Raw genomic sequence first — 62,300 nt, 5'->3', positions numbered from 1 at the left:
TTTGATGTGGGAGTGAAATGAAAGTGTGGAGTCAAGGGTGACGCCCAGGTTACGGACTTCGAGAGACGGGGAGATGGGACAGCCGTCAACGTGGAGGAGGAGATCTCCAACCTTCCCGAGCAGTGCCTTGGGGGCCACAACCATGAGCTCTGTCTTTTTGCTGTTGAGTTTGAGTAATTTGGTTGCCATCCAGGTTTTTATAGCGTGGAGGCAGTTGACTACAGACTGTGGGGGGAGCTGGGAGGATGGTGAGGTGCTGATGTAGAGCTGAGTATCATCAGCATAACAGTGGAAGTTGAGTCCGTGGTGACGTATAATCTGACCGAGGGGGAGCATGTAAATGGTGAATAGTAGGGGACCCAGCACAGAGCCCTGGGGGACACCGTGGTTGACTGGGGCCGGGGGGGAGGATGAGCCGCTGACGCTGACAAACTGAGATCTATTAGTGAGATATGAATGAAACCATGACAGAGCTGTACCGGTGATGCCTAGGTTGTCGGAGAGGCATTTGAGGAGGACTGAGTGGGATATTGTGTCGAACGCCGCGGAGAGGTCGAGAAGGATGAGGAGGCTGATGTGTCCGGAGTCTGCAGCAAGGAGGAGGTCATTAGTGATCTTGATGAGGGCGGTCTCTGTGCTGTGATGTGCTCGGTAGGCTGACTGAAGGGGTTCGTAGAGCTCATGGTTGGACAGATGTTGATGAAGCTGGGCGGCGACTGCCCTTTCCAAGGTTTTGCTTAGGAAAGGAAGGTTGGAGATCGGCCGGTAGTTGTCCAGCACCTCAGGGTCCAAACCAGGCTTTTTTAGGATGGGAGTGATGGAGGCGGTTTTGAAACAGGAGGGAACTATTCCAGATGACAGAGAGGAGTTGATGATGTCCGTTATGATGGGGCAGAGGGTAGGAAGGCAGGCCTTGACCAGTACCGTAGGCATGGGGTCGAGGGAGCAGGTGGAAGCTTTGGCTCTGGTAACCAGCTTCATGACCAGCGGAACATCCACTGGGGAGAAGGAGGAGAGAGAGCACTGGGGATGGAGGGATGCAGCTGGGAGCATGTAGTCCGGCGTCAGGGGTAAGTGAGGAGGGGAGGGGGCGGGCACCATGAGTTGTTGGTGGATGGAAGTCACTTTAGCCTGGAAAAAGTCCAGGAACTTAGAGCAGAGGTCAGGAGCATCGGTGTGGGAGGCAGTGAGAGGGCGGAGGAGACGATTTATGGTTGAGAAAAGCGATCTGGGGTTATTTTGCTGTGAGGTGATGAGGGTGGAGTAGTATGCGGTCCTAGTCTTGGAGAGAGCCTCTCTGTAGGACCTCACGTGGTCGACGAAGGCCAGACGGTGGACGGTGAGGCCAGATCGCCTGGAGAGTCGCTCCAGTCGTCGACTCACTCTTTTCATAGAGCGGAGGTCAGAGGTAAACCATGGGGCAGGGCGAGGAAAGGACACATTCCGGCTTCTGAGGGGCGCCAGAGAGTCCAGGCTGAGGGAGAGGGCGGCATTGTAACAGGCCGCTAAGGTGTCCGGGGAGGTATCGGAGGGAACCGGGGCCATTAATTGCTATTTGCGCGTTTGTTTTAATGAGGCGGACCCAGTGCCCCTTGTCAGTCACTGTCCGTGTTGGGAGGCGGGCCGCTGGCTTTACTACAGAGCACAGCACATTGTGTCTATTCTACTAGCATTAACGTTACTCATACAAACAGAGTAAACACAGTTTTCAATCAATCAATCAACAACAACATTAACGAGACCCTCGTTGTGTCTATTCTGCTAACGCTAACGTTACCTCTCATTGTGTCTATTCTACAAGGGTTAACGTTAGCTAGGCTGTCTATGCTAACGTTAACGAGCATTAGGCTAACAAGCTGTAACGTTACCAGTCGCGTCTATTTGCTAACGTTAGCATTAGGTAATAACCTGTTTAAAATGGATGGTGATTACTAGGCCTGTCACGATAACACATTTTGCTGGGCGATTAATTGTCCCAGAAATTATTGCGATAAGTGATATTATTGCGGTTTTGAGAGAAATAATTTTTTTGAGAAATGTATTTCCCAAAAGTTTTCAATCAATTTTTTTTTTTACTAATATAATGATAATAGCATAATAATGCAAGGAAACCGTTTCAAAGTGCAATAAACCTTTATTTAACATTGGAAGACATTTTAAATATCCTAAATTACTACCTAACCAATCAGATATGAGGTAGCGTCAGAAGCAGAGTCACCTCGTTCCCAGTTTTATCTCTGTGAGAGCAATGATAAAACGAGCAGAGCAATGTGTGTGGACAAGAGGCAGGTTGCTACGTTTACTGTAGGAAGGGGCTTTTAGACCCATGTTTTTATTTTTTGCTTCGAAAAGAGGGACGTGGGACATTAGGTAAAATGGCTGTGCAGTATACAACCAAAAGCGGGACACCTGGTCACCCTAACTGTGGCTCGCGTTTGTTTACTGTGGCTCGCGGATTATGTGATGGGCAAGCTACTTGGAAAATGTAGTAAGCTACACTACCAGTTACTCTCGATTAAAATATAGCTCAACAATAATCAAATAAACACAAATATATACTATCTCTATTGGAATGGAGACTTTTCAGCACAGGATAAACTAGGGATGGGCAAAAAAAAACAGATCGATTGATCACATGATGTACTTGAGTACTCGTGGAGGAAAACGCTGTACAAAATAAACGTCTTTTCCGGTGTTTTAGACTTTGCTCTTTTATTTTGAAACCCACCGACCGGAAGTATTGTTGTTATTATCCTAGCAGAACCTATGAGCGGACAACTTGTGTCGTCCGGTTCTGTGTTTTTGAGCTAATAATAAAACAAATGTTGAGATTGTTGGTGAACAACTAACTTTAGGTTAGTTTTAACGTTAGCTACTAACGTTAGATGCAGCTACTACAGGCAATCAACGATGAGGAGGAAGCGTCATAGCATCAACGCTAGATCTTTAATCTTTATTTAGCAGTCCAGTTTCTCCGGGCAGTAGCGTATAGCGTTTGTTCACGCTACATCACTACTTGGGTCTAAAAATAGCTACACTACAAAGAACGCTACTTGGTTCAAAAGGAGCGACGCTACCATCACGCTACTGAGAAATGTAGTTAAGCTATGTAGCGTTGCTACTGCCCAACATACGCATGGTGCTCACAGGAGCTCCCGTGCTGTACTCTGTAGTAACGTCAGCGGCCCGCCTCCCCACACGGAGAGGTACTGGTTCCCGCCTCATTAAAACAAACACGCAAATAGCAATTAATTGCGCCCGTCAAAATCATTGCATTCATTTTCATTATTGCGCGATAAATTGATTTATTGCTTATTGCAACAGGCCTAGTGATTACCTCACGTTGTGTCTATTCTACTAGCATTAACGTTACTCATACAAACAATCAATAGCGAGTTATATTGATCACGCTATGTACGATAGCCATGCTAAAACGCTAGCACAACATTAGCACCTAACCTAACAACAAGCCTTAACAAGTCAGCGATCTTTTTGCGAGACTAAACTCTCCGCTCGGTGGCAAATTGTGTTGATGTCGGTTTTGTTTAATCAATAAATGAGGCAGAATACACAGTGACTGTATCCTTTGTTTATTGCACTTGTGCCTGCTGCAAACATAATGATTATGAAATCCTAGAGACGCGTCTCTATTCAGTGGTCTGCAGTGTTTCACGTGACTTTTCTGGTACCCAAAAAGTACCTGAAATAATCACAACAATACTTCCGGTCCGGTCGGTGGGCTTCAAAATAAAAGTCTTAAACACCGGAAAAGACGGAGCGGTGGGCTTCAAAATAAAAGTTTTGGGAAATAAATTTCTCCAAAAAAAAAATTCTCTAACCGGTCGCAATAATATCGCTTATCGCGATATTTTCGGGGGCAATTAATCGCCCAGCAAAATGTGTTATCGTGGCAGGCCTAGTCTAGACACTGCAGGTGGGAGGGGGGGTTACCGGTGGAGCAGACCAGATCCAGAGTGTGACCTTTGGAGTGGGTGGGGCCCTGGACATGCTGCGTGATGCTGAGGCAGTCCAGAAGCGACAGGAAATCAGCGGCAAAGTTGCAGTTGGTGGAGTCAACATGAATGTTGAAATCTCCGAGCAGATAGGTGGTGAGGGACCTGGAGCAGAAGGAGGACAGGAGCTCGGTTAGCTCTGACAGGAAGGTGGTGGAGGCTTTGGGGGGGCGGTAAATCAGGGCGAATTGAGGTTGAGGTTCAGGAGATCCGGAGAGAGAGAATGTAATGCATTCGAATGATGTGAGATCAGGAGTGGGGATCTCCTTGACCTGGAAGTCTGTACGATGAATGACAGCCAGCCCGCCGCCACGGCCCGTGGAGCGCGGTTTCTGGAGGTAGATGTAACCAGGGGGTGTAGCTTGGTTTAGTGTGATGAAATCCTGTTTATTTTGCCATGTTTCAGTCAAACATAAAAAAATCCAGTTTTCTTTCAGTGATGATATCATGGATGAGTAGTGCCTTGTTATTGAGGGAGCGAGTATTGAGCAGCATGAACGTGGCTGTGGAGGAGACAGGCAGAGTGGGAGGGGTGCTACTGTCTGAGCAGGCCAGGGGCTTCAGACAGCTGGTGCGCACGTGAGGTGTGTTGTGATGACGTTGATGAACAACACGGAAGCGCAGAGCAGATACTACCACTGGAATAGTGGAATCTGTGCAGATGAGTTTGTAGCGGGATGCTCGATGTATATAGCGGGGGCGTTGAAGGAGTCCGAGTGATCTGATGGTATCCAGCCAGATTGGCGCAGCTGCGTTGAAAAAGCTCCGAAGTTGGTGAGAGGAGTATGTTAGCATATCGACCGGAGCAGCTAACCGGCTAACGACCAGCCACACACAACGAATCCAGCCTCGGACAACAGCACACTGCGGTGGAGTGATCAGAACTCACGAACAATCCAGGTACATGTAGAGAGTTAATCCAGTTGGGGAAAAACATGTGATGGAAAAAAGATGATCCAAACCGAAAACCCAGGAGTAGAGGGAAGCCGGCTGGCTAGTTTGACAACGGGGCTAACGATGCTAACAGCTGACGCTGACAGCGGGCAGGTAGCAAACACTAGCCCAGCTGATCAGCAGAGAGGGTGAGTAAACACAAAAACCGGATAAATGAAAATTATCACACTGTTATGGCAAAGTAAAAAAGATCTGAATCTAACGTTAGTAGCCCAGACAAAAAATGTTTAGTAAGGGAAGGAACGTTAACTCAGTGGAGCGACTGAGAAGCGGCGACATCAAACGCCAGCGTCCTCTCAGGTGCAGGTAGATGTTTGCTGTGAGACACGCAAGCACACACATGAGTATGAGCATAGTCGTAGTACCCTTGAATGAGTGCTCCTGCCACAGTCTTCAGGGTATTCTTGTTTACCAGAGAGGAGATCCGGTACACTAATCGAGTTCGTTGGTTGACTTTTTTTATTACATTGTAACTGAGAAGCCGTCGGTCTTGCAGAGTTTGTTATTTGAACCGAAGAGAATGGACTCTGTTTTGCCCATGTGTAATGATAGTTTGTTATCAGCGAGCCATATGCAGATTTTGCCTAGTTCCGACTCAACTCAATTTACATGTTCGAAAAGGAGTAGGAAGAAGTACACTTATTTTATCCTACCCCTTTCCCACTACTCAAATGAGTGCACTAATTTAAAACAAAATATATATATATGCAAAAACAATAAACTATTATGTAAAACATGAAAGAAATAAAATAGAAATGTAAACACCCGTGAATGTCAAGTCCCTTCCTCATCCCTGTACCTCGTGAACATCATTTCCTTATAAATCAGTTTGAATTGTCTCATATTTGGACATTGCTTTAGCACCACATTCAGACCTGACGTTACATTTTCCTGCTCGATACTAAATTAATTGATTGTTTTTGTTTAAAATCCAGACATCCAACCGGCGTTAGCAGGCTAGCTAGCTCAGTGTGTGGAGGGGTACAGCTGTGCTGAGCTAATGTTAATGTTAATCGTCCAAGGACCCTCATCTGAAAATCTATTTGTTATCACATAGGATTTAATCCAGAATTCCATAACTGTATACTGTAAGGGGAGAGAGAACTGGGAAGAGCAGAATGGTCATTCTTAGAATAGAATAGAAATACTTTATTCATCCCGAGGGAAATGTGGCACTACAGATCGCTCACAGTAAACGGTAAACATTTAGGTAGTCAAAAACAAAAGTCACGGATAAGAATAGAAATAAGACTAAGAATAAAATACGCTCTGGGATATACATTTTCTATGTTATGTATATACATTCTAATATAACACATACAGTCAAAATATACAGTAAGTGTACAGTAAAGTGTGGAATTGTACAGTGTCGATTTAAGAATAAAGTAAATTCAAATAAAAAGCTAAATACTATTATTTTGTGTGTCATGTTTCCAAATAAGATTGGCCACAACAAAATGCTTTCTACTTCAATTTGTTGGTTAGAATAGAAGATTACCTCCGTTGAAACTTCACTGAGACTAAAAGTAAAAGACAGTCTTTTTGGTTTGGAGTGATGCGTGCCATCAACCGGAAACCTCTCGACAGGGTCGTTAAGATCAGCGGCAAGATAATTGGGAAGGACCAGGAGCCACTCAGCAGCATCCACAAGCAGGGAACAAATTTAACTTTTTGACTTACCAGCCATTTGGCTGGTAGATTTTTAAAAGTACCAGCCGGGCAGATTTTTTACTAGCCAAAAATTATAAATAGCTTTTTAGTATATCGCCATGTGTTATTATTACATATAATACTCTCATATGCTATTTTCAATTAATATCATAAACAACATAAGGAATATTAGCATAATGTTGAGTGGACTGAAGGAATGAGTCAGCGTTAATAGTTTTAAATGCAAATAATTTATTGAAACATAGAAGTGGGGTCGGGACACACACACACTGTGTTTCAAGTCACCACCCCTGCATCATATTGTAGTCCGTCTTCAAACTTCCACTCCTCTCAAAAAAATGTATATTTGAATATCAACATTATCTGTCTATCCTCAGTAATCCTCAGTTTACTATAATATACTCCTGTCCTGAGTCCTGACTAGTGACTCCGTCGTCTTTCCAAACGCACGCACACACAGGGAAGGGGAGAGTGACCCCCCCCATTTCCCTTTCCTCAGTGCTGTTTACTGTGGCTCTGCCTCGTCTGATCAGGATTAAGCATAATAAAAAATATTGTTGGTTTCCTGTTGGTTGTCAGTTTGACCATGGGTAGGTAGGGAATTTATTTAATTTTTTTATTTTATTCTTTCCTAAGGGTGCATGTACTCTGCCAGGATGTTTAATATCCATATATTGTTGCTTTTATAGTATTGAAGACATGGACAACTCCTTTTAAAACAGAACATTTATTTAAAGTGAAGTCTTCAATGTTAACACTTTGACTGCCATGAAACGTCTTTTGACGTCATTGCGGGCCATGCTCAAGTTGCCGGAGGACGCTGTACAGCGTCCTTATATCAATATTTCAAAAATCTGCGATCTGATTCATATGTCCCCTCCGCTGGCCTGAGATCCACCAGCAGGACCCACTGAGCTCTCTGGCGGTTCAGGAGCGCCATCTGGTGGCCGATCGGCGCAATCGCCAAACAGGATGTGCCATAGAGGTTGTGCTAGACGTCCGTAGTACTTCCGGGCGCTCGCTATAGGTCATGGGACTCTGGCTTGTCACGCTACACAGTGATCGATTGGCAATAACTCGATAAACAACATGATTTGGACGTATATACCATTATACAAGCTGGAGATGGACCGGGTAAAAATATATCCCATAATGATAAGATTTCTACTCTACGATGATCGCCCAACGGCGCGCGGAGACTGGGGTGAGTTTCAGCGTGTAACGTTACCGTCTTCGATACTAACTGCTATTATCAACATTTGACCCACATTAGATGATTGGTATAACGCTGCCCACGGAATTATAAACGCCCCCTCGCCCATCCGGTCAACATCAGATGACGTGTAGTAACTTCTAGAAGTACGTCTAGTTAGAGCTGCCGCGATAACCGCATTACCGCGTTATCGCTGTTGCATCACGCTCACCGCAGAGTTAGGCTGAATACCGCGTCACCGCTGTTTTTTATCATAATAATAAAGTTGGCTTGCGGCTCTGCAGATATACCCTACTCGGTTCCAAGCGACCCTATTGGTCCAGCCTGGCTCTGCGGCTCTGCAGATACCCCCTACTCGACGCGTCACACTTTGTAGCCTCTGAACGAAAACAGAACGCCGCGCCGCCATCTTTACTGCCTCGCTAAGGATGCATTTCATTCAGGATTTGTTTGCGACAGAACCAAGTGCAATAAACAAAAAAGAATGGATTCACTGTGTATTCTGCCTTATTTATTGATGAAACAAAACCGACATCAACCCAATTTACCACCGAGCGGAGAGTTTAGTGTCACAACAAGATCGCTGATGTGTTAAGTTTGTTGTTGTTATTAGCCTAATACTACAGTCAGCCGATATACACGAGAGGTAACAACGTTAAACCCGGGTTTGCTTGGTAGAATACACAATGAGAGGTAACGTTAGCTTTGGCAGAATAGACGCAACGAGAGTCTGGTTAATGTTGTTATTGATTGATTGATTGAAACTGTGTTAAAACTCTGGCTTGCTGCAAGCCCTCGGACATCTATGCCCACGGAGCTTTCAGTGTACACAAGCGAGCGGCGGCGGCCCCGCCTGCATCCCCATTCCCCAAACGGAGTAGTACCTGGCTGCAGTGGAAAAGGAACGAAGTACCAGGTGCCTAAAGCGGGTCGAGTCGAGTAGGTAATATGCAGTGGAAAAGCGCCATTAGACTAGAGGCAGGCTATAAGAGTAGACTACTAAAAAAAAAAAAAATGCATTCAAACTTTCTTTTTTTTGTGCGGTAGGAAATATTTCGCAAATTCGTGCGGTAAGGAAAATATCAATACCGCGGCAGCTCTACGTCTAGTTGGAATTTTTTATATCGCGCTGATTGCCATCAAACTGTATTTCATCATCAATATAATGCATTTGGGGCTATATATCACGTTCTGGAGAAAGCTGCAGAAAGAGATGAAAACATACTTATACATTAGACCATACTTTACTATGAATATGTGAATGAAAAAGTTTAACGTTGCTACACAATGAACAATACATATAGGACTTTGAATGGACCCTAATAATGGCAATGTAGCAATAGAATTTAAAAAGTTATAGCCCTGCAAAGAAGGGGACTTTCTCCATAGACAAATAGAGCCGGCAACCTAGGGCTGGGCGATATGACGATATTATATAAATATCGGGTACAGTTCATTAACGATACACTTTTTCAACGTATCGTGGATATCGTGATGTTTTGCCCAAGAGGATTGTGTCGCGTCAATCTGTCCACACGTTACTCGTTCATATCTCAGCCCGTGCTGAGATATGCCCATTCCGCGGTCTGTTAATAAAGTTTTCAATCAGACAGATGTATGGAAAGGCTTTTATTATAACATTCGTTGTAGTAAAATCATTATGCCTCATTTAGTCATCCTGTTTAGCACTGGTCTCCTACTCGACGGCCGCGGGGAGCTAACGTTAGTAGCCTTGTTGACGTTGTTCAGCCACAGGACATTCAGGAAGTAAAAAGCTAGGAGCTTGCCGATTGGTGCTAAGAACAGCAGGGCGGGTGCAAGCGCTGTGACGTAATTGGCAGACTCGACTGTCAATCAAAATTATATGTTTCCGTCAGAATGAATGAGTGAAGACTTTGTTAAAGGGTTGCAGAATGGGTACAATACAGTACAGGAGGATGAAGACCAGAAAGACTTTCGACTTTTTTACATAAGGGTCCTCCATTTTCAATTCATCAAAACATTTAGAGACATACATATATACAGTAGTTTCATTAAAATGCTATTGATTGATTGATTGATTTAAAACTTTATTAACATATTGCAGAATGGGTACAGTACAGCTCAATACATACAATTGTTAAGGGGATGCAGACCAGAGAAAGACTTTAGTCTTGTTTACATCAGGGTCCCCCATTTTCAATTCATCATATTTCATATCTAAATCATATAATATCTCATTGCTAAATATATGCAATATATAATCTAATAATCTAAATCTAATATATAATATAAAAATGCTAAATGCATGGGTATTTTATTTTGTCTTTAATGTTAGCTTGCAAAATCAAATACTGTCTTGGTAAGCCTCATAATGAATTGTTTGGGGTAAAAAAGAAAAACATCGTGATGTGTATCGTGTATCGCCGAAAGGTCAGAAAATATCGTGATATCATATTTAGGCCATATCGCCCAGCCCTACGGCAACCTATGGTATATCATGAATTTAACCCAAGGCAACCAAAGTGTTAAACAGTGCCAGGCATGAAAGACCAAATGCAGTCATTGAAACTGCTCAGTTTTGCTTCCCATGTCTGGCCACAACGTGCTTCTTCTGCCAGCTCCAATACAAACTTGGCAGCAGGGTTAAAACAGAACATTTATTTAAAGTGAATTATTCAATGTTAAACAGTGCCAGGCATGAAAATGAAACGTACTGTAATAATGTTCTGCCGTTGTGTGTGTCACTGTTAGCTGGGGGTGTGTTTCCGCCCGGGAGAGATAGGGGGTGGCACCGGAAGTTAGTTTGTTGTCGTGGAATACACGTGTAAGCATGCATAGATATATAGAACACTAGATAGCTTAAGGCGGAGTCACCAGCGTCGCTGAACCGCCGCCATTTTGCTCCAGTCAGCCTTGAGTGAGGGTTATCAGTAGCTGAGCTGCCTGGAGCAAGATGGCCGCCCTACGACGACGTCGCTCTCCATTGGCCGGCAGCGCGGGCTATCTAGTGTTCTATATCTATGTAAGCATGTAGCTGTGTGTGATGACGAGCGAGGTATTCACCTGTATGCAGGGCTGTACACTGCGAGCATCTCGTCGCAAATTGCCCCCTAATCTGGCCGGTGCGAGTGGAAAATATCATCTGGGGGCAAGCTTGCGAGTAGTGATTGCAACCCTTCATTCGGATGTCCCGCGATGATGTCGGGGAGTTCGCGACCCTCTCTGCGCCACCCCCTATCTCCCTGTCTCCGGCTGTCCCTGAGCAACGACCGGAGTGTTGAATGTCCCGTGACTAAGACAGGGAGGACGTGACCCTCTCTGCGCCGCCCCTGTGCCTCAAATAGATCTGCTATCAACTCTATCTTTAATCTTTCAAAATGTTCAGTTGCTATCGCTATTAGCTCTATCTTTAATTTTTTTAAAATGTACAGTTGCTATTGCATGCACTCATCTGTGTTTCACCACACACATGAGTGCATGCTTACCAACTGTCCGTCTGCAACACTACTATCACCAACATCTAAGAAGGGAGATCCCCCCTTGAACGGCCCTTCTAAGGTTTCTCTCCTCCACACTGCCTGTGGAGCTTTTTTCCCTATTGTTAGGTTTTAGTGAGTTTTTCCTTACCTTCGCGTGGGGTATGTCTGGGAGTGCTTGCATTCTTTCATTTATTTGCATTCATCTAAAAAATGTTTGGACCCTATGGTGTTCTTGTTCTGTTCTTGACTTATTGTTATGTTGTCTTCTTGACCTGTTTAAAGAAGACCTGTACGGCCCATGGGGACATTAACGTGTGTTGTCGGGCCCTATAAATAAATTTGATTTGATTTGATTTGATTTTCACTCCTAAATTAATCCATACAAATTGGATAAAACATTAGCCTACAACCAGGGCATAATGTTGCGGTTGTAATTGCATTAGACAGACCAGCGCAGACCTTTAATAACATGCAATTTGATTGACACGAGCAATGGGCTAACGTTAGCTGCTATCCACGGTATCTATTAGGATTATGCTAAGCTAACTAGTGTTAGCTGCTGCTAACCCTGGACACCAGTCAAAGCGGACTCCACAACACTAGTTCCATTCGGGAGGAAAGGGGGTGAGTTATATTGACAACGCTTGACAACAGAAGTTTAAACATAACTTCATATTTATTGGTTATTCGTTTCTGTTACTGTATATCATCCACTTTCCATCTCCGTCTGTTAAACTCTTCCTGTTTACATTCGAGTGTGACGTCATCACATACGGCAGCTTAGACGATCAAAACGCAAAACTAGAACAAAACCCGGGGGGGGGGGGGGGGGGGGGCTGGCTCTCTCATTCGTTCTCGCCCCCTCTCTCTCTCTCTCTCTCTCTCTCGCTCTGATTGATTGAAAACTTTATTAACAGATTGCAGAATGGGTACAATACAGTACAGCTCTCTCTACATTCAATTATTTAAAGTAGCCAAACGTTACAGACAGTATAAATACTAACTGGATAGTTGATGATATAAACATTTAATTTCATTATCTGAAATATTCTAAAATCATTAAGTCTGCTATAAGCCATTATCCCTTTGTGTGTAATTATTATTTTCTCACAGTAGTATATATATATATATATATATATATATATATATATATATGTGTGTGTGTGTGTGTGTGTTTGGCTAAAGTGGATAGAAAACACAGTACTGTGCAAAAAAAAGGCACCCAAAAGTTTTTATATAAATGGTCTTAGATGTAAATACATTTTTTATTAGTGTGTCAGTAGACTACTCTTAGTACATTCATTAAATCATTTTTTAAAGCATCTTCATGGTTTAATAATGCAAACATATGTTGCAGGGACTTATTATAATCATCATATTGGCGTGACTGTATGCATCAAAGGGTTAAATCAAGCATTTTTAAGTGCTTTAGAGGAAATGTCAAAATATTGCGATATATATCGTGTATCGTGATATGGCCAAAAAATATCGCGATATCATTTAGAGGCCATATCGCCCAGCCCTACTATAATGGTAAAATAGTTATTTAAAAATTTGCCCCTAAAAAATATTCTTTGCCCCTAAATTTCTCATTTAGGGGCAAGTGTGCCCCTAGTGAAAAAGCTTAGCGTACAGCCCTGGTATGTAACCGATATCAGGCAAATGTATACGTTGCTGTGCACGAAACAGCAAGTTGAAGGCAGACTGGCTTGTGGAGGGTACAGGTTCTGGCGCTGGAGCCTTGCACTTCAGTGCTAAGTACTTGAATTGAAATAAGCTTAACACGGCGCCGGCATGGGACCCAAGCTGGGTGGTGGTTGACAATACATCGTTGGCAATGTCTGTCCATTTGTCCGCTCTATCCACTTTGCCAGCTGCTGATATAAAGCAACAAGTGCACTGTTTCAGGGCTGTACACTGCGATGAGATTATCGCGAATTGCCCCTTTAATTGGCCGTTGCGATTAGTAAATAATATTTGGGGGCGGGCTTGCGAGTAGTGATTTCAAGCCTTGCATTCGCATTTCACTCCTAAATTATCCAAGGCTGAGCACTCACTCTGATAGACTGGCTGACTGTCTGATTTAGCTATGACGAAAAGTAAAGTTTCTTCATAGCTCATTTCTTCATAGAAAGTCACAGGCACCTGGAATCGCGTGCCTGTGACTTTCAATTCCCTTATCGCTGCCAGGTTTTCCCGACCGTTATAACGTTAGCATGTTAGCATGTAGCTAATGGCAGACTATTTGATTCCTTAAGGCAAGCCAAGGGCTCGAAATTGCCTGGGTTTTGGTTATATACTCCCGAAATGCTCCCGCTGTTTGGCTACTTCTATGTGCAGTGAAAACTACTCGAAATGCTTTAGAACCTAGTCATTGATTTAGTTCAGGGTTAGCCGCGGAGCTAACGCTAGCTAATCAAGCTCACAGAGAGATATAAACAGCTGACAGCAGGTAGTACAGGTACAAATACAATAAAACAGCAGGTGGGGGCTGTTGTGTAAACCTTGTACTCTTTAGTTCACATATAATGAGAGACGTGAGTGCTTGTTTACTAGTCTCTGTAAGCCAGGAAGAGTGGTGCAACATACAAATGTGTCCGTGTAGCAACACAAGCCAATACTTTAAAGGACAGGGGCCCGGGGAGGGAGCTCTCTCTCTGTGTGTGTGTGTGTGTGTGTGTGTGTGTGTGTGTGAGAGAGAGTGTGTGAGTGAGAGACAGAAGTCAGAGGAATAACAACCTGTTATTCAATAGATTAAATTCGTAATAATAATAATAATAATAATAATAAAAAAATAAAAACATTTTAAGAGAATCTCAAATACATTATTTTATTTAAGTGTAGGCTATAGTTAATGTTTTATTTTTTACAGTTTTTGTATTTTTCTGACATGGGGGCTCAACAATAAATGACAATCAGAAATGTCAAGTTGCATGTTGTTATTCTAACCAGCTTAGACCCCGACGCTCTGCATCTTCTGGCCGCCTCAGACCTACTCCTATCCGAGCTCCGGGAGGGTCATCAAAGAGAAGTCGCCTATTCTCAGTCCTTGCCCCACAATGGTGGAATGAACTACCCACCCCAGTTAGGACAGCCGAATCACGTCCAATCTTTCGCCGTCGACTAAAGACGCACTTCTTCAACCATTATCTGAATAAATTTTTTTATATCTAACCCTAACTAACCGTACTGTCATGCACTTGTCCTAATAAACTAACCTACACTGTAGCACTCAACACTTTGATGAACATTGTTGCTCAGCTGATAGAGTTGTGCCCTTCCTGATGGCTTGTCGTACAGAACTTGTAAGTCGCTTTGGATAAAAGCGTCAGCTAAATGACTAAATGTAGTTCTGTTGCATTTCCAATTTATTTATTTAAATTATAAATTGATCAGGTATCGATAAGGGAATCGATAAAGAATCGAATCGATAAGCAGAATCGATAATGGAATCGTATCGATAAAATCCTATCAATTCCCATCCCTAGTGGTAATATGAAGTTCAGTTGGTTCATTATAAAAGATACAAACCTGACAACAAAAGCACTTAAATGTTAAATAAAAGGACCACAGTAATGAGGCAGGAGGAACATATTTTTTTTCACTATAATGGTAAAATTGTTATTAAAAAATTTGCCCCTAAAAAATATTTTTTGCCCCTAAATGAGAAATTTAGGGGCAAAAAATATTTTTTAGTGCCCCTAGTGAAAAAGCTTAGCGTACAGCCCTGTGTTTTACCTCTAGGAGCACGTCTTCAAATGTTTTTGCACCCAGTCTGACTATTTTAGGAGGCACACCGCACAAACAAACAATGGTTACGGTGCACACATCCATGTTGATACTGTAGCTCGCGGCCATTTGCTGGAGTCTGGCACTCTCTACTGGAACAAAGGGAGCTCTACAAAATGCGTATTTTTTTCCGCCAATAGAAACTCTCATAAAATAAATTGGGTCGCACATAAATCTGCAGGTTCGGTCGGCAACCGGAAACCAACCATTCTTTTTGTTAGGCCTTAGCTTGTTAGCTGACGTTAACGTTGTAGTGATTGGTACATAAACGTTAATTTCGGGCGATGTGGGCATAAAGGAATGGCGACGGTGCAAAGCATGTAGCTGCATTGGACTCGTTGTGAGAAGAAAAAAAACATCACAGACTTATTTCGCGCCTGTAGGCGCACTGCTGTGTTAACGCTGCTCTGTTTACAACGCTGCTCTGTTTTCAAGAAACAACACGGACTGGGCGGATATCATATGACTCGCGGAGTTGCTAGAGGGTTTTCAAAATAAGAGTATCATATTAACCTGCTAGCTGCCGGAGCCCAGATATTATGACTGAAGCTGCGCTTGGGGCGGCAATGAGACCCGCACAGGATTTTCAAAATAAGAGTATCGATATGAATTACACGCCAGCTGGCGGGCAGACTATTATTTTTAGACGCCAGATGGTAAATCTACACGCATTTGGCGATGGGCGCCCAGTTATTTTGTTCCCTGTCCACAAGAAACGCACAGTTAAAAAGGCCTCCCAAATAGTTGTAGATAACACACACCCTTCACACCCATTACAAACTAATGCCCTCAGGCCGTCGATACAGAGCTTCATCACTGAATAAAAGGGGCTTAGGTAGCTTCGTGCCAACCTCCATCAGACTGCTGAAAGCCTAGGTCTGGTGGAGGCTGGACTGCCCCCCCCCCCCCCAAGGACTTTGGACTACTTAAAATAGACTCCCCCTTCCACCTGATGGACACATACTATTTACCTGTACTACTATTATTTATATACATACAGAACTTCTCCACATGGTTTTTAATAGTGATGCACCGATGTGAAAATTGTGGCCGATACCGATAACCGATATTAATATTGCTGTTCTGGCCGATACCGATATTTACCGATGTCGATATCTCTGTATAGAAAACACTTTTTTATGATAATCAAATAAAGAGCTATTTTCCAAAAAGTTTTTTTTTTTTTTTAATACTTTTGTAACTTATTTTCAGAAATGACTATTTTGAAACTATTTAATTAAGGCCAAAACATGTCAAAAGATATTTTTTTTTATACATCTGCCCATATCGGCCCTATCTTGATATCGGACCGATACCGATGTGTAAAAAAACTGCCATATCGGCGGCCGATATATCGTGCATCACTAGTTTTTAATATATCATGCTTTAAGTACTGTAGTTTTAATGTAGTTGGTGTTTTTTTATATAGTGGTCTTTTTTTTGTAGTTTTAACTATAGTGGTGATGTCTATGTATTGTGACTGTATGTTTGTCTTTCAACCACTGCACAAATGAAGTTCCGAAAGGAAAATAAAGTAATTTGAAGTTTTGATAATCTCAATCTCTCAGAACGGTCTGTCTCTCGGAGCAAGATCAAATTAATGAAAGTTCACGGTATATAGAACGGACATTTATACACAGCAGTGCATCTCCGAAAAAAGCTGTGATAAACAAACAATATATTTTTTGAAACGTGAAATAGTAATCAAAACATTGGGCATCCGTATGATGCTTCCGTCAATTAATTATTCAATATCTGTTCAGTAAGCCTACAGTAGCCTATATACTTGTTTCATGTTTTGTTTACATTTAGTCATTTAGCTGACTCTTTTATCCAAAGCGACTTACAAGTTCTGTAACAAGTTATCAGAAAGAGGGCACAACTCTATCAGCTGAGTAACAATGTTCATCAAAGTGTTGCGTGTTACAGTGTAGGTTAGTTTATTAGGACAAGTGCATGACAGTAAGGTTAGTTAGGACTTAGGGTTAGATATTATTATTTTTTTTTTTATTCAGATAATGGTTGAAGAAGTGCGTCTTTAGTCGACGGCGAAAGATTGGACGGGTTTCGGCTGTCTTAACTGGGGTGGGTAGTTCATTCCACCATTGTGGGGCAAGGACTGAGAATAGGCGACTTCTCTCGGAGCTTGGATAGGAGTAGGTCTGAGGCGGCCAGAAGATGCAGAGCGTAGGGGTCTTGATGGTGTGTAGTTAGAGACCATTGACCGGAGGTAGGCGGGAGCGGTTCCCTTTGCCGCACGGTATACATTTGTGTTGGATCCGTTTCATCAGGTGGGAGTGTTTATCATAATTATTTATACCTAGTACTGGGTGGCCAGAGTCTAAAGTACAAGAGGTAGTGGTAGTAAGTATCATATCTAACAATACAGTCAGGGAATTGTACCCCTCAGTTACAATTGGTCCTTCGAGCCGGATGGTAATCAGTGTAATATTAATATAGTGTTATTAATATTAAAATGGCCTATGATGAACACTCCACGAAACGATCCTCCTAACCAACAACGCCCGCGGCGCAAACGACAGCTCCCTCAGTACCTAGAGGCTTACGCTGTCAGTCAACAACCTAGTCTTCTACCAACAGTAAACGCGGTAAAACTAGAAAGTAAAATTATGTCTAACCCTAACGACCAGGCTACCCCGACCATAGAGGCCCCTATGGGTTCTAACGTAACTGACCCAGCTCACGGTGGGGACCAGGGGGAACCAGACATGACTTTACACCCCGCCAATACCGAAGAAGTAGTCCCCGACGAGTCCCGGGAGGAAGACAACACTACCGAGAGAGAACTCGGCACGGAAGAACCAGGGGGAACCAGACATGACTTTACACCCCGCCAATACCGAAGAAGTAGTCCCCGACGAGTCCCGGGAGGAAGACAACACTACCGAGAGAGAACTCGGCACGGAAGAAGATGAGGAGAGCACCGTGGAGATAGAGCTCCAAGACTCCGCACGGAGTACCCCAAGGGACGGCTCCCCTATACAACCGTCTTCTCCCAGCGAGGCAGAGAGGACACTACAGCAGGCATTCCTCGTCAGCCTGAAAGCCTCTACTGAACGCGATAGACTCCAGGGTGAACGCGATCGATTGCAGATACAGCAACGGAGCGAAGAAGAGCACATACGCCTGGAAATAAGACGCATTCAGATGGAAGAGAATATGGCAAGAGACCGGGCCGACGCCCAGCGCGCCGCCACCGGTGCCCAGAGAGAATCGGACCTCACCAAGCGCGAAGCCGAGCGCGACAGAGCACAAGCGCAACTAATAGAACAGCTGATCAGAAGGACAACACCCCCTCCCTCCACCAGAGGCTCCAGGAACTCGTCTAGACATCACTCCAGGGCGGCATCCCCTAGCCGAGTAAGCGACCCTGAACTTGACCAACAGACGAGGTTTATACCCCCCGCAGACCCCCTTCCCCAACCGGTCCAAGCGAGACCCAGCCACCGGGAAGGAGCAGCATACACTGCGGAGAGGCTAAATCAGAGACTACAAGCCCTGGATGACCTAACGGAAGACGAAGAGGAAGAGGAGAACCACGCCCGACGACAGCACAGTACTCTACCGGACCAGGAGGTCCAGTACAGCCCAGGCTATACCCCCGCGGAGCTGCGCTACAGACCCCCGACGCTATTCACGGGTGAGCACGACGCACGACCCGCACCGAGGAACAGCACCTGGACCAGCGGGCCATGGTACACAGCCGGTACCAGCCCACGCCAAGGAGCAGGAGGAGACTCGCCTAGGAGGCCTCTCCCCCAACGCTCGCCGATGTATCAACAATCCGCGTCATACATTGGCACACCTATGGTACCAGACTTCACCCAGGAGAACCGGGCCCAGTATACGGAGCTCCGCATGTGTCTGGAGACAATGTTGGTGGATGTCATTGATGAACGCCATAAATACGCGATACTACTGAAGCATTTAAAGGTACCCCGCGCACACAACATAGCGCTCGCCTACGCCACTTCCACGACCCCATACACCGCAGCGCTGGTAGCGTTGGACCAGAGATATGGACGTATATGGGATTACGTGATCCAGGAGATCAGGCACATCGACCGCCTACCCCCAGCAACAGACAATCGAGCACTGGACGACCTGTCCATCAGAGTGCAGTCCCTAGTAGGGATGCTGGGAGCGCAGAGGGAAAAGGGTAGGCATGAACTATACGCCAACTCAAATGTAGAGGATCTTGGAGAAGCTACCGCCCGCCCGACAGGAGCGCTTTAGGCGGCAGAGAGACCACCGAGACCCTAATGGCCCCGAACCGAACCTCCTCGATCTAGCCGACTTCCTGGCGAGAGAAGTCAGCAGCTTACGGCTAGATACATTCGGACGGAGCACCCCTGGCTCCAGAGAAGGAACCAGGAGACTAAATGATGGAAGAAGATCGGTGACTGTCATGCACCAATCGGAGTCAGTGCCAAGCAGTAGGAGCCACAGTACCCCCTCAAGAAAGGAGAAGTGGAAGATAGTGTGCCCCTACTGTGAGAAAGAACACTGGCCGTCACAATGTGACTCATTCCCCAAGATGAATGCGGAGGAAGCGAGTCAATGGATAAAGTCCAACAGACGCTGTTTTCGCTGTGCGCGATCACACATGGCAGCCGAATGCCGCTTAAAGAAAAAGTGCAGTCGGTGCGATGGAGCCCATCTGGACATACTCCACGACAGTAACAGACGGCGGCCTTTACCCGCACCATCAAGCAGCAAAGCAAGCGTCATGTACATCGACCCCGCCAGCAGCAGCGGAGCCAGAGTGCTCTTAAAGGTAGTCCGTGTGACATTGAGCTACCAGAATAAAGTCATGGACACTTACGCCGTCCTTGATGACGGGTCAGAGAAGACCCTTCTGCTCGCGTCCGCTGCGGCCCAGCTAGGGCTGCGGGGGAGCGAAAACCAAATGACAATTCGGACAATAAGAAGAGATTTGAAAACGATAAAGGGCGAGAATGTCTCATTCTCTATCGCAGCAAGCGGCCAGCCCGAGCGACGGTACAGGATTACAGACGCTTTCACCAGCCAAGAAATAGGACTCTCGCGGTACACATACCCCGTAGCCAAGCTGATGGAGAAATATGTACATCTACGCAAGCTACCGATCCCACTCATAGACGGTGCTACCCCGACACTGTTGATAGGCTCCGACCATGCAGACCTCATTGTCCCGATAGACCGGGTTCATACCGGACCCAGGGGCTGTCCTGCAGCAGTCGAGACCCGCCTAGGATGGACTCTCCAAGGCCCACTCGCCAAATCTCTCAACCGAACCACAGCCACTAGCTGTCTCCACTCCCGAGTCACAGAGGGAGACACCGCACTCCTGCAGCATGTAGAGAGGCTATGGACCTTAGAACAAATGCCCTTTAAGAACGAAAAGAAAGACATTCGCTCTAAAGACGACATCTACGCCATTAACCTCCTCGAGACGGGAACAAAGAGAGTCCCAGTCAGTGGCGTGTTGAGATACGCCACGCCACTCCTGCGGCGGGAAGGGATGCCTACCTTTCACGCAAAGAAAGACGCCACAGAGCGGTACCTACTAAACACAGAGCGGCGCTTAGCCAAGGACCCCGCCCAAGAAAGTGTATACCGCGCTGAGATTGAGAAGCTCATCACAGCGGGACACGTCACAAAGATTGACATTAAAGAGGCCGACCAGACGACTGAATCGTGGTACGTGCCCCACCACAAGGTTCATCACAACGGCAAAGACCGCATCGTGTTTAACTGCAGCTACCAGATCGGATCCCAAAATCTGAATAAAGAGCTATTGCCCGGTCCTACACTCGGCCCCTCCCTACTAGGCGTACTACTCCGCTTCCGCCAGGACAAGGTGGCTATCAGCGGGGATATCAAAGGGATGTTCCTGCAAGTGAGATTAGTAGAGGAGGACAAGCCCCTGTTGCGGTTCCTATGGAGAGAGAGGCCAGGAGATGAGCACCCAGCCATCTACCAATGGGAAGTCCTCCCTTTCGGAACTACATGCAGCCCATGCTGTGCTACATTTGCACTACAGAGACATGTCGCAGAGGACCCAGCAGCGGACGAAGAGGTCCGACACAGTGTGAAGAACAGCTTCTACGTAGATAACTGTCTACAAAGCGTTTCGACCCAGGAAGAAGCCGAGGCTCTCCTACATAAACTCCGCGCCTCTCTGATCAAAGGCGGCTTTGATCTCAGGCAGTGGGCCAGCAGCGATCCGCACGTACTGCGCAGCCTCTCCTCTGAGGACAAGGCAGCGAGCAGCGAGACCTGGATGGCCACAATCCCAGGAGAAGCCCAAGAGATGACACTAGGACTAGTGTGGCGCTTCAAAACAGATTCGCTCCACTATAGACACAAACCCCTGACCACGGAGCAGGGAAGGTCGACGGCAATACCGACCACCAGACGGAGTGTGTACAGAACACTCGCCCGACAATATGACCCGTTAGGATGTATACTACCGTACACCACCAGGGCAAAGATGATTGTACGAGCATTGTGGGACAAGGACCAGGGCTGGGACGACCCCATTCCCGCACACCTTGCATCCACCTGGAGAGAGTGGGAGATGGAACTCCACTCACTCCCAGGCGTTAATATACGCCGAAGCTACTTCCCACCCACGGTGAGGCCAGAGACATGTAAAATGGATCTACACGTCTTCAGTGACGCCTCCGAGGTCGCCTACGGATCAGTAGCCTACTTGCGGGCCCAAGAAGAGGGGGGAGAGATCTACACAGCATTCATCCTCGCCCGCTCGAGAATAGCCCCACGCAAGCAACAGTCTATCCCACGTCTAGAGCTCTGCGCAGCCCTCGCAGGAGCGCATCTAGCCACGCTCATCCAACGTGAGCTCACCATTCCGGTGCATAGAACAATCCTGTGGTCAGATTCCACGACAGTACTCGCCTGGATCAAATCGGATTCATGCAAATACAAAGTCTTCGTGGGAGTCAGTCACTGAGATTCAAGAGTTAACCGGAGAGTTAACCGGAGAAGCAAACTGGCGCTATGTTGATACAAAACACAACCCAGCTGACGTCATCACCCGGGGAATGTCCCTAGATGACTTAACCCGTCATAACATCTACAGTGACGGACCAGCATTCCTCAAGCTCCCGGAAGGAGATTGGCCCACGCCCACCCCGAGGGAAGCAAGTGACGAGGAGGCTGAGAATAAGAAACCCATGTTCTGTGGATTGAGCACTGTTGTCTCCGCAGACCCCAACATAGACGATTGCATTACCATAGAGAGTGCGCAGCAACGGACATTCCTGCGGCACCACCCAGAGATTCAGTCCCCCGCTGATATGTCAGCAGCTGACTACGAGGAAGCAGAACTGCTTCTACTGCAACGAGCCCAGAGAGACTCGTTCCCCGATGAACTAGACTGTCTACAGGGAGGAAAGCCCGTCCCATCAGACAGCAGATTGATTCATCTGGCCCCCGAGAGTGACACACATACCCTCATCAGAGTGGGTGGTCGCCTGCGGAGAGCCCCCAATTTACCGGATGACATTAAGTACCCGATCGTATTGAACAGCCGACACAAGGTCACAGAGCTGATTATAAAGAAATACGACGAGGATGTACACCACGCAGGAGCAGAGAGAGTCTTCGCGGAAATCAGACGTCGTTACTGGATACTTCAAGGAAGAGAGGCGGTGCGACGCTTCCAGCGAACCTGTCTAGACTGCCGAAAGTGGCGCGCGCAGCCCAGCATACCACGGATGGCTGACCTACCTCCATGTCGCCTCCGACTCAGCGACAAGCCATTCCACTCAACAGGCATGGACTGTTTTGGCCCGCTGCACATAAAGAAAGGAAGAGGCACCGAGAAGCGGTGGGGTATTGTATTCAAATGCATGACCACCAGAGCGATACATATTGAGCTCCTTCCGACCATGAGCGCAGACTCATTCCTTATGGCCTTCCGAAGATTCACATCACGGAAAGGAAAACCGTCTACATTATTGTCCGATCACGGGACAAACTTCAAAGGCGGAGAAAGAGAGCTGAGGGAGAGCTTCCAAGCTATGGGCCCAGAACTTAAGACCCACCTCGCTCCAGCCCAGATTGACTTCCAATTCAACCCCCCAAACGCACCCCACTTCGGTGGAACTTGGGAACGAGAAGTACGTTCTATAAAGACAGCCCTGTACGCAGTACTTGGGGCCCAGACTGTGGCGGAAGAAGTCCTAATGACAGTCCTCACGGAGATTGAGGGAGTATTGAACTCAAAGCCCCTCGGTTACGTCTCCAGTGATGTAGCAGATGTCGACCCAGTCACCCCCAACACCCTCCTGATGGGGCGGCTAGATCCCGCGTTACCCCAGACAATGTACCGGCCTGAAGAAGCGAACGGCCGACGAATGTGGAGGTACAGCCAAGTATTAGCCGACAAGTTTTGGAGCAGTTTCCTACTGCACTACCTACCGTCTCTACAGACCCGCCAGAAGTGGGTAAAAGAGAGAGACAATTTGACGGAAGGAACAGTCGTCATGATTATTGACCAGTCACTACATTTGTGTTGGATCCGTTTCATCAGGTGGGAGTGTTTATCATAATTATTTATACCTAGTACTGGGTGGCCAGAGTCTAAAGTACAAGAGGTAGTGGTAGTAAGTATCATATCTAACAATACAGTCAGGGAATTGTACCCCTCAGTTACAATCAGCATATTTACCCAACCATTATAGCATTGTTGTTGGTCATTCATATCTCAGTTCCTTCCTTTGCTCAGAGAGCCCGTACTGAATTGTACCCATTCTGCAATCTGTTAATAAAGTTTTCAATCAGACAAATTTATAGAAAAGCTTTTATTATAACATTCGTTGCAGTAAAATCATCATGCCTCGTTTGGTACTCTTGCGGAGTGCTGGTAGTCTACTCATGGCCGGCGGGGAGCTAACGTTATTAGCTACGGTATGTTTGTTATTGATTCTCTCGTGTAAATCAATGGCGGACTTCCCGGAAGTAAAAAACGAATAAGCGCTTGCCGATTGGTGGTAAGAACAGCAGAGGCGGGTGCAAGCGGTGTGACGTAATTGGCAGAATCGACTGTCAATCAAAATTTTTCTGTTGCAGTCTACCTGCATTGCTTTGGTTGAGATAGATAGTGCTCTCTTATTAAAACTCATAAACAAATCTTGAGCAAGACAAGTTAGTCTGCTAGGTTATGAAAGCCAGTGAGTATTGTATGACTTACTTGAAGTAAGTAAAGAGGCCTATGTTCATATCGGTGAGCACAATTTGTAACACAAAAAGAGAGACGTGTAGCCTATTTATTTATTTAATATTTTATTTATTCATTTGATTATTATTTCATTTGTTGCCATGCCTAAAATAATAGTCAAGCATAGGGCTAAAACATTTTTATAAACAATAATATAATCTTTTGTTATATCGTTATAATAAAAGCTTTTCTATACATTTGTCTGATTGATTGATTGAACACTTTATTAACAGATTGCAGAATGGGTACAATACAGTACAGCTCAATACAACAACAGTGGACTGGAGGATGAAGACCAGAAAAAGACTTTGGGCTTTTTTACATAAGGGTCCTCCATTTTCAATTAATCAAAACATTTAGAGACATACAAATATACAGTAGTTTCATTTAAAAAATCGGTATCGGTTTCGGCCGATTGTGTTAGTTGAACTATCGGTATCGGCGGCAAATGTTCATATGGGTGCATCCCTAGTCACAGCTGCATTCTCCACTGTGATGAAAGGTGGGTCAGGGGGGAGGATTTGGCCGGCAGGTGGAGCAGTTCTGTTTTGCTTCTAGTTTGAGGTGGTTGGTCGTCATCCAGGCGGAGATGTCAGACAGACGGGCCGAGATCCGCTCGGAGACGTGGATATCTGAGGGAGGGAGGGAAGGAGAGGAAGAGTTGAGTATCATCGGCATAACAATGATACGAGAAGCCATGAGACGTGATAATGTTACCCAGTGATTTAGTGTAGAGGGAGAAGAGAAGGGGTCCTAGGACTAAGCCCTGGGCGATAAAACGATAACGATAACTATCGCGATAAATTATTTCCTCGAAATAAACATGAAACGTGGTCGCAAAGTTTCGATATATCGATTTTCCAAGCTTGGATATGAGCACACGCACTAACAACCAATCAGTGAAGGAGATGGCCGACAGCGGAAGGAGACCTCTGGGTAGAGAGGTAGGACTCGAGTAGTAAACAAGGCTGGCTAGGATAATTAGCTTGCACGGCGCTATTTTATAGTTTGTGCCGAGTGGGTGTGTGGCGTGAATTCTGAGGCCACGGTTATAGTAGTGTGGGGTATACGGTGGACGTCGTTGCAATGTATTGGGGCGGAACGGAGTATTTTAGGGTCATATTTAGTACATAGTCATGGGATACACTGCTCGCTCTGGCTAACTGCTAACGTGCGCGGACTGATGACGACATCAACTCGAGACATTCGCAGCAGCAAAACAAGTCTATTAATAGCCCGTCCATCGGCGCCGGGCATAAGAAGTTAATTAAACTTGACAGACATTATATCGACGATAATTATCGATATCGAGTTATATGAAAATAATGTTGTAATTTTATTGCGATAACGTTTTTGGCCATATCGCCCAGCCCTAATATATATTATTATATATTATCGGAGCTATCAATAATGTTATCGGGTTTATCGGGATGACGTCATAATTGCTGATATCGGCCCGATAATTATCGTGCATCCCTACTTAAAATGTATTATATATTATAGAATAGAATAGAATAGAATAGAAATACGTTTATTTATCCCGTAGGGAATTTGACACTGCAAATCGCTCAACATTTAAACATTTAGACAGGACGGGTCACAAATTAGAATAATAACACAAATCAAATCAAGTTGCCTAGGATAAGAGTAGAGTAAAATAGGATAAAATGAAATGAAATAAAATATACAGAAATAAATACAGTAAGAATATACTGAGCATGGGGTAAACAATTTGGTCAATATAATTTAAATCTAACTAAATTAAATATGAAATAATATATATTATATATTCACAGTGTCACAATGTGCAGTGCTTCAGGTAGTGTATTGTCCTCCTTGGGTTCCAATAAGTCCTAGATCTATGTCTGGCAGCTGTCGCTGCCCCCTGTTGTGGAGCCTGGAGGCCGCTAGTCGCGGCCTCCTGCCCCTATTGAGCTATCAATAATGTTATCGGGTTTATCGGGATGACGTCATAATTGCTGATATCAGCCCGATAATTATCATGCATCCCTACTTAAAATAGACTCCCCCTTCCACCTGATGGACATATATCACCTGTACTACTATTATTTATTATTTATTTACACATAGAACTGCTCCACATGGATTTTAATATATGTGCCCAGGTATGGACTTCAGGGTCATGTTGAGGGATATTCATTTTTTTTTTTTTTACATATTATGAAAGTACAGATTCATACCTTCAAAATAAGCCATCACTTGAACATTTTGGTGGGATACTTTGCAAGCTACTTCCTATGATTCATGGTGATTATCACAAAACGTATTCAGAGATAATAGCCTTCAAGAGACGAGCAGGCTATTCAGTGACAATAGTGAAACAACTACAACACTACCCAGAAGTCATTGTAATCCATGGCCCCCCTCTCTCTAGGGCAATTAACACCTGGCAGCTTTCCAGTCTGAGGCTCTTTGTTATTAAAATGAGTCTGGTGACTGGTAGTGGTAGTGAAAGGGACCCTGATAATAAACAAGAAACTTAATCAAGTTTCAAGATTTTATTAGCATTTAAAATAACACGAGATAAAAATAGACATGCTAAAGTCAATGTTCAATGTTCTGATGGCCTCTCCAGAAGCATTTAGATGTAAATACATGTAGTGTGGTAGTGAAAGACACAACAACTAGGTTAACCTTCTGTAGTCTGGTAGTGAAAGGTTAACCTTCTGTAGTGTGGTAGTGAAAGGGTTAACCTTCTGTAGTGTGGTAGTGAAAGGTTAACCTTCTGTAGTGTGGTAGTGAAAGGTTAACCTTCTGTAGTGTGGTAGTGAAAGGGTTAACCTTCTGTAGTGTGGTAGTGAAAGGGACCCTGATAATAAACAAGAGACAAAATCAAGTTTCAAGATTTTATTAGCATTTAAAATAACACGAGATAAAAATAGACATGCTAAAGTCAATGTTAACCTTCTGTAGTCTGGTAGTGAAAGGTTAACCTTCTGTAGTGTGGTAGTGAAAGGGTTAACCTTCTGTAGTGTGGTAGTGAAAGGTTAACCTTCTGTAGTGTGGTAGTGAAAGGTTAACCTTCTGTAGTGTGGTAGTGAAAGGGTTAACCTTCTGTAGTGTGGTAGTGAAAGGGACCCTGATAATAAACAAGAGACAAAATCAAGTTTCAAGATTTTATTAGCATTTAAAATAACACGAGATAAAAATAGACATGCTAAAGTCAATGTTCAATGTTCTGATGGCCTCTCCAGATGATCACCGTGGTCTTTTTGAACCGCCGCTGGATATTTTGGCTGGTGGTGCCGGGCATGTTACGTCCTGGGCTTCCTCATCACAGAACTCTCTGATCTTGTGGAACAGATAGTGTTGTCTTGCAGAGTCCAGTCCCGGTGGTGGCAGCACAGGAAGTCCATCTATAGGCGGCAGGACACGGACGTCACGGAGCAGCTGGAATCTGGTTTCAGCGCCATCAATAGACATCTTTGCCACAACCACACCAGGTTCCTTGGAATCAAAGCTGCAATAATAAAGTGAAACGTTAGTACAGGGCACATAACAATATCAATGCATTTGTATCATTTACCAATGACATTCTTTGCACTAAAGTGTGAATAATTAATTACAGTAAATACACAACACACAGTGACCACACCCACCTAAAGTGCTGGTACTGCTTGATCTGTGGCAGTGGCTTGAAGTAAGGCCCCAGATGTTCCTGCCAGTTGTAGGACTGCACGATTACAGTGCCATCTTCCTTTCCCACTAGCTGTGGTATGTTGATTCCAGCCACTGAGCTGTCCCTTACGACTGCTGCAATCTCATCAAGAGTGTTCACCTTGGTCTTTCTGAAACGCTGCTTGAGAAGCCCAAAGAAACTGTCCGGGGAAAACTTTGTGTGGCCTACAATCAGCAGGTGGAGATTGACACGATGGTGAAGACCATGTAGCGCTCGCCACGCTAAGTACCACAACATGTACTTGTTCTTGTTTTGGCCACTGCAGTTGTCACAGTGAAGGTCAACATCTGTCTCCCCAAGACCATGGTCTTTGAAGAAGTGGTGCAGGTAGCTTATGACGGCGTTGCTACCTTTGCTGGACTCCATCCCCTCATCCACCAAATAGTTGACTTGCCGTGGAATCGCCTCACAGCAAACACCGAATATGCTGCACTTGCGTGGAGCCAAGAAGTACATGGGCCCTGGTTGAAGGGGGTCTGATGGGTAGTGCACCTGCAATAAATGAATAAGGATTTTAGAAAGAAAAAAAAGGGAGCAATGCAGTAGTTATAACAATTATAACATGATGTTGTGAAAGAGGGCTTGGTATGTAGTCACCTTTTGAGCGTAGTCGAAACTGTAATGCATTGTCAAGGGCTTGCTTGCCGGTGGCACATGACCACCCAGAGAAAGACCATCACCGATCTCCTTGGCGGCTTTAAGCATGCCCTTGTAGGCAGCCCGCTCTGAGGTTACATGCGCCAGATGTTGTTCCTGCTGCTTCAGCTTTGCAGACTTCTCAGCCTCTGGCAGATTGGCACTTTTGAAAATCTGAAAAAAAAAAGTTAAGTAAATGATGATTAATATTAATAATAATAAACTGTATTTGTATAACACTTTTCATACAGAAGTTGCAGTTCAAAGTTCATAACACTGTGATGTTCACTAACCAGATAATTGTTCTTCTGACACACCCAGCAAAGATCAGACATTGGTTTGATTGCTCTGATATGACTCAGTAATTGCCTCCAGAGGGACTTAAATGTGGACAGGCCCACTGCTCGCTGGTCTGAAAGATTAATAAGAACACATGTTAGCACAATGTCATTCATTTTCAAGCTTTGTTTTTATTTGACAAAGACCTATTTGACCTATTTCTTTGACAAAGATTTGCTTACACCTACCAACTGGCATTGCCTTGGTATATAAACGCCACACAGATGCCTTCGTGACGCAAGATGGTAACAGCTGACCGGTAAAGTTCTTTTGGTGTGCCTGGCGTCCAGGGAGGTGAACAGCATGATCTTCTGCATAATTCAACACAAATTGAACTACTTTTTCGATATCTTCATATTTTATGCAATGCTTGTTGTTGTGTGGTGATCGCTTTTTTGTGCGAAGACACATGCCATTTTCTGACATGTGTTTGCTTATTGCAATCAAGCGATCCTTACCTATTCTTGGGAGAGAAGAGGGGGGGGGGGGGAGACAGAGAGAGAGATAGTTAGATCATCATCATCACAAGTACCGGTACCTGTCTGTACCACACCCAGTCTACATGATTGTGGAGACAGAGACAGAGAAGTTAGATCATCATCATCATCAATCATCATCATCACAAGTACCGGTACCTGTCTGTACCACACCCAGTCTACATGATTGTGGAGACAGAGAGAGATAGTTAGATCATCATCATCAATCATCATCATCATCACAAGTACCGGTACCTGTCTGTACCACACCCAGTCTACATGATTGTGGAGACAGAGAGAGATAGTTAGATCATCATCATCAATCATCATCATCATCACAAGTACCGGTACCTGTCAAGTACCGGTACTTTATACTATACTATGCTACTATACTCTACTATAATGTACTATAATTAGTTTTAATAAAATGGGGGACCCTGATAATAAACAAGACTAATCAAGTTTCAAGATTTTATTATCATTTAAAAAAAAATAGGCATGATGTACTATTATTAGTTTTAAATAGACAATAATAATAACTTACCCGTGGATGAAGAGGAAAGCTTCACGGCAGATTTGTATCGCCCCGAAGAAATAGTTTGTGTAAGCACGTTGTCTTTTTTTGGAAAACGATTTATTTCCGATAGTCCATTCTGACTTTCGACCAAAAGCCTGGAGCTGCGCCATAATAATCAAGTCTTTATGATCCTCTTCGAGAGCCGCTATCTCAAAACGCCTTGTGTAAACTTCATCACGGTCCAATTTTGTGATACATGACCGCCGATTAAGAATGTCATTTTCTTTATCAACCTGGACGCATTTACAAGTAAATCGCAAAAGTCTTTCCATTTGGCGTTCGTGGTTCTCGTCAGATTCAACTTCCACAACGCACATTACGTGTTCTACCTTGTCTCCAAATCCGTTAGGTGTGTTGTCACCATCATCAGATTCTGGCTCTGCCTCGTCTTCAAATCCGTTAGTTTTGTCACCATCACCACCATCACCATCATTTTCTGGCTCTGCCTCGTCTTCAATAGTGTTGTCACCATCATCATCATCTGCCTCTAACTCGTCACAACTGTCTTCTTCTTCTGAACCAGAATCTGAGTTTCTTTTTGGATTTTTCTTCTGCGGAAAGAAATCCGTGATGAATGTTCCTAAAGCGCGTTCGTCTTCAACACAGTGTGCTCCGAAGTGAGCAAACCGGTTTAATGCCTCGGCAAGTGCCCTCGCTGTGGGTTGCTGACTGGGTTCCATGGTGACTGGCAAACATGCACTGCCCTGCTCTCTGTTTAATACTCACCGATCAATGGCATCAACTTAATGACGTCACCGCCTGACCAATAAGCATTTAGATGTAAATACATGTAGTGTGGTAGTGAAAGACACAACAACTAGGTTAACCTTCTGTAGTGTGGTAGTGAAAGGTTAACCTTCTGTAGTGTGGTAGTGACGGATAAAAAAACGGATAAATAGTTTTTTTCACCATATTTCTAATATTTATTTTGGCTAAATACCAATTATAAATATCTCGACGAATTACCTCTGAATATGAATCAAAAAAAAATATTAAAGATTCGCTCACTAGTTCTACCAGAAACGGAGTTGAGGCGAAGCATTACTAAGCTTCTGTAGTGTGGCAGTGAAAGGGTTAACGCGCCCTCATCGCGCAGTTTACATCAGGGCCCCCACAATAATGAAAAAGCCGATGAAAAAGCCATTTTTTATCACTCCGTTTCCGTATTAAATTAATTTACTTTTAGCCATTAGGTTGGAAAAAATGCACCCTACCGAAATTCGTTCGCTCATAAAATTCGAACTGTGTTTTAATGGTTTTTAATTAAGTTAAAACACACGTTTTATAAAGGCCGTAAAGGCCTCTTTTTTTTAATCTTTTTTTTAGACACTGCGTTACGTTGCTTATAAATCATCTGAACTTATAACATTAAGATAGTGTATTAATAGTGTGTTATTCTAAAGCTAATGACGTCTGTGTGTTAACACCTATTAAGTACAGTACTTAACCCCTGTGGACAGGCCCCACAGCCCGCGCGTGTAGTTTTTTCTCCTCACTTGGAAGAAAATTTGTGGAACTATTATAACAATAATTACCTCATTTACAAGTTGTATTTAAGTTTGCAACTAAGGGCAAATAAGGGAACACATCAATGACAATTCAAATATGTAAAAAAAATCAAGATATCGATTTTTAGGATTTTCTAAACAGCAAGACATTTTCTTCATTTCAGAGCACCTCCCCCTTTGCGGATCAAATCGGGTTTGGTCACGGCGAGTCACATATGCTTTAAGTAGGGCTGGGCGATATGACCAAAAACGTTATCGCGATAAAATTATAAAATTATTTTCATATAATTCTATATCGATAATTATCGTCGATATAATGTCTGTCAAGTTTAATTAACTTCTAATATGCTGCTGCGAATGTCTCAAGTCGAGTTGATGTCGTCATCAGTCCTCGTACGTTAGCAGTTAGCCGACAAGCGGAGTATCTCATGACAATAAATATGACACTAAAATACTCTCTTCCGCCACAATATATTGAAACGACGTCCACTCCCACACTACTATAAACGTGGCCTCAGAATTCAAAACACACACATACTCGGCACGTAAATATATAAAACAGTGCCGTGCAAGCTAGTTAACCTAGCCAGCCTGTTGCTTCTACGCGGTGTATTCCATGACAATGTGCTAAATATCACACTAAAATACTCTCTTCCGCCACAATATATTGAAACGACTTCCACTGTATACCCCCACTACTATAAACGTGGCCTCAGAATTCACCACACATACTCGGCATGTAAATATATAAAACAACGCCGTGCAAGCTAATTAGCCTAGCAAGCCTTGTTGTTGAGTAGGGCTGCAACTAATGACTAATTTGGTAGTCGACTAATCTGCCGATTATTTTTTCGATTAGTCGATTTTTTATTTTTTTTTTAATTACCTATCTTTGTGAAAGTGGCTTCTCAGCTCTGGTCCAGCTGAATACAGAGCAGAGGAACAGATTGGACATTGAGCATGACCTCAGAGTTGCTTGTCTACCATCACCCCAGACTTTGAGACTCTTGTCAGGACCAAACAACAACATCACAACATCATCCCATAGCAAATTAAAATAATGACTCATGAAACATTTGAATTTGGATCTTTAAGCCACTTTAAATGAAAATGTATTTGAAGAACAATACAGCAATCACTCATAACAAGATAAATAAATTAAATAATACAAATTAAAGTGGAAGTGTACTTTAAATAACTTTTGTTTGCTGTGTGTGAGAGGAGTCCGTGTGTGTGTGTATGTGTGTGTGTCTTACTCTGATCGCTGTGTGAGTGAGAGGCAGGGTTAGAAATAAAAAAATAAATTCAAGGGCTTTTTTTGCCCCCCTTAATTGCTTTTCGGGGGCTTTTTTTTTGTATTTCGGGGGCACAAAATTTTTATAATGAAAATTAACATAAAGATTATAAAACATTGTTGACACTTTTTTTACAGTCTTCGTCCCTATGTTTGATAACGTAATGTTAATGTCTCCATATATAGGGCTCTACGCTAACCTTTTTCCCAAGGAGCACATGTGCTCCTAAATAAAATGTTAATAAATAAAATCTAAATACAAATTTAGGAGCACACAGAAATTTAGGAGCACAGTGACAATTGTTCAAGTAACACACACACGCACACGATGTGTGACATCATGGCTTGGTTTCATGTTTTGAGGTACCTTCAATTATCTGTAAATAATACATACATACTCTATCTAAATAGATTAAATATTATTGTCCCTGAGTGAGGGCAAGTTGTGTTGTTGTCTTGATATAATAACCGGTTGCCTCTGGATCAACGAATGTCTAATATTGAATAATATTATTAGATATTTTATTTTTAACATCCCTAATTCCAACAGTCAAGAAGCTTGTTTCAAATTGATGAAAAACCCCACACACGCAACGTTTGTGAGTATAGGCTCTGGCCAGATCGATCAATGAAATACGTTGCGCGCTCAGCGCTGTGGAATGAAGGAAATGCGCATCGGGATCGGATTTGGATGTTATTCTTTTGGAGTTGTGTTACAAATGGAATGGTCTTTCCCCGCCGAACACAAGTTACTTAACGTTACACAGAACACAGGTCGCGCTATGCAGATGCTTAGCTTGCTAACGTTAAGATAGCAGTGTAATGCTTGATGAGAGCAGAGCGCTCTCTCTGTGTTCGCAGGAATCGCAGCACCTCAAGTGCCTGTAACACGCAGCGGGCCCCGCCTCCCTCCTCCTTGGAACAAACATTCCACCCAAAAACTGAATTTCAGTCCAGTTTCAATCTGAACTATTAACAGCGGAGCTGTTTTGTAATCTTCACAATCACTCGTCTGTCTCGCACACTGCAAGTAAATGATTTTTCCGGTTTGCACACACACATATTATTAGGGGCAATACGAGGGAAATGCTCGCACTGTAGAGCATATATATAATTATATATATAATTAGTAAACTGTCGGGGGCTTTTTTTGCCCCCCTTAACTGATGTTCGAGGGCATTTGGTCAATTTTCGAGGGCATTTTGCCCCAAGCCCCCGTTAATTTCGAACCCTGGTGAGAGGAGTGTGTGTACTGTGTAATTTGTGTGTGTGTCTTACTCTGATCGCTGTGTGAGTGAGAGGTGTGTACTGTGTAATTTGTGTATGTGTGTGTTAGGGGTGGACGGTATAAACGGTATACGGTATAAACGGTATGAATTTGCTCTACGGTATGGATTTTGCCTATACCGTGTAACCGGTAGTGCAGCTCTAAAATAGCAATGACGTCATGTAACCACTGCGCGACTATTTCACTCGCATTTGCCCCTAAAAATAGATAGAATTAGTCATAGATAATAGATATGTGCGAACTGGAAAAAGTTATTTAGGAGGCTTCGCGCAGTGGGCGTGCCAGCCCCTCCCGCACGCATGTAAACACGGGTCTACTAGTAGTCTAGTGGGACGGGACGTCTCCCTGAGCTAACGTTAGCTTAGCTACCGTTACAAAATGACCCAGTCAACTATTCACTTTTAGTTTAATACATGATGAGGCATTGTCTAACCGAACGGTATCTAGTCGGCCAGCTACCGATAGCTCCTGACATCAACAAACGCTCCATCAAGTCTAGTAGAGTAGACGTGTATGATAGCTCCGTTAGCCGTTAGCTCACGTTAACGCAAGTTGGTTCACCGTTCAAAACGAAATGTCCCATTGAACTAAATAATTCACTGAGGCGTTGTATTAACGTTATATATCCGGCTAGCAGTAGCTACAGATAGCTCCTGATATCAATGTCTTATAACACTGATTCGATGCGTATTCGAGCTGAGGGCTTGATGAGCACAGTTAAGTAACGTTATGCCAATAGGGTCCAGGTGCAGCGCCGGAGAATCCTGGCCGTAGCTCTGCTCGAGGCTACTCGAGTATAGGTCCAGGTGCAGCTCCGGATAATCCTGGCCGTAGCTGGAGGCTACTAGAGTACACACAGACAGTGGAGCTTGTTGCGTGGTGGCGATGTCTCGCAGATAATACAAGTACAAGTCTAATTATATAATATATATATTTTATAAAAAAAAAAAAATTATATAAAAATTTTATTTTTTTTATCAAAAACGATGATACCGTGATATATACCGTTACCGTCTATGCTTCAAATTATACCGTGATATAAATTTTAGACCATACCGTCCACCCCTAGTGTGTGTGTCTTACTCTGATCGCTGTGTGTGAGTGAGAGGAGTGTGAATGTGTCTGTGTCTTACTCTGATCACTGTGAGTGAGAGGAGTGTGAATGTGTGTGTGTCTTACTCTGATCGCTGTGTGTGAGAGAGAGGAGTGTGAATGTGTGTGTGTCTTACTCTGATCGCTGTGTGTGAGTGAGAGGAGTGTATGTGTGTGTGTCTTACTCTGATCGCTGTGTGTGAGTGAGAGGAGTGCGTGTGTAATGTATTGTGTGTCTAGTCTGATCATCATCTCCTGCAGGGGAACAATGTTTTCAATGTCCAAAATTTGCTATGGGATCATCATGTTATGATGTTGTCTGGAACCCTGAGAAGCCACTCTCACAAAGATAGGTAGTGCACAAAAAAAAAAAAAAAAAATTAAATAAAGTTTTTTTTTTTTTTTTTTTTTTTAATGGCTAATCGACGCAACAATTTCTCGTCGACGATTTTTTATAATCGACGTCGTCGATTATGTCGACTAATCGTTGCAGCCCTATTGTTGAGTGAGTCCTACCGCTCCGCTCTGGGTCTCCTTCCGGGTCTCCGTCGCTCTCGGCCATCTCCTTCACTGATTGGTTGTTAGCTGTTGTGCGTAGCACGTCATCACGTAAGGTTGGTTGTTGTTAGTGAGTGTGCTGAGCCGAGGCTGAACGGAGCCAAGCTTGGAAAATCGATATATCGAAACTTTGCGACCACGTTTCATGTTTATTTCGAGGAAATAATTTATCGCGATCGTTTTATCGCCCAGCCCTAGCTTTAAGTACTGTAGTTTTAATGTAGTTGGTGTTTTTTTTATATAGTGGTCTTTTTACTGTTTTAACAAAGCTTGTGTTTTTATAGTAGTGAGTGTATGTATTGTGACTGTATGTTTGTATTTTAACCACTGCACAAATGAAGTTCCGAAAGGAAAATAAAGTAAGTTGAAGTTGAATCTGTCAGTGCCGAGTCCGACCTCATCTTAAATAACAAAGGCATTGCTTGTTGTAGTTGACAAAGAGAGCAGGGCGACCATATTGCGACCATATTGCAAAAGCACACATAAAAATATGTGTGCGAACCTGCAAAATCAAGTACTCACACGGCGTGCGAGTGGGGCCGGCGAGTGCAGAGTACAGCCTCATTTGTCCTTTTTTTTCCCTCCGCTACGAGAATCGTTAAACTACAAGTCCCACAGTTCACAGCCGCATAAACGTTCCAATCACAGTAGAGTTTCCTGTGGTCACGCGACTGGAAACTGAAAGTAACGATCAGCGTCACTGTCTGAGTCAGACAATACAGCCATGTCGAAGCCCATTCACTTTTATTTTGCGCGAAAGATACCGGAGAATGAGAAGTCAGGCGAGGCAGCTCATGTTACAGAGGTGATGGTTAACGTTAACCAAGATACTGACGCTAGCCAGCATGCTAGCGAAGTTGGCCAAGCTAGCAAGGCTACACCCACTGTAGCACCCAATGTAGCCACTGTAGCTAGCGAAGCTACACCCACTGGAGCCGGAGGGAAGACATACAAATTTAACGTGAATTGGCTAAACATTTTCCCATGGCTAGAGTTCGAAAACAATGTCATGTTTTGTAAATATTGCAAAGTAGGATCGATGCATTGCGATGCATTGTTACACCCCTACAACTGGCCCACTGTGTATGTGTGTACAGCTAACTTGGCTAGCGTTATCAACCGCAGAGGTGGGCAATGGGTCCAGCTGCAGCGCCGGACGGCCAGAGTGCAAGCGGTGTGACGTCGTAATTGGCAGAATCGACTGTCAATCAATGGTCTACCTGACACGCAAACTCATAAACAATGTTTCTGTACTGGAGGTGTACAGTATTTCAATAGGCAACCCTGAAAGGATTATTTTTCTAGAAGAGCAACACTAGCTCCCCCCTCTACTGATGGCCCTGGTTGTAAAGCCAGTGTCTCCTTTTTGTTCAATGTCACTGCCTTTCTTATTAGGCCTAGTTGTTGGCTACAACTTTGCCACAGTAGGCATTAATCACTTAATTAATAGTTCAAATGTCTGTGTCCCATTCCCGTTTGCACACGCAGATGATACACGCACACAGTGGGCCAGTGACTTTGGTGGTATGTGCTATTGCACAGATGTGTCCCGTTCCCGTTTGCACATGCACGCACAGTACAAATATACATTTATAAAAAAAAAAAAAAAAAACTCGGTTACTTTAAATATTTTCACTGTGCTCCTAAATATTTTTGGGTGCTCCTAAATTTCTTTGTGTGCTCCTACATTTTTTCATTTAGGAGCACCTGTGCCCCTAGTGAAAAAGGTTAGCGTAGAGCCCTGGAGAGGCAGAGTTAATGAGGCGTATGACGTTCGTTGCATTGTATCTGGCATTGCAAGATACATTTAAAAAAAAAAAAAATTATATATATATTCGAATTTTATTTTCCCATTCTAATCCCATGCCCACCGAACGAGGCTTCGAAGTATTTAAGACGGGCCTAAACTAATTTAAATCTTACATTTTTATTCAAAAGATGTAATAATTAAATTATTTTTTTTTGTTTTTTCAGCAATTCTTTGTCGTTGCCGCCATCTTTAGTGTTACAGCCCCTCACACTCCAGTTCTCAGGCTGCAGCTGGTTTGAAAGTAAACAGGCTTCTCTGCTGGCTGTGGCTCCAGGGGAGTTTTGACACCACAACATCAGTAAGTACAATTATTTATTTGATTGTTTCCATGTCTCTCTTATTTTCTGTCTAAATATGCTGTCTAATATTGAATCTGTTGTTTATTTCTCTTCAATATATGTAAGATAAGATAATCCTTTATTGATCCCCTAGGGGAAATTCAGGTGTCAGAGCAGCATGGGGGGGGGGGGGGGGGGGTACAGGGTGGGGGATGCATAGATTCACAGTACAGTACAATATAGTAATATAATAATAATAATAATAAAGTACTATAAAAAGTAATAAATAAAGTAATATAAAATGGTAATATAAAGGTACAAACACAAGACTAGACCAGTGTTATGAGTCTCTAGCGCAAAGAATCAAGATAGAACCAAGGTAGTCGTTGAGTCTCTAGTTCTCGTGTCCCGAGTTGAGACAGTGATAACTCTGCAGCAGAACCGGCCGCCCGAGCCCTTGGTTGTGGAGCCTGATGGCTGCCGGGATAAAGGACCGGCCCAGGCGGTTTGTGGTGTGTCGGGGGGGGGGGTGAGTCTTAGGCTGAACGTGCTCTTCATTCTGGGCCGCTCCTCGTAGAGGGGGTGAGAGGGGTTCTCCAAGATGGCTTCTAGCTTTTTCCTCATCCTCCTGTCAGCCACCACCTCTAGGTTATCCAGCTCACCACCCACTACTGAGCTAGCCTTCTTCACCAGCTTGGTCAGCTTGCTGGAGTCCCTCGAGTTGATGTTGCCCCCCCAGCACACCACAGCAAAAAAGAGGACGCTGGCTACAACCGACTGGTAGAACGATGGCAGCAGTCGGCTGCACACGTCGAACGACCTGAGCCTTCCCAGGAAGAACGGCCTACTCTGTCCCTTCCTGTAGAGGGCCTCAGTGTTGTCTGTCCAGATTCTTGTTCATGTGAACTCCAAGAAACTTCGGACCTGGTCATTGGTGATAATCAGCGGGGGAGGGGGGGGTGCGCCTGTCATCGCTGGTGGCGGTGGGCGGGGGAGGGGGGGTGCGCCTGTCATCGCTGGTGGCGGTGGGCGGGGGAGGGGGGGTGCGCCTGTCATCGCTGGTGGCGGTGGGCGGGGGAGGGGGGGTGCGCCTGTCATCGCTGGTGGGGGGTGGTGGGGTGGTGCGCCTGTCATCGCTAGTGGGGGTTGGGGGGTGGGGGACACTGGTGCGGATGGGTGGGGGGGGTTTGTCAGGTCAAATCGGTTGAAAAACCGGTTCAGCTCATTTGCACGTTCAAGGGGCCCCTCCCCGGCCGTGCTCTGTTGTCGGAAGCCTGTTATTTTCCTGCCCCCTCCCCACACCTCTCTAGCGTTGTTTGCCTGTAGTTGGCCCTCCAGCTTGTCCTTATTGATGTGCTTGGCGGCTCCGAGTTCTCTTTTGAGCTCCTTCTGTACAATCTTGGCCCCCTCAGTGTCCCCAGCCATGAAGGCTCTCTTCTTCCTGTTCAGGAGGTATTTGATGTCCCTATTGATCCAGGGTTTGTTATTAGGAAAGCAGCGTACCTTCTTAGTGGGTACGATGCTCTCCTCACAGAACCTGATATAATCAGTTATACATTCGGTGAGTCCATTGATGTCCTCACCGTGGGTCCGTTGGAACAGGTCAGTCTGTGGAGCTGAAGCCCTCCCTTAGCTCTTCCTCAACATCCTCCGACCACTGTGGGACAAGCCTAGTTGTTGCTGGCTGTCGTTTGATCACAGGCTTATATATTGGATCAAGTCTGACCAGGTTGTGATCTGAGCTGCCAAGCGGGGGGAGGGCAGTGTGGCCGTATGCTTCCTTGATATTTGCATACAGTAAGTCCAGGGTCTTGTTGTCTCTTGTTTTGCAAGTGACATACTGCGTGAAATTGGTCAGGGATCTGGATATCCTGACATGGTTGAAGTCTCCGTTTATAATGATGAATGCCTCGGGGTGTTTTGTCTGTAACCCCGCGACAGTGGAGTGGATGACGTCACACGCCTGCGCCGCCGCTGCACTGGGTGGGATGTAAGCGGTGACTGAGATAACGTGTGAAGATTCCCTTGGTAGGTAATAGGGTCTCATGCTCAGGGCCAACAGCTCAATGTCCGGAGAACATATACGCTCTTTAACCGTGATATGACCGGGGTTACACCGCTCTGTTTATTCCTGTCAGCTCGCACCACGGTGAACCCTGTTGTTCCACGCTGCTGTCCGGGATGTTGTCGTTCAGCCAGCACTCCGTGAAGCACAATAAACTAGCTTCTCTGTGTTCCTGCTGGTTATTAACCAGGGCTGAGAGCTCATCTATTTTGTTGACCAGCGCCCGCACGTTACCCATAACAACGGAGGGCAGGTAAGGCTTGGATCTTCTCTTCTCCCTGGTCTTCCTCTCCTTTACGGTCACACCAGCTCTATTGCCCCGTCTGCGAATCCTCATTTCTTTAGGTAAATTCCTCTGTGGGCTCTATCCTTGAAACAGAGTAGCTCCTCTCTCTCTTCTCCCTGGTCTTCCTCTCCTTTACGGTCACACCAGCTCTATTGCCCCGTCTGCGAATCCTCATTTCTTTAGGTAAATTCCTCTGTGGCTCTATCCTTGAAACAGAGTAGCTCCTCTCTCGAATACACAACAGTGTTGCTGGCTCTGTTGTCGTTGGCAACAACAACAACAACAATATCGTTGGCGTCGTCTTGTTGTTCCATTTTCTGGCTAGACCTAACTAAACTAACTCTTAGCTGTCGACGATGGGGAGGTATATTTGTACAGTAACAACCACAATGACAAATTGCAGATAACTGTCCATGCATGAAACTTCATTGCAATGTTTCTCTTTATTCCAGATACAATTGTTCCCCAACAACAAATACAATAATGGCTGAGTCAAGGCCTCACTGCTGTGACCAATGTGGAAGTAGCTTCAGTCAGCCTGGAACCTTAAAGACACACCAGCGTATTCATACAGGAGAGAAGCCCTACCACTGTGACCAATGTGGGAACAGCTTCAGAAGCGTTGGTAACTTAAAGATGCACCAGCGTATTCATACAGGAGAGAAGCCCTACCACTGTGACCAATGTGGGAAGAGCTTCAGTACATCTGAACACTTAAAGACACACCAGCGTATTCATACAGGAGAGAAGCCCTACCACTGTGACCAGTGTGGGAAGAACTTCAGTCAGTCTGGAGACTTAAAGACACACCAGCGTATTCATACAGGAGAGAAGCCCTACCACTGTGACCAGTGTGGGAAGAACTTCACAGACTTTGGTAGCTTAAAGAGACACCAGAACATTCATACAGGAGAGAAGTTGTATCCCTGTGACCAGTGTGGGAAGAGCTTCAGAAGCTTTAGTAACTTAAAGACACACCAGCGTACTCATACAGGAGAGAAGTAGAGCTTCAGTTGGTCTGGCAGCTTAAAGAGACACCAGCGTATTCATACAGGAGAGAAGCCAATCTGACCAATGTGGGAAGAGCTTCAGTACATCTGGACACTTAAAGAGACACCAGCATATTAATTCTTTAGAGAAGCACTATCCCGTTGACCAGTGTGGGAAGAGCTTTGTTCACTCTGGAAACTTAAAGAAAAAACCACCAGCGTATTTATACAGGTGTCAACATTTACATATTCAACAGCGCATTCATACTGGACATAAATCAAACATTCCTGTGTCTATTGTATAAACCTATGCATTTAATTTTGTTTTATCTGTAAATAAGCTCATAATTACATGACTATTATGCTGTCAGAACAGTTTGTAGATTGAATATTTAATGTTCTCTTGGCCATTTTCATGTTTAACAACCAAAAGAGAAAGAGAGGCAATACTTTATTTACAATGGCTCCTTGCTGCCCTCTACTTGTCTGAAAATTATTATTGCAGATTTCATATGATTTTGTAATGCACATTTCAAGAGGTTAATGCATGTACATATCCAACATTGATTTATTTTTTTGGATTTGTCAATAGTTCGATTCAATTTTTTTAAAGGAACATTTCTTCCATTTTAAATGTTATTTTAAATGTGCACTATGCAGTTTCTGGGAAAGTGTTTTTTATTTGCAGAGCCTGCAAAATGCATTTACTGTTTTTTTTTAAAAAATTTTCTCCCCATTTTTTCTTTTATTTAAATTTTTTTCTCCCATCCTAATTGAGTCGTTATGCCAATTTCCTTCCTGGTCGTTGCACGCCTATGCCCCCTACTGTCGGCCTGGGGAGGGTGAAGACTATCACATGTCTTCCTCCGATACCGCTTCTTTTCACCTGACAGCGAGGACTCTCACCGGGGGAGTGTAACGCGTGGGAGGATCACACTATCTCCCCCAGATCCCTTCCCTGCTGAACAGGCACCCCGACCGACCAGTAGGAGTCGCTGTTTACAACGGCCAGGATACATACCCCACCGGCTTCCTACCCGCTAACACTGCCAATTGTGTTAGTAGGGACGACTGACCAAGCCAGAGGTACCGCTGACAGTTGGATTCGATCCCAGAGTCTCTGCGGTGGTAGATGAACGCTTAGTCCGCTGCGCTACCCAGCTGTTTTTCTTCTCTCGTGTTATTATAAATGAAAACAAATCTCTTCTTCTTTCGTGTAACGTCAGAGGTCCAACTCCGTATCTTGTAGCCATGCCCTTAACTCTGGTCCCACATCAAAGAGGCTGGCTTCCGAGGGTGGTTTGTATAGGGGGCAGATGGTCAGGATGTGGTCAACAGTCTGCTCAGGGTCTCCACACTCACATGCAGCGCTGTCTGCCAGGCCCCACTTCTTTAATGATGCTTTAAAGCGACCAACCCCAGATCTTAAACGGTTCAGCAGAACCCATTGCCGGCGTGGAAGATCGTCTCCTGTGGCGCCATCTCCTGGATCCCAGATGTGGTGGTGGATACGGGTTGGCCCAGCGCTCTCCCACTCTCTCTTCCAGGCTGCCGCCATCCATTTCTGGATAGGTCCTCAGTGGTGGAACGGAGCATCTCTTGTGCCACCTTGTTGTAGGGGTGGCGGGACTTGAGTCTGCTCATAGGTGCTGTTGTTGTTGTGGTGTTGTGTAGGATGTGCCAGTCATGCTTCACTGCCTTCTTTGCTAGGGCGAGAGTGGCAGCCTCTCGTCGTAGGCCAGCTGGTGCGATTCCTGCAAGGACTGGCAGCAGGAAGACGGGTGTAGCCTTCAGGCATCCAGTGATGATCCGGAGGGCGTTGTTAGTAGCCGCATCAACTTTTTTAACGTGTGGGCTTCTGCTCCAGACTGGGGCACAGTACTCCGCTGCCGAGAAGACCAGGGCTTGGGTGGATATCCGAAGGGTCTTGGCAGTGGCTCCCCAGGTTGTACCTGCGAGGCGTCGGATCAGCGCAACCCTTGATGTTGTCTTTGCCCTGACATCTTTGAGGTGTTGTTTGAAGGACAGTGTCCGATCCAGACGCACGACAAGGTATTTAGGGGCTTGCTGGGACTCCAGACGCTTGTGGTCAGCATATACCTCCAGTTCCCTCTTGGCATCTCTGTTGCAGAGATGGTATGCTGCTGAAACGGTCTTGCTGGTGCTGAGCTGTAGGCGCCACTTTTGTAGATAGGCTACTAGGATGTCCATGTCTTGGTTAAGACCGTCCTCCAGTGCCTTCCATGTGGGTCTTCTCAGCATGATGGCAAGATCGTCCGCATAGCAAAAAAAACAAATCTCCATAGTGGACCTTTATGCCAAATAACCGTAAGATCACATATTTGAATATGGAAATAGTTTATACCCACAAGTTGTAAGCCTTGTAGATGTAAAATATGTATTTTACAATGGTTTCATTATGTTACTCAAAATATGATGCTTATCATGAGAGAGGCCCTACCACTGTGACCAATGTGGGAAGGGCTTCAGTCACTCTGGAAATGGTTCAAATGTACAGTATTTTTCAGACCATGTGCTATCAGAGGCCAGTCTTATTATTCCATCATTTATTTTTGTTGGACCATGCTTTACCTCTGTCTATTTGATGACTGTATGCAAATAAAAAAGTATTACATCAATACTGTCCTGTCAGTGTTATTTTTAGATTAAGTATTTAACATTCTCTATTGGCCATTTTCACCAAATGCCTAAGAGAAGTTTGTATGTCTTCAGGTCTCGGGGTGAAGAGGGTTTGTCACTACAGAATGAGATGCACTCTGCCTTCCTAGGACAGGTGGAGGACTTGTTAAGCCTCACATTTATTCATTATGTAAAATTACAAAATTGATTAATGATATGTTCTTGGTTCTTCCATTGAAAAGTCTCAACTCAGTATTACTAGATTTAGGATGAAAAGATGTAAGTACTATGTTGAACAAGCTAAAGATTCCATTAGATTATTGATGTTTTTTTAAAGCATTTTTATTTGTTTTGGTTTTGTTGAGATGATTGATGGGGACATGTTCAATCACATGTATTTCATTCTAAAAACACAACAATACTGATGGTCAGTAATGTAAGTAATGTCAGACTCAATGTTTATAAAAAAAAACATGGCATACATCTAATCAATACATTTCCTAAAGACACTTAAACGTCCCACTGAGGATTATGTTTGATTTGGAACCTAAAATATGTCAATATTTAAGGATTTGGGCAACATTCTGATCATCCAGTATCTTGTAAGGGAGAGAATATTGGAATAATGAAAGTGCAAATAAAACAAATATATGCAGGTGTAATACTGCATACATACATAGTGGTTGTACAAAGTGTAGCATAGTTGTCTTCCAAGATGATTATAAGAGGACCTATCACCTTGTGTTTGATGGATGGGGTGTCTATTCTGATTGGCCAATCAGTTCAAAGCAGCTAACTGCTCAACTATTGGCTCAGTTGTATAAGAACAGGCTGTTTTCCAGACTGAACTACTCGTTCAACCAGAAACACTGGATAGTCTGCTGGTTGACTTGAACCCCTCTCTGTGGCAGAACACATTCTCTACTGGAACAAGACTTTATACTAAAACCATCTGGATCCAAACTTGCTTCTGATAACATATCAGACGTTTGACACCACAACATCAGTAAGTACAATTATTTATTTGATTGTTTCCATGGCATTGCAGAGAGTCAATTATTTTCTGTCTAAATATGCTGTCTAATATTTTGAATCTGTTTATTTCTCTTCAATATACGTATATGTAAAGGTATATTTGTACAGTAACAACTGTAAATATTGTAGTCTACTATCAACCAGACAGACAGTTAGATCTTTATGCTTCAGCCAGCTGTTTATTGTCTGCAGGTTGTACACAGGTGCCCTAATTATATAGCCCTACCAGTAACCATAGTAACAGCTTGCATGATGTTATACTGCCACTTAGTGGTAGCAGCTATGATAGCACTTATCATTACACTGTCTTCTTCTTGAAGAGCAGGCCTGAAGAGGAGTTTGAGAGGAGCCAGGGCTGCACTTGAATCTGAGCACGATAACAACCGGTTTCATCTCCATTTCAACTGCATTAATACACTGATTATTCAAAAGTCCATTTAAATGTGCCTTTTATTAATTGCCATTAGAAGTTGTGTTATGCTGCCTGACAATGTAGGGTTCTGTGATAATCAACAGGTAAAGGTCAACAGTTATAATGTTTTTGTTTCTTATATTTCCTCAATAATTATATTATCAAAGCTTAGCTCCTCTTACTGTAGCTCATCTTAGCTCCCCTTAAATAATCTTAGCTCCTCTTAACCCCAACTCTTCGGCGACTCTGATATCGCGGGCGCGATAGAATGACGTCAATTGTTTGACGTGGTCTGCCTGGGAATTGGAGTCATTTTCCAGTTGTTTTTTTATGTAGTTCCAATGGTTAGACCGGAAGTTAAACGCTACTTTTTATTTGGTGTTGATAAAACAATAAATAACTGATACAGGATCATTTCGATTTGTGCTAAATAAACGTTTACGCGTGCTTAAAATGTGCCACATTTATTTTTTATTTGTTGAATAACTTTGGCTAGGAAGGTCGTATCGTCACACGGTAAACGGAAGCTGTAGACTCAGGCCTACCCCCTTCTAGAAGATTCTAGACTTTTCCATTCACTCAGCCTCGTGTTTTGCATGCTACCAGTCGGCAGATTGTCGGAGCAAGTTTGTGTATAAAATTAGACTTTTTGGAGAAAGAAATTGGCATCATGGCGAGGCGAGATGAACCGCGTCCTAGATGGGATGATTATTTCGAAGATGATGAGGAACTTGATGCAATTATTGGCATGGATTCGGGCTCGGATATAATGTGCTGAACAATCTGGCTCCTCGGACGATGACCCATCGTTTGTCCTCGACAGGTACAGCTATATTGTCTCACTGTTCTGTCTGGGAAACACCTCACACATGTACAACGTTTGAATAAAACACTTAGTATAGTTGAAAATAATGTATTTCTACATGGAATTGTACACAGAGATGATGAGCCTGGGACTAGGAGAGGAAGGAGAGGAGAGGAGGCCATGCATGAGACCGACAGGTGAGATACAGACTGTTATTGCTTTTTATTTTTTATTTTATTGCTTGCAGACTTTGCAATATACTGTGTGTGTGTGTGTGTGTGTGCTTGTATTGTGCTTTGGTTTCTGCATATTCATTCATATCCATGCTGCTGTGAGTAGTGTGCTTTTGCATGGATATATATACTGTATGTTGCATGCAAGTGTATCTATGTTTGGTTGTAAACTATGTAACTATGTGTGCGTGTGTGTGTGTGTGTCTTTGCGTTGATGGCCACAAGTGGGGTGGGGGGTCACTGCTTTGTGTTGATCAGGACCAGGTAAGAAACTAAATAAAAGGGTTGCTTGCTGTATGATGTACTGTTCAACTGCAGCATACTCGCCGAAAGATCTGTTTATGTTTTTCTCCCTAGGTTCAATGAAGACCGTGGCTGACGACACGAACAGGTATGCTGCGAGACGGACAGCTCTGGGCCAGAAGCACAAGTGGGTGGATGTCGACGCGGAGGAGATGTCCACATTCATCGGCCTGCAGTTGTTCACGGCGCTCCTCCATCTGCCTGCCATCCCGGACTACTGGAAAGTACAGCACATGCTATCTGTGCCATTTCCAAGGCTGGTCATGTTCCGGGACCGATACAGGTATAATATATAGTGTATGTACATCGCGTCCGATATGTTACTTATGTTTATAGTGTCCTATGTTATGAGAAGCGACAATAAAGCTGACTTTGACTTCAGGTCGATCCGATGGAACCTCCACATGAGCGATCCAGAGGATGATGACACCAATGACGCCAAGAAGGGAAGCATGACAAGCTGTCCCGGTACGTACTCTATTATTATCTTATTCTTAGGCCTATTTTATTCTTAGGCAATTTGTTTTGTTATTCTTATTCGTGACTTTGTTCTGTCCAGGATCAAGCCTCTGATGGACGAAGTTCTTGATTCCTGCGAGGCCCATTACCACCCAAAGAAGGAGCTGGCGGTGGATGGTGGCGACAAAGGCGCATACTGGCATGACCCAGGTATCTTTTTCTTTTTATACCACACATCCTGACACTACACACACCACGTCCACACATGTATACCTGTTCAAATGTATATATGTTATTCCATTCTAAATCAATAAACTATTCTATCTATCTATCTATCTATCTATCTATCTATCTATCTATCTATCTATCTATCTATCTATCTATCTATCTATCTATCTATCTATCTATCTATCTATCTATCTATCTATCTATCTATCTATCTATCTGTCTGTCTACCCAGTACATTGAAGGACAAGCCAACAAGACGGGGGATCAAGCTGTTTGTGCGGCCGACTCCGATAACGGCTACACTCTGAACTTCAACGTCTACATCGGCAAACAACACGCGCCGACAACTGAACACGGGCTGACCTATGATGCCGTTGTCGATCTCATTCAGGTATAATATTTTTTTCTACTAAAACTGTATTGTTTATTTTGCTCTGTAAAGTGTCTTTGAGCATTTGGAAAAGTGCTATACCTAATTGATGTATTATTATTATTATTATTATTATTATTCAGCCAGCGTACCTTGGGACTGGATACCACATCTATGTAGACAACTTCTACACCAGTCTCAAGCTGTTCCTGGACTTGCATGCCATGAAGTTTGGAGCCTGTGGTACGTACAGGCAGAGCCGGAGAGGGTGTCCCAGGGGCAGACCAAATGCCCTCACCAAGAAGTCTGAGAGAGGCTCCATTAGATGGATCAGAGAGGGGTCCCTGGTCTTCACCAAGTGGCTGGACACAAAGGAGGTATGTACTCCTATACTCCGCTACTGTGAGCGACTTGTAGTGTAACATTTCCCTGTGGATGATTCATTTATTTTCTATTCTATTCTGTCTAGGTGTCCGTGTGCTCCACCGTCCACCCAGCGGTCCTTCAACCTACAGACACGGTCCAGAGGAGAGGAAAGGTATATGCTTTATGTATTTTTATACCTGTTTATTATTTCTATTTTATTATTTTGTATTATTGCACAATCGAAGCGGGCATGGCCACCCGCATTTCACTGTATGCCTGTTATGTATGTGATGAATAAAACTCTTGAATCTTGAAGGAGCATGGGCACTGGATGGTCAAGACGTTTCGTTGTCCCAACCCCATCATTCACTACAACAAGCACATGGGCGGAGTTGACCTTTCAGACCAGCTGATCCAGTACTACTCCACACACCGCAGAACTTCCCACTGGTACCGGACCATGTTCTTCCACTTTACGGACATCGCGAGCACCAACGCCTACATCCTCCACTGTGAAATCAGTAAGTCAAAACAGGAGGCACACAGGACTTCTTGTTGTGTGAGTTGTGTGGCGTGGACATCACACTAGCTCCTCTTGACAGGAAGGTAGAGCATCTCCCTGTTGCCATCGCCGCACCTACAGAGGACGTGAGACAGAAAGCCACACATGGCCGCAGGATCTGCCAGCAGTGTCACTGTGCTGCTTTACTCCCGCAGCTGGGGTGAAGGGATGAACAGGATGCCACTCAGTTGCAAAAAGGTTTTAATTCTTCCTCCAACAGGTTACAAACCTTGAAACAAGACACACATTCAATCAATAACTACCACAATACTACTATCATTCTTAAAACAAATCGCTTACACACATCCACTCACCAGTTCTCAATCGTCTCCCTTCGCTGCTGTCAAATTCCCCGCAACTTCCTGTTTACTAGTTTCACTGACACCACGTGACGTATCTCGACCAATTACAGCCCACTCCTCACTACATCCCTGGATCACATGTGAAATGACTACATCTCCATTCACAACTTTAACCAAGCATACAGTGCCTCCATACATCCAAAAATGAAAACATAATTATAATCATAGCTCAACTACCACTAATCAACATTCACATAAACGCACAGCATAAAAAACACAAAAAACATTACTTATTTACACACACAGACTAAAGTGCACCTAAACTCCACCACCACAATAGAAAGCTGCACAGTCACAAAGGGGGGAAAAGGACCCTGACTCCCTGGAAATGCAAGCACTGTGATGTAGCCCTCTGTCTCGTCATTGGCAGAGACTGTTTCGAATTGTGGCACAGTTGAGCACATACAGGACAGCACAGTACAATGTCGCACACACACACACACACATATGTGTATAGTCTATATAGTGTATATATGTATATTGAATATTCCTCTTTCCTTTAACTTTTTTTTTTATTACAAGTATTTTTATTGCACATTACTTTAGTTACATTCCACTGCGTTACCGTTTGACAGGTGCAATGTTTAGTGCAACATGTTTATTCGTGTTGATACACAGGGTCTCCATGTATTTATTTTTTTAGGATCCGCCTCAGGCATCCTGCACTCTATATGACTGCACTCTAGTCATATGTGTACTGTATATACCGGTATGTATATTGAATATCCCACTTTACTTATTTTTTACTTTTTTACTGTAAACCTTATTTTTTTTTTTGTAAAAAACTTACTTTTACTGACTTTTTGTAAAAAAAAAAAAAAAGGCATGCTGGTGATGATTTCCAGTTGAGAATCAAAATTTCGTCTGTTTATTACCTGTGTATGGAGAAAATAATGCTTTGTAAATTGAATTCTGTTCTGTTCTCTTTTGTTTATGTAAATATGCTACCTGAGGGTGCATTTCCACTGTTTTATATGCTTGATTGAATATGTTTGCATTGGTTCATACTAGTAAAAAGAACACATTTTCTCAATCCGATTTTGTGTTTTGTGTTGTACATTATGCAGTATACAGTATGAAAACTAACTGTCAGGTCATATATGTGAGGCTGTGCTGAAAAAAAGGATACCAAACATACCATGGTAAAACATTTTAAAATGGGAATTATACCATTTAAATCAAAATTAGCTAAAATATCCCAAAAAGTCCTGCACATTTTGCATAATTAAATCATCTTAACTCCTTAGCTCCTCTTAAATCCTCTTAGCTCCTATTAACTCCTCTTTAATCCTCTTAGCTACCCATAGATCCGCTTAAATCCTCTTAGCTCCGCTTAAATCCTCTTAGCTCCCCTTAAATCCTCTTAATTTAGGCGGTCAGGTGGCGTAGCGGAGATTGCACTCATCACCAATGAAGGAGACTGCGGTCTCAACTCCCGGAGTCAGCATTGCTTGGGGCTTGGGCTGATCGCTATACTAACCCGTTTGGCTGGGTTAGGGGGAGGGCAAGTCATGGGTGGGGATCTGGCGTTGTGGACAGCAACGCCTACAGGTCAGGTCTGGGCGCTTGCTCAGTGGAGGCAGGACTTGATGGAGGCAGCGTGACCTCCCACGCGTTACACTTCACCAATGAGAGTCCTCGCTGCCAGATGAAAGAAGAGTCACTGGCTGTCGCCGTGTGTATGGGAGGAAGCGTGCGGATGCCTTCAGGATTCCCTTGTACCACCAGTAGGAGAACATGCACACAACAAACAGGTAGGGGAGGGGGGGGGGGGGGGAAATTGGCACGACGACTAAATTGGGACGGGGGGAAAACAGAGAAAAATCGGAGAAAGAGAGGATTAAAAAAAATAAAAATAAAAATCCTCTTAACACTTTGGGTGCCGGGAACCGTCTTTAGACGTCATTCCCGGCCATGCTCAAGTTGCCGGAGGACGCTTTACGTCGTCCTTATATCAATATTTCAAAAATCTGCGATCGGATTCATATGTCCCCTCCGCTGGCCTGAGATCCACCAGCAGGACCCACTGAGCTCTCTGGCGGTTCAGGAGCGCCATCTGGTGGCCGATCGGCGCAATCGCTTAAACAGGATGTGCCATAGAGGTTGTGCTAGACGTCCGTATTGCTTCCGGCCACTCGGTACATGTCCCGGGACTCTGGCTCGTCACGCTACATAGCGATCGATTGCCAATAACTCTATAAACAACATGATTTGGACGTATATACCATTATACAAGCTGGAGATGGACCGGGTAAATCGCCATCCCATAATGATAGAATTTCTACTCTACGATGATCGCCCAACGGCGCGCGGAGACTGGGGTGAGTTTGAGCGTGTAACGTTACCGTCTTCGATACTAACTGCTATTATCAACATTTGACCCACATTAGATGATTGGTATAACGCTGCCCACGGAATTATAAACGCCCCCTCGCCCATCCGGTCAACATCAGATGACGTGTAGTAACTTCTAGAAGTACGTCTAGTTGGAATTTTTTATATCGCGCTGATTGCCATCAAACTGTATTTCATCATCAATATAATGCATTTGGGGCTATATATCACGTTCTGGAGAAAGCTGCAGAAAGAGATGAAAACATACTTATACATTAGATTAGACCATACTTTACTATGAATATGTGAACGAAAAAGTTTAACGTTGCTACACAATGAACAATACATATAGGACTTTGAATGGGCCCTAATAATGGCAATGTAGCAATAGAATTTAAAAAGTTATAGCCCTGCAAAGAAGGGGACTTTCTCCATAGACAAATAGCGCTGGCAATCTATGGTATATCATGAATTTAACCTTAGGCAGCCAAAGTGTTAATTTTATGTTCTGTTTACTGCAGAGTGGAGGGACCGAGAGACCCGTGTTACTGACCAGACACTCTGTATCAGTGATGGCTGTCAGACCCATGTTACTGACCAGACATTTTGGCACAATACATTTAAGTGTATTATAACATTCATACCCAGAACCAGACACTCTATACCAGTGATGGCTGTCAGACCCATGTTACTGCAACGCACTGCTTGCTGGCCTCCCGGCCACTGCCACCAAGCCTCTTCAACTCATTAAGAACGCAGCGGCCCGCCTGATCTCAAACCTACTGAAGTCGGCCCATGTCACCCCACTTCTTAGGGACCTGCACTGGCTCCCCATTGCTGCACAAATCTGCTTCAAGGCCCTCGACCTGGCATACCGTGCGGCAAAGGGAACGGCTCCCGCCTACCTCCGGTCAATGGTCTCTAACTACACACCCTCAAGACCCCTACGCTCTGCATCTTCTGGCCGCCTCAGACCCACTCCTATCCGAGCTCCGGGAGGGTCATCAAAGAGAAGCCGCCTATTCTCAGTCCTTGCCCCACAATGGTGGAACGAACTGCCCACCACAGTTAGGACAGCCGAAACCTGTCCAATCTTTCGCCGTTGACTAAAGACGCACTTCTTCGTTCATTCCATTATCTGAAATGAAGAAGAAAAAAGAAATTCTAACCCTAACTATAACCTTGCTGTCATGCACTTGTCCTAATATACTAACCTACACTGTAGCACTCAACACTTAGCTAAATGACTAAATGTAGATGTATACATTCGTTGTTATTATTATTGTTTCGTGTCGGGGCGGGTGGGTAGATGCTTTACTTCAAACAAACAAAACTGGTTAACTTTATAAGGAATAGCAAAGGGGGAAAAATAAGAAATAAATGGGAATAGTTCAACCATGGACAACTTGCTGTAGATTGTGAGCACATTTTATAATGTTGACCCTCATGCTGCAACTTGTTGTAATTCGATGATACTAATAAAAAGATATTATAAAAGAAAAGAGATAAAGTAGTAAGTAAAACTAAGGAACTTGTCCTACATAACAGTATGGAGGACCTGGGCGACGTGCGAGACAGAAGAGGGCTGAAGCACGGAGAGAGAGAGAGGAGATACAAACCAAATGATTAAGTAAACAATAAACAAGGTGGCCTATTGGGATGTTAGATCCTAATGTGAAAAACTGATTTTATATGTCTGCACTTTATGTGCTCATTTTGTGCCCGTCTTTTTTCTGTTGTGAAGCACTTTGAGCTGCAATTCTTGTATGAAAGGTGCTATACAAATAAAGTGTATTATTATAATAATAATAATTATTATTGTTGTTGTTGTTGTTGTTGTTGTTGTTGTTGTTGTTATTATTATTATTATTAATGCTCTCCACCTGGTCAACTAAGACCACAGTGTCAAACAGACTTGACATTCTCCACCTGGTCAACCGAGACCAAAGTTTCTCTCAAAACTCCAGTCCTGCAAACCCACCTGGTCCCACCAGGTCTCTGACATCAAGGCCACCTCATCACTTCCCCTTAACCCATTCTCTGCCGGGCATTGTACCCATCCTAAACCATCCTCTGCCAGCTCTATTTGTCTATGGAGATGTTCACCTTCTTTGCAGGGCTATAACTTTTTAAATTGTATTGCTAAATTGACATTACTATGGCCCATTCAACATCAATTACCTATCGTTCAGGATGTAGGAACGTTTTACTTTTTCATTCACACATTCATACAAAAATACGGTCTAGAGTATAAATATGTTTTTATCGTTTTCTGCAGTATTTCATAGAACGTGAGATATAGCCATAAATGCATATATTAGATCATCAAATGCAATTTTTATACCGATCGACGCCAGATAAAAAATTTCAACTGTACATGGTCCTAGACGTTATGACTCTTCATGCGCTGGTGAACGGAGGGGGGGGGGGGGGGGGGGGTGGTGTCGTTTATAATTGCGTGCTCGACGTTAAATGATTTATGTAGTATGGGTGATATATTGATCAGAGTAGTTTGTATCGAAAATGGTAAACAAACAGGCTGAAACTCACCCCAGTCTCCTCGTAGCGTTGGGCGATGAGAGTGGAGCAAAAAGATCGCTATTATGGGATGTTGATCGATGCGATCCATTTCCGGTTTGTATATTACTAATACACGTCCAAATCATGTTGATTATTGAGTTATGGCAAAGATCCATATCGACGGTGTCTGTATTGAGCCCCGGGACGATAAACGAGTGGCCGGACGAAAATAGGGGACAGACCGAGCACTTCCGGGCACTTCCGGTTTGGCAACTCTTCTATCGGCCACGAGGCGGTATTGAAGCGTTGCAGAGTTGTGATGGCCCAGACAGCATCACCCAAGACTCCGTCGGTGAAATGTGAATACCATGACGAAAATATGAAATATTGATCTCATTGGCAGATTACGCATGGCGGAGAAAGCCGCCTTAACACGTCATTGGCGGAGAATGGGTTAATTGGCTGATATCAATCCCCGTTTCCGGAGCCTTTCAGCCATTGTATAGTGTGATGTGTGCCTGGTGCCAGTGTCTCGCAGCCATTGAGCCTGTAGCCCAAGGTTGGGTGCTACCTAGTGGGGAAGGAGGCCATTTACATCCTACACTGTAAAGTGCTTTAAGTGTCTAGAAAAGCACTATATAAATACAATGATCATTCATTCATAGTTTCAGGTCATGACCGTGAATTACATGCACGTATTGATTCTGAATTCCAACTCAACTCCTAACATGAGGCGACAGTGGCTCAGGAGGTAGAGCGGTCTGGTAATCCTCCCCGCATGTCGAAGTGTCATTGAGCAAGAAAAGGTAACCCCTAATTGCTCCCAATGAGCAGGTTGTAATCTTGCACCTTCGGTGTGTGAATGTGTGAGTGAATGGGTGAATGTGAGGAACAAAATCGTAAAGCGCCATATAAATGCACTATTTACCATTTAACACACACATAAGAGATAAAGTAACACTCTTATCCGACCCAGATTTGACCGTTGGGCTTTAAAGTTGAAACCGCTCTGATTTTCTAATTCTCTCTGACACAACTGTCAAAACACCACTTCAAACCCTGACTTATATTGTTAAAAGTAGAAGTGTTTACACTGAATGAATGAATGAATGAATGAATGAATGAAAACTTTATTTAACAGATTGCAGAATGGGTACAATACAGTACGGCTCAATACACACAATTGTTAAGGGGATGCAGACCTGAGAAAGACGTTTGTCTTGTTTCCATCAGGGTCCCCCATTTTCAATTCATATAGACATTTATGACATACACAACATACATGACATTTATGGCATAGGGACATATAGGTATTTAGTACTGATACATTTGTGACATAAACGGTATTCAAATATACAGTACTGTTACCCCTAGATCCTGACAGAGTATATACATATGATGGGGAGGGGACTGTACATTAGGAGGGGGTGGGTGGGTGGGAGAGAAATATACATACGGCGGGGAGGAGACTGTCTATTAGGAGGTGGTGGGGGTTTTGGGCATTTACGGTGGCCAGTTTCGAATTGCAGCCTCCCGTAGGTGCTCTTTAAGAGCGGTTTTGAATGTGGGCAGGGATTCACATTCCTTTACAGCTTTGGATAGGGCGTTCCACATTGATGTGGCATAATTGCGAAACGTGTTTAGTCCCTTGTTTGAGCCGAATCTGGGTTTAACATGATTTGTTGAGCTTCCTCTGGTGTAGTGGTTGTGGTATTCACTGACCTTTGGGAAGTATTTTGACATGTACATGGGTACCTTAGTCGTATAGTGTATCTTGTAGACCAGGCCCATTGCAAGTTGCTGTACTCTGTCGTCTACTCTAAGCCATCCTAGGTTGTCAAAGTGGGCAGGGGTGAGGTGGGTTCTGGGGGTAAGGTCAAGTAGTAGTCTGACCAGTTTGTTTTGTGATGTTTGTAATTTTGTTTTAAGCGCCTTTGAGGTGCTTTGGTACCATGAGGTGCACGCATAGTCGTAGTACCCTTGAATGAGTGCTCCTGCCAGAGTCTTCAGGGTATTCTTGTTTACCACACAACTTACCCCGCACCGGGGGCAAGTTGTGCCACAAAACCACTTTCTTTTCTAAAGCTATATTTCTGAAACAGTTTATTTAAGATCCAAAGTGATTGTCCCCAGGGATGCACAACATCCTAAACTATATGTACATATTTTAGTTGGGGGCATTACTGTAATCCCCTTGCTTTAAAGGCACTTTAAGTAAAAAGTGGCACTACTCACCCCACTCTCCCCTACTGTTTGTGATACAAAAAGAGTCCAGAAAAGAGAGTATATACATTTGACGTAAAAACTGTACATTGGGGGAGGTTGGGTAGGTGGGGTGGGGTTGGGTGTAATGTAAACACCCGTGAATATCAAGTCCCTTCCTCATCCCTGTACCTCGTGAACATCATTTCCTTATAAATCAGTTTGAATTGTCTCATATCTGGACATTGCTTTAGCACCACATTCAGACCTGACGTTACATTTTCCTGCTCGATACTAAATTAATTGATTGTTTTTGTTTAAAATCCAGACATCCAACCGGCGTTAGCAGGCTAGCTAGCTCAGTGTGTGGAGGGGTACAGCTGTGCTGAGCTAATGTTAATGTTAATCGTCCAAGGACCCTCATCTGAAAATATATTTGTTATCACATAGGATTTAATCCAGAATTCCATAACTGTATACTGTAAGGAGAGAGAACTGGGAAGAGCAGAATGGTCATTCTTAGAATAGAATAGAAATACTTTATTCAGGGCGGCTAGGTGGTGTAGTGGGCAAGGCGCTCGCCACCAATGCAGGAGACGCTGGGTTTGAGCCCAGCTCTCCGCATTGCTATCAGCTTGGCTGGTCGTTCATACTAACACAATTGGCAGTGTTAGGGGTGGGGATCGGACGTTGTGGACAGCGACTCCTACAGGTCGGCAGAATCAGGAAGCGACGGGGCGGCGTGTCCCTCCCACGCAGACCCCCACCGCTGAGAGATCGCGCTGTGCAGGTGAAAATATGCGCCGGCTGCTTCCTCGAGTACCGGAGGGGACACGTGATGTAAGGCTTCGTCCACATTACAGCCGGCTTGTGGGAGGCATGGCCTAACAGCGTTCGAGACAGGGGAGGGTAGAATTGGACGATACGAAATTGGGATGGGAGAAAATTAGAAAATGGGAGAAAAAAGTAGATAAAAAAAAAATAAATACTTTATTCATTCATTGGCACTACAGATTGCTCACGGTAAACATTTAGGTAGTCAAATTAAAAACAAAAGTCACGAATAAGACTAAGAATAAAATACGGTCCGGGATATACATTTTCTATGTTATGTATATACATTCTAATATAACACATACAGTCAAAATATACAGTAAGTGTACAGTAAAGAGTGTGGAATTGTACAGTGTCGATTTAAGAATAAAGTAAAAGTCCAGGAAGGTTTGATAGTACTGTCACCCTGCGCTCAGTGATGCGCTGCAGTGAGGCAAGGTGATGTGTTTATACACGTTTTCACTGTACTAACTTATAGTGAAGAATATATTAGTGATATTATTATTAATTCATAAATAATTAACATTCCCCATTTTGCTGGGCACCCCCTACAGGACCCCACTTTAACCACTGAGCTAACTGCCTAGTACCAAGACATGCTCAATTATCAGGTAGGCTTATAGGTGTAACCGGACATTGCATTTATATGTTTTCATTATTATTTGACGTCCACATTCATAATCAAACCAAACCACAATGACTGTTGTGAAGGATCAGATTAAACCGAATATATATATTTATTTATGGATATATGTTTAATAGTATTTGTATATCGTTTGATATCCCTTGTATATTCCTTGTACAATATCCCTTTATTCTACTACAGCCCATAATAGTTCATTCTCTTATTGGACAAAAGGACCAGGCGCCAGGGACAAGCCCCTGGCGTTCAAGTTCAAAGGTACCGACGAGACATGCCTTTACTAGCCTCAGCTCCGCGCAGGAATACGGCTACCGAAAGCAGAGCGGCACTACTTGTCCACCGTGCATATAAATATGGCGCAAGAAATGTAGAATTCCTCTTAGTCCTTTACCTTTCTACCCAACTAAGTAACAAGACGTGAAGCCTCACCCCACGATACCGCGTGCGGTGCAGTACGGCCTGTTTGGCCTTAGAATAGCAGTGAGACCTCGTGCGAATTAATAGCTGAATTGCCAGAGTTTGGCACCGTATTTCTATTAAGTAATAATAGTCTATTATGTATGGTGCATCGTTCGGTTAGAGTTCTAAAGTGAGCAGCACCCCCATCGTTTCCTCGCGTTATCTAGAGTCTTAACCAGGTTGGGCAGACCACGCGTGGTGCTTTCATCCGAGGAGTTCTAGGTGAGGACGAGTGGACCTGCACATTGGATTACCTACCCCGACGACTGCTGAGCCCTATACGGCATGGAATATCTATTTGCTTTGGTGCTTTGATTTGTGGAGCGGATAATCGCCAACACCGGTGAGTGTTGGATTTACCCCGAGAGGAGCCAAGGTGAGACGGCGCTCAACTCGACCACCAGAGAGAGTCTACACCCCCCTCCGAACTCATTCCCCGACCGGTCCAAGTGAGACCCAGCTACAAGGAAGGAACAGCGGACACCGCGGAGAGGCTAAATAGACGACTACAGGATCTAGGTGACCTGGCAGAAGAAGAAGAGGGAGAAGAGGAGAGTCAAGCCCGACAGCAGCACATTACTCCACAGGACAAGGAGGTCCAGTACAGCCCCGGCTATACCCCCGCGGCTCTGCGCTACAGACCCCCGACTCGACTCACGGGTGAGCATGACGCACGACCAGTCCCGAGGAATAGCACCTGGACCAGCGGGCCATGGTACCCTGCCAGTACCAGCCCACCGAGAGGCGTAAGAAGAGACTCGCCCAGGAGGCCTCTCTTCCAACGCTCACCGATGTGCCAGCCATCCATGGCGTCATACATTGGCACACCGACGTTTCCAGACTTCACCCATGAGAATCGAGCACAGTACACGGAGCTCCGGATGTGCTTAGAGACAATGATGGTGGATGTCGCTGATGAACGCCACAAGTATGCAATATTATTGAAGCACCTGAAAGTGTCCCGAGCGCACAACATAGCGCTGGCCTATGCCACCTCTACGACCCCATACACCGCGGCTCTAGCAGCGCTGGACCAGAGATATGGACGTATATGGGATTACGTAATACAGGAGATAAGGCATATTGACCGCCTACCCCCAGCAACAGACAATCGCTCACTAGACGACCTGTCTATAAAAGTACAATCCCTGGTAGGGATGCTGGGGGCGCAACGAGAAAAGGGTATGCACGAACTATACGCAAACTCGAACGCCGAGAGGATTTTAGAGAAGCTGCCGCCCGCCCGACAGGAGCGCTTCAGGCGGCAAAGAGACCACCGTGATCCTAACGGTCCCGAGCCATCCCTCCTAGATTTAGCCGACTTCCTGGCGAGAGAAGTCAGCAGCCTACGGCTGGATACGTTCGTGCGGAGCACGCCAAGCTCCAGAGAGGGACCTAGGAGAGTAAACGATGGCCGAAGATCGGTGACTGTCATGCACCAATCAGAATCAGTACCGAGCAGCAAGAACCACAGTACCCCCTCGACGAAAGAGAAGTGGAAGATGGTGTGCCCGTACTGCGAGAAGGAACACTGGTTGTCACAATGTGACCAGTTCAAGAAGATGACCGCTGAAGAAGTAAGTCAGTGGATAAAGTCCAACAGGCGCTGTTACCGATGTGCGCGCAGTCACATGGCAGCCGAGTGCCGCCTAAAGAAGAGGTGTAGTCGGTGTGACGGAGCCCATCTGGATGTCCTACACAACAGTAACAAAAGAAAGCCTGCACCATCCAACAGCACAAAGGCAAGTGTTATGTACATTGACCCCGCTAGCAGCAGCGGCGCCCAGGTGCTCTTAAAGGTGGTCCGTGTAACACTGAGTTACCAAGATAAGGTCATGGACACCTACGCCGTCCTTGACGACGGGTCAGAGAAGACCCTTCTCCTCGCGTCCGCTGCGGCCCAGCTGGGGCTACGGGGGAGCGAGAACCAGATGACGATTCGGACAATAAGAAGAGATCTAAAGACGATAAAGGGCGAGAATGTCTCCTTCACTATCGCAGCAAGCGGGCAGCCAGAGAGACGGTACAGGATTACTAATGCTTTCACCAGCCAAGAAATAGGACTATCGCAGTACACCTACCCCATCGCCAAGCTGATGGAGAAATATGTGCACCTGCGTCAACTACCTATACCGCTCATAGACGGTGCCACCCCGACCCTGCTGATAGGCTCCGACCATGCAGACCTCATAGTCCCGATAGACCGGGTCCACACAGGACCCAGAGGCTGTCCTGCAGCAGTCGAGACCCGCCTAGGATGGACACTACAAGGCCCCCTCGCTAAGTCTCTTAACCGAACAGCAGCCACTAACTGCCTCCACTCCAGAGTGACAGAAGGAGACACCACACTCCTGCAGCATGTCGAGAGGCTATGGACACTAGAGACAATGCCCTTTAAGAACGAAAAGAAAGACATTCGTTCTAAGGAAGATATCTACGCTATAGCCCTCCTCGAGCACGGGACAAAGAGAGTCAACGTCAACGGAGTGATGAGATACGCAACTCCACTCCTGAGGCGAGAGGGAATGCCCACCTTTCGCGCTACAAAAGAGGCGACAGAGCGGTATCTATTGAACACAGAGCGGCGCCTAGCCAAAGACCCCGCTCAAGAAGCTGTGTACCGCGCTGAGATTAACAAGCGAATCACAGCGGGACACATAAAGAAAATTGACTGGCGACGTCGTGCGCTGCTCCACGCCTCCCTGATCAAAGACGGCTCTGATCTCCGGCAGCGGGCCAGCAGCGACCCCCCAGTATTGCGCAGCCTCTCCCCAGAGGACAAGCCAGCGAGCAGCGACACCTGGATGGCGACCATCCCAGGAGAAGCCCAAGAAATGACACTAAGACTAGTCTGGCGCTTCAAAACAGACTCGCTCCATTATAGACACAAACCCCTGATCAAGGAGCAGGGAAGGTCGACGGCAATACCGACCACCAGACGGAGTGTATACAGAACACTCGCCAGACAATATGACCCGTTGGGATGTATTCTACCTTACACCACCAGGGCAAAGATGATTGTAAGAGCGCTATGGGACAAAGACCAGGGCTGGGACGATCCCATACCCGAACACCTTGCATCCACATGGAGAGAGTGGGAGACGGAACTCCGCTCACTCCCAGGTGTTAATATACGCCGCAGCTACTTCCCACCCACAGTGAGGCCAGAGACATGCAAGATCGACCTGCACGTATTCAGCGACGCCTCCGAAGTAGCCTACGGATCGGTGGCTTACTTGCGTGCCCGAGAGGAGGGAGGAGAAATACATACTGCTTTCATCCTGGCTCGCTCAAGAATAGCCCCACGCAAGCAACAATCTATCCCGCGCCTAGAGCTCTGCGCAGCCCTAGCAGGAGCGCAGCTCGCCACTTTAATCCAACGTGAACTCACCATCCCGGTGCAAAGAACAATCTTGTGGTCAGACTCCACGACCGTACTCACATGGATCCGGTCTGATTCGTGCAGATACAAGGTCTTCGTGGGAGTCAGAGTCACCGAGATTCAAGAGTTAACAGAAGTAACCAGCTGGCGGTATGTGGACACCAAACACAACCCAGCTGACGTCATCACCCGGGGAATGTCCCTGGATGATCTCACCCGTCCCAACCTCTACAGTGACGGGCCAGAGTTCCTCAAGCTCCCCGAAGAAGAGTGGCCTACACCCACCCCACGGGAGGCGAGCAAAGAGGAGGCAGAGAACAAGAAACCTATGTTCTGTGGGTTGACACACACACTCGTCCCCACAGACCCGGTTCTAGACGATTGCCTCACCCTAGAGAGTGCGCAGCTAAAGACATTTCTGTGGCACCACCCAGAGGTTCAGCCCACAACTGACATTTCAGCAGCTGACTACGAAGAAGCAGAACTCCTTCTACTACAACAAGCCCAGAGAGACTCGTTCCCCGATGAGCTAGCCTGTCTACAGGGAGCAAAGCCCGTCCCATCAGACAGCAGACTGCTTCACCTGGCCCCCGAGAGCGACGCCCATAATCTCATCAGAGTGGGTGGTCGTCTGCGGAGAGCCCCAGACCTACCGGATGACGTTAAGTACCCGATAGTCTTGAACAGCCGACACAAGGTCACAGAGCTGATCATAAAGAAATACGACGAGGATGTGCACCACGCAGGGGCAGAGAGTCTTCGCGGAGATCAGACGTCGTTATTGGATACTGCAAGGGAGAGAAGCAGTGCGGCGCTTCCAGCGAACCTGTCTAGACTGCCGTAAGTGGCGCGCGCAGCCCAGTATACCCCGGATGGCTGACCTGCCTCCCTGTCGCCTCCGACT

At 44.8% G+C, this 62,300-nt stretch overlaps 1 protein-coding gene and 1 long non-coding RNA gene across 2 annotated transcripts; one reads left to right on the top strand and one right to left on the bottom strand.

Annotated features, from left to right (window-relative positions):
* Window positions 1–3,916: 3,916 nt before the first annotated feature.
* On the bottom strand, window positions 3,917–29,333 carry LOC311238900 (uncharacterized protein; the record flags this gene model as incomplete). The annotated part of the gene is made up of 5 exons (XM_084327096.1): window positions 29,215–29,333; window positions 28,981–29,099; window positions 28,649–28,861; window positions 28,281–28,543; window positions 3,917–4,118 (listed from the first exon to the last, which is right to left on the bottom strand). The coding sequence occupies exons 1-5, from the start codon at window positions 29,222–29,224 to the stop codon at window positions 3,917–3,919; spliced, it is 807 nt and encodes a 268-aa protein (XP_084183222.1). The 5' UTR covers window positions 29,225–29,333.
* A 17,977-nt stretch (window positions 29,334–47,310) lies between these two features.
* Window positions 47,311–48,326, top strand: LOC311239657. Its single transcript, XR_014620446.1, has 4 exons — window positions 47,311–47,344; window positions 47,595–47,753; window positions 47,876–48,109; window positions 48,202–48,326. It is a non-coding gene; the product is annotated as an uncharacterized lncRNA (long non-coding RNA).
* Window positions 48,327–62,300: the final 13,974 nt, after the last annotated feature.

This window comes from Notolepis coatsorum, assembly GCF_963971535.1.
Source record: "Notolepis coatsorum genome assembly, chromosome: 13".
NCBI classification, from domain to species: domain Eukaryota; kingdom Metazoa; phylum Chordata; class Actinopteri; order Aulopiformes; family Paralepididae; genus Notolepis; species Notolepis coatsorum.
The sequence above is the reverse complement of the archived record's forward strand: the minus strand, read 5'-3'. Positions and strand labels throughout refer to the sequence as shown.